At 41.0% G+C, this 72089-nt stretch overlaps 2 protein-coding genes across 3 annotated transcripts; both read left to right on the top strand.

Moving 5' to 3' along the window:
• The first annotated feature begins 20889 nt into the window (after positions 1 to 20889).
• Positions 20890 to 25037, top strand: LOC132897848 (galanin receptor 2a). The gene is made up of 2 exons (XM_060939088.1): positions 20890 to 21236; positions 24359 to 25037. Exons 1-2 carry the CDS (start codon positions 20890 to 20892, stop codon positions 25035 to 25037), a joined length of 1026 nt encoding a protein of 341 aa, XP_060795071.1.
• A 7372-nt stretch (positions 25038 to 32409) lies between these two features.
• Positions 32410 to 64681, top strand: si:ch211-250n8.1 (uncharacterized). 2 transcript variants are annotated; one of them, XM_060940314.1, is made up of 16 exons: positions 32410 to 32745; positions 37737 to 37841; positions 38905 to 38980; positions 40285 to 40441; positions 40521 to 40566; positions 40655 to 40713; positions 41688 to 41723; positions 41807 to 41859; positions 42058 to 42190; positions 55043 to 55248; positions 55350 to 55395; positions 57634 to 57699; positions 58883 to 58942; positions 59042 to 59124; positions 62139 to 62221; positions 63789 to 64681. In XM_060940314.1, the coding sequence occupies exons 1-16, from the start codon at positions 32709 to 32711 to the stop codon at positions 63821 to 63823; spliced, it is 1281 nt and encodes a 426-aa protein (XP_060796297.1). In that variant the 5' UTR covers positions 32410 to 32708; the 3' UTR covers positions 63824 to 64681. The 2 variants fall into 2 exon arrangements, with proteins under 2 accessions (XP_060796297.1, XP_060796296.1); XM_060940313.1 differs by having other exon boundaries at positions 59039 to 59124.
• Positions 64682 to 72089: the final 7408 nt, after the last annotated feature.

The following is a 72089-nucleotide window of genomic DNA, read 5'->3' as shown; positions in this document are numbered from 1 at the left end:
CTTGGTGACCTTCTCACTCTCAGGAGAGAGAGAAAATGATTACAAACATCAGTAGAAAATAGGTCTACATTTGATCAGAGGTTTTGCCTCAAATATTGCTAAGTTTGCTGCTTCATAGCTCTCAGCATTACTGTTAATCAGATGAACAACCATAATAATGCATTAGGAAGAGGTCGTTCATTAAGGATGCTTTGTAATTAACACTGTCTTACAATTAAGATATAATGAAGCATGTTACGTATTATGAATTGCATCCTTTTGATTGCTGAACTGCAATTTTTTCTCCAGTTTTCCTTCACGAAAGCCAAATAAAGATCAGTATGTGAGCTTGCGGGAGCCAAAATCCAGATCATGCCAACAGGTTTTTAATGGCACAGGTTTATAATGAAACACTCCTGTAGCCCTTCTTCCAGAGCAATGACGTTATTCACTGGACACATGCACGTATTAAAAACACACGCTATTCATAACACGTGGGACTAACAACGATGGCAAGAGAGGCCTTTCACAAGCTTATGAAACATGTGAGTGTTCTGTTGAGATTAGTCTCGTAGCTCTACAGAAAGGGTGAAAGCGGATGCATTGAGGTCACTGAATTCGGTCAGGCGTTGTGCATGTGCTGACACTTGTGGACTGGAGGCAGTCTTAATGAAGCAGCCATGATTTGTGGGTTGTGGCCATTGGAGTTTCATTGCCACTCACACTCTGGCTGTCAGCCATGTGAAACCCGGAGATGAAATACAGCTTCCTGTGCTGCACTCAAATAGCCAGCACAGGCCATTACTTATGGGTTCTAAGCGAACGCTGAGCAGCTCGCCGGGACTGAGAGATGACGGCTGTTGAACCTCATGACTTTATATGGTGAACAGCTCTGGGAACAACTAACACTGTACCTTTCTGTGGTTTTCTATGGTCATATTTATAGATGAAACTGGGTGTGATGGAGGGTTGAAATACTAAGAAGAAACAATAGCACACACTTCCGATGTGATTGCCCCCCAAGTTTACAATCTTCCTGACCCACAGCTTCAGTCATTCTTCCAAAACTGCAGTGTTCCCGTACTTTGAAATGATCAAACCAACAAGATATTTAATGAGTCAGATTACATCAATCTTCTTATCACAATCAACAAAAGGCTCAAGAAATGTCCATAAAGATTAATTAATTTAATATAAATGTCTTCTTTTATGACACTCGACTCTAAGGAATGTTTCAAGTCCTCTGCTGGTTCTTTTTTTATATTATTATATTTATATAATTGCTCTGGCAGTTCGATTCCGTTATTATTCTTCCATTCTTTGGTTATGTCTTTGTGTCTGTGTTTCTTCCATTTCTGAATGATGTTGGTGACAGTCTCAATAAACACTTTAATATCTTTTTATCCCTCCCTCTACTTCTGTGGCCAATATTTTCTGTTTTCAACTTTTTGATGCCTGTTTTTCTGATTCCACTGAATGATCACTCTATTCCACACAGCAAACTGATTAAGAGTTTAAGCCAGATTCAAATTTATATCACTTAAATAAGACTTAAAAAGTAAATTAGCCATCCTAATTAGGAATATTAGCGCATCTCAAAAAATTTGAATCTTGCGAAAAGTTTTTTTTTTTGGAATTTAATTCAGAAAGGTAAACTTTCATAGATTCTATATGCATTACACATGAAGTGAAATATTTCAAGCCTTTTTTGTTTTAATTTTGATGATTATGGCTTATATCTCATGAAAATCAGAAATTCAGGATCTCAAATTATTAGAATATTTCATTTTGAGTTTGAGTAAAACAGTATAAATATTGTGTATCTCTTGGTCTACTTCAGTATACGCAACCACAATCATGGGGAAGACTACTGACTTGACAGTTGTCCAGAAGACGATCATCGACACCCTCCACAAGGGGGGAAAGTCACAGAAGGTCAATGCTGAAAAGGCTGGCTGGAAGAGGTGTGCAAGCAACAGAGATGAGCACAGCCTTGAGAGGATTGTCAAGAAAACTCGATTCACAAACTTGGGAGAGCTTCACAAGGAGTGGACTTAGGCCGGTGTCAGTGCATCAAGGGCCACCATACACATACATCTTCAAGAAAGGGGCTACAACTGTCACATTTCTAATATCAACCCATTCCTGAACCAGAGACCACGTCAGAAGTGTCTTACCTGAGCTAAGGAGAGAAAGAACTGGACTGTTGCTCAGTGGCTGGTGCTGGTCCACTGTGTTTTATCAAGTCCAAAGTCAGCACAGCATCTACCAGGAGATTTTAGAACACTTCATGCTTCCATCAGCTGACAAGCTTTATGGAGATGCCGAATTCCTTTTCGAGCAGGACTTAGCACCTGCCCACAGTGCCAAAACTACAACCAAATGGTTTGCTGACCATGATATTACTGTGCTTAACTGGCCAGTTAACTCACCTGACCTGAACACCATAGAGAATTTATGGGCTATTGACAAGAGGAATATGAGAAACGCCCGACCCAAAAATACAGACGAGCTGAAGGCCGCTATCAAAGCAACCTGGGCTCCAATAACACCTCAGCAGTGCCACAGGCTCATTGCCTCCATGCCACACTGCATTAATGCAGTAATTTGTGGTAAAGGAGCTCCAACCAAGTATTGAGTGTATAAATGAACATACTTTAAGAAGTTGGACATTTCTCTATTGTAAATCCTTTTTTTGATTGATCTTAGGAAATATTCAAATCATTTGAGATACTGGATTTCTGATTTTCATGAGCTATAAGCCATAATCATCCAAATTAAAATTTAAAAAAGGCTTGAAATATTTTACTTTATGTGTAATGAATATAGAGTATATGAAAGTTTATGTTTTTGAATTTAATTATGAAAAAATGAACTTTTTCATGATATTCTAATTTTTTTAAGATGCACTAGTATTTAAGTAAATAAAAGTATGTCAACAGGGACACACACTTTTGAGCTTGCTAATAAAGATAACGGCTGACTTTGACTTGTTTGCTGTAATAGTCCAGCTATGTATTGACAATAATGAACTTCTAATTCTCTTTTGGCTATAAATTTTAAAATGGAGGAGCTATATTTGTACTTATATAGACCTTTCATAATTTAAAAGAAAAAAGAAACCAACATAAGGTGTATTAGTAAGGTGGTGGGCCACTACAAGTTGCCAGAACAGCTTCAATGCACCTTGGCGCATATTCCACAAGTCTGTACTGTTTGACTGTTTGATGTGAATTAATTGTTCTTCCAAAAGATATTCTGGGCGGCACGGTGGTGTAGTGGTTAGCGCTGTCGCCTCACAGCAAGAAGGTCCGGGTTCGAGCCCCGTGGCCGGCGAGGGCCTTTCTGTGTGGAGTTTGCATGTTCTCCGCGTGGGTTTCCTCCGGGTGCTCCGGTTTCCCCCACAGTCCAAAGACATGCAGGTTAGGTTAACTGGTGACTCTAAATTGAGCGTAGGTGTGAATGTGAGTGTGAATGGTTGTCTGTGTCTATGTGTCAGCCCTGTGATGACCTGGCGACTTGTCCAGGGTGTACCCCGCCTTTCGCCCGTAGTCAGCTGGGATAGGCTCCAGCTTGCCTGCGACCCTGTAGAACAGGATAAAGCGGCTACAGATAATGAGATGAGATGAGAAGATATTCCCTCTAGTGGTTTTGTGATGATGATGATGATGATGATGATGATGGTGGTAGAGTGCGTGTCACATCACCTAAAAGTGTTTGATTGGGTCGAGCTCTGGTGACTGTGAAGGTCATAGCATATAGGATTTACATAATTTTCATCCAAACCAAACTATTCAATGAGTCCTCATGTCCTGTTTATGGGGGCAGAATCCTTTTGGAAGAGACCACGCCCCTCAAGACAGAACTGTTTAATCATAGAATAAGGGTGCTCAGTCAGAAGCGTTGCAGCATTGATTTGCGGACAAGTGGAGCCAAACCACGCCAGCAAAATAAATAAATGCACCTACAGCACAACAGAGCACAATGTTTATTTAATGTTTAATGTTTACCTGTGTCTAAGTATCATATGTATTATTGTTTTGTCTTTGTGCTTCCCAAAATCACTATATCAAAAATACAACGTATCATTAATATTATAGCACAGGCACAGTAGTGGTAGATTATTACACTTAAAATCTCCAAACATGTCTTCCTATCTCCTCCACCTCCATCACTGAGCCTCCTCATCGGGGCTAAACTCAGGGTTTAAAATGTTCCCATGTGAGAGCAGTGTGAGGCTGTCAGCTTTATTTAATCTAGTCTCGGCCAACAGCTTTGAACTGGCCCAGCAGCTCACTCCCAGACTATTTGATCATTTCCTTCCTTTTGCATGTGTGTGTGTATATATCCATGTGTATGTACTGTAGGCATGTGCAGGGGTACATACAGATGTCCATGTGTGTTAGACTGCAGCTTTGGAGAAAGCACACAAAGATAGACATTCCGACATCATGGCAAACTTTAGATGCTAAATAATCTTCTTGTAGAACCGCGAAACTCTTGATGGTGAGGCATGTTAGAAATACATTTACAACCCCGATTCCAAAAAAGTTGGGACAAAGTACAAATTGTAAATAAAAACGGAATGCAATAATTTACAAATCTCAAAAACTGATATTGTATTCACAACAGAACATAGACAACATATCAAATGTCGAAAGTAAGACATTTTGAAATTTCATGCCAAATACTGGCTCATTTGAAATTTCATGACAGCAACACATCTCAAAAAAGTTGGGACAGGGGCAATAAGAGGCTGGAAAAGTTAAAGGTACAAGAAAGGAACAGCTGGAGGACCAAATTGCAACTGATTAGGTCAATTGGCAATAGGTCATTAACATGGCTGGGTATAAAAAGAGCATCTTGGAGTGGCAGCGGCTCTCAGAAGTAAAGATGGGAAGAGGATCACCAATCCCCCTAATTCTGCGCCGACAAATAGTGGAGCAATATCAGAAAGGAGTTCGACAGTGTAAAATTGCAAAGAGTTTGAACATATCATCATCTACAGTCCATAATATCATCAAAAGATTCAGAGAATCTGGAAGAATCTCTGTGCGTAAGGGTCAAGGCCGGAAAACCATACTGGGTGCCCGTGATCTTCGGGCCCTTAGACGGCACTGCATCACATACAGGCATGCTTCTGTATTGGAAATCACAAAATGGGCTCAGGAATATTTCCAGAGAACGTTATCTGTGAACACAATTCACCATGCCATCCGCCGTCGCCAGCTAAAACTCTATAGTTCAAAGAAGAAGCCGTATCTAAACATGATCCAGAAACGCAGACGTCTTCTCTGGGCCAAGGCTCATTTAAAATGGACTGTGGCAAAGTGGAAAACTGTTCTGTGGTCAGACGAATCAAAATTTGAAGTTCTTTATGGAAATCAGAGACGCCGTGTCATTCGGACTAAAGAGGAGAAGGACGACCCGAGTTGTTATCAGCGCTCAGTTCAGAAGCCTGCATCTCTGATGGTATGGGGTTGCATTAGTGCGTGTGGCATGGGCAGCTTACACATCTGGAAAGACACCATCAATGCTGAAAGGTATATCCAGGTTCTAGAGCAACATAGGCTCCCATCCAGACGACGTCTCTTTCAGGGAAGACCTTGCATTTTCCAACATGACAATGCCAAACCACATACTGCATCAATTACAGCATCATGGCTGCGTAGAAGAAGGGTCCGGGTACTGAACTGGCCAGCCTACAGTCCAGATCTTTCACCCATAGAAAACATTTGGTGCATCATAAAACGGAAGATACGACAAAAAAGACCTAAGACAGTTGAGCAACTAGAATCCTACATTAGACAAGAATGGGTTAACATTCCTATCCCTAAACTTGAGCAACTTGTCTCCTCAGTCCCCAGACGTTTACAGACTGTTGTAAAGAGAAAAGGGGATGTCTCACAGTGGGAAACATGGCCTTGTCCCAACTTTTTTGAGATGTGTTGTTGTCATGAAATTTAAAATCACCTAATTTTTCTCTTTAAATGATACATTTTCTCAGTTTAAACATTTGATATGTCATCTATGTTCTATTCTGAATAAAACATGGAATTTTGAAACGTCCACATCATTGCATTCTGTTTTTATTTACAATTTGTACTTTGTCCCAACTTTTTTGGAATCGGGGTTGTATGTGAACTGGACAGTTGAAGATATAAAAAAGACCAGTCAAGTTTTTTGTCCAATCTTCAACTCTCTAGTTTTGGTGAAATTGTATTCAGGAGTGGAACCAAATGTGGTCTACTGCAATTGTAGTCCATCTGCCTCAAGGTTTCATGCATTGTAGATTCTGAGATGCTTTTCTGCTCATCATGGTTGTAAAGAGTGGCTATTTGAGTTACTGTAGCCTTCCTGTCAGCTTGCACTTGCACGAGCAGGTCATTCTCCTGTGACCTTTCTCATAAACAAGATGTTACTTCCTATAGAATTGTAGCTCACTGGATGTTTTTTCTTTTGTGCCATCCTGTGTAAACTCTACAGATTGTTGTGTGTGAAAATCCCAGAAGGCCAGCAGTTTCTGAAATACTCAAATCAGCCCATCTGGCAACAACAACCATGCCACTGATTGTGGCAAAGTCATTGCGATCACATTTTTCCCCATTCTGAGAGAAACATTAACTGAAGCTCTTGATGTGGATCTGCTTCTGTATTTATTGGCTGATTGGATCATTGAAAAAAAAATGAGCAGATGTACAGGTTTTCCTAATATAGTGGATGGAACTCAATTCTATTTTCTAGATTAATCTATAGATGTTTACTGTAGATTTGTGAGATGAACTTATATTGCAAAGTCATCCATCCATCCATCATCTACACCGTTTATCCTTCAGGATCACAGGGAAAGCTGGAGCCAATCCCAGTTGACTATGGTTGGAGGTGGAGTTCACCCTGGGCAGGTCGTCAATCTATCTCAGGGCTAGCACACAGACAAACAATCATTCACACTCATATTCACACTTATGGGTAATTTAGAGCAGCCAGTTGACCTCATCCACATGTCTTTGGACTGAGGAAGGAAATCGGAGCACCCAGAGGAAACTCACACAGGCATGAAGAGAACACAATGTAAACTCCACACAGAAAGACCCCAGTTGGCTGCAAGGTTTGAACCCAGAACCTTCTTGTTGTAAGGGAACAGTGATAACCACTGCAGCACAGTGATACAGATTATAGTAAAGGGTGTCAAGTCAGGACCAGAGTCTATTCTGGACTCTGATTCCCAGAACACTGCATAACCTATAGACATGGCTGCCACCTACTGCCCTCCCCAGATTGCACTATATTCACAATCACTGAAACCGTGATTTGTTTTGAAGAAGAAGAAGAAGAAGAAGAAGAAGAAACCTTTATTTGCCACATGCACACTTAAGCACAGTGAAATTCATCCTCTGCATTTAACCCATCTGAAGCAGTGAACACACACACACATAAGCGAGCACACACACACACCCAGAGCAGTGGGCAGCCATACTACAGCGCCCGGGGAGCAGTTAGGGGTTAAAGGGCACTTCAGCCCAAGGCCACCCCATGTTAACCTGACTGCATGTCTTTGTTTGATTCATGTGTTTGTTTTCTACTCATGAATAAAAATTCTGTAATTGCATCCAACTCTTCTGACCATCTACTACTACTACTATTACTACTACTACTACTACTACTAATACTAATAATAATAATAATAATAATAATAGGACCGTCAATGACAGCGTAGCTCACTCCGGCCCCATCTAGCGCAGAAGGAACAATCTAAAGTGGGCCACCTTGCGCAGTTCTACTCTCAACCAGTCCAGCTCCAATATTTGCCAGAATCCAAAATGACAAGGAATTGACCGAGAAGAAGCGATTTTTGTTGAACTATTTGTTAAGGCTTAATTAGTCCATAACTTAATTAATAATTGTAATTAATCAAATCTGGGTAGAAGTTATATGCACCCTAGGTACCCCTACCTTCATGCCAGAAAGAATCAAAATCGGTGAAGAATTGAGAGAGAAGAAGCGATTTGTGTGGAAACTGCTCGTTAGGGCTTAATTACTCCATATCGTCATTATTAATTGCAATTATGCAAATTTGGGTAGAAGCTATATTCACCCCAGGGAGACCTACCTTCCTGCCAAAAAGAATAAAACTCGGTGAAGAATTGAGAGAGAAGACGCGGTTTTCGTGAAATGTGGACAACGCTGGATGGATGACGGACAACACATGATGGCATAAACTCATCACATGTCAGCCGGATGACATAATAATAATAATAATCGCTCCAGGGTCCCTTTTTCGATCCTGTCCTCGGGTTACTGTCTGTGCTGAGTGTCACATGTTCTGCTTGTGTCTGTACTAAAGGTTCTCCAGTTTCCTTTGACACTCCAAACACATGCTGGTAGGTGAATTGGCTGTGCTTATTTGCCCCTTGGTGTGTCCAGTGCTTTGTGATGGACTAATGTCCCACTCCGGGTGAATTACCGCTTTAGAATGTTCCTGAGATATGCTGTGGCTCCACCATGACCCTGTCCAGGATAAATTACTTACTGAAGATGAATACATGAATGAAAATGAATGAACTGCATCTGTGTTTGAGAGGCACTGAATAGGGAAGCTAGCTGACCAATCAGGCCATGCTGACATGATATCCATATCCTGCAGATCCTACCACAATATCTGAACAATTTTTCATTGCACAGAATAGAAAATCAGAAGGAAATTGGCGGTCCGAGTTCAAATGTTACCGCAGTGTTTTTGTCAGTGAGCCTACTGGAAAGCAGCAACATCTCAACTCCGAATGAGAAGTGTGTGTATGTGTGTGTTCAGGAAAAAGGCTGAGTGATATGAGATGCTAAGAAAACCGATGGAACCGTTTTCCTTTGCTTCTTCATTTCTCCCTCTGTGAATGATGTGTCCTTTGTTTGACTCCAGAGGCCATATCACGCACAGCTCTCAGCGAGCCACCAGCAGTCTGGGAAATCATTACGGATGGAGACGTCTTTGGCCTCTCTCCCTCTCTCTCTCACACATAGATATTTCAGCTTTTAACCAAAAAGCAGCTCCCGAAAGTAATCTTTCCCACGCTATGATTGTAATTCCATTCTGTCTGCTGCTGCACATTACAGTTTAATACACCTGGTTTGGTCTTTATGGTTACATCATACCACCCAGTGAGGAGCAGGACACAAAAGAAAAACCCAGTATTTACCCAGAATTATGAATTATTCTGGATGTTTATGTCATCAGTGGGGTTACGTTTGTCTGAGTAGTACACTGAGATCGTACACTCTATAAGCATCAGTGCACTGACTGACCTTCGGGACATGTGTTTGTCAGGTCAGTGCTGCCTTCTGCTGGTGCAGTGAGAAATCTGCAGGGTCACAGGGTTCAAACAGAGAACTATTCTTCAGCTTCTCTTTCCTCTGTGTATTCTGTGCTTTAAACTAATTCTCTGACATTTTGACTCAGCATCATTCTGCCATGTTGTCATCACTGAGCATGTCTCATCTCATCTCATCTCATCTCATCTCATCTCATTATCTCTAGCCGCTTTATCCTGTTCTACAGGGTCGCAGGCGAGCTGGAGCCTATCCCAGCTGACTGCGGGCGAAAGGCGGGGTACACCCTGGACAAGTCGCCAGGTCATCACAGGGCTGACACATAGACACAGACAACCATTCACACTCACATTCACACCTACGCTCAATTTAGAGTCACCAGTTAACCTAACCTGCATGTCTTTGGACTGTGGGGGAAACCGGAGCACCCGGAGGAAACCCACGCGGACACGGGGAGAACATGCAAACTCCGCACAGAAAGGCCCTCTCCGGGCACGGGGCTCGAACCCGGACCTTCTTGCTGTGAGGCGACAGCACTAACCACTACACCACCGTGCCGCCCCACTGAGCATGTAATTAGTGGATTTTAGACCCACTCGTAACTCATATCATTTTAAAAGATGGAAAAGAGAGGCAAGTTAAAATGAAATTCAGTGGAATGATTGGCTTTTGATTTGTGCCAGTCAAAGGTTTGGACACACTTATTCATTGATAGGTTTTTCTGTACACTATTTTGACTATTTTCTACATTGTAGAACAATACGGAAGACATCAAAACTATGAAGTAACATCTGGAACATCTCATTATCTCTAGCCGCTTTATCCTGTTCTACAGGGTCGCAGGCAAGCTGGAGCCTATCCCAGCTGACTACGGGCGAAAGGCGGGGTACACCCTGGACAAGTCGCCAGGTCATCACAGGGCTGACACATAGACACAGACAACCATTCACACTCACATTCACACCTACGCTCAATTTAGAGTCACCAGTTAACCTAACCTGCATGTCTTTGGACTGTGGGGGAAACCGGAGCACCCGGAGGAAACCCACGCAGACACGGGGAGAACATGCAAACTCCGCACAGAAAGGCCCTCGCCGGCCACGGGGCTCGAACCCGGACCTTCTTGCTGTGAGGCGACAGTGCTAACCACTACACCACCGTGCCGCCCCCATCTGGAACATATATAGAATTATGTGGTCAACAAAAAACAAAATATGTTTGATATTTTAGATTCTTCAGCATATTCAGCGTTTATCTTGATGATGCTTTGTACACTATTGTCATTATCTTAACCAGCTTCATGAGGGAGTCACCTGGAATACTTTTCAATTAACAGGTGTGTTTCATCAAAAGGTCATTAGTGGATGAGTTTCTTGCCTTCTTAATTTGTTTGAGATCAAACAGTAAATAGTAAATAATAAACATACAGTAAATATCCCTATTCAACACCACAACTGTAGTAATCCATACAGTATTATATCAAGAACCAAACAACTAAGTAAAGAGAAACGACATCCATCATTACTTTAAGACATGAAGAGTCTTTTAATGAATAAAAATAAAGAAAAAATATTGAATTAACTGGTACTGTACACCAATCAGCCATAACATTATAACCATTGACAGGTGAAGTGAATAACATTGATTATTTTATCCACATTCACTAGAAATGAGCAATCGTGCGCTCTGATTGGCTACTCTACTACTAGGCTATTAGCTCCTATGGACCCTTTTCACGTGACGTCACGACAAACGCGGCCGCCATTTTGGACATGTACTACCAGTAGTTTACCACAGCCAACCTTGAGGAACGGCAGCAAAGAAAGTGTTTATTTTCAGCAAGACTTCCATCATGCCACTACATTGTTGTGCACCTGGATGTAGTAACCATCAACAAACAAGGCAAGGGTTATCATTTTATCGGATCCCGGTAGATGCTGACCGACGGAGAAGATGGATAGCGGCATACCAACGCTTGTGTAGTGACCACTTTGTTGGAGGTAAGACAAATAAAATTAGCCAGAAAAGGCATTACATTGCTGTTAACATTCCATTCTAGTTTACCGTAATTATGATCTGGCAGCTATTTACACCGGATCCAGTGTAAATAGCTGCCGGAGCCAACGTCCGAGGTTCCGGAGTGCGCTAGCTCGCGGCCGGCCAGAGCGCGCTAGCTCGCGGCCGGCTGGAGCGCGCTCCGGCAAGCTCGGACGTTGGCTCCGGCAGCTATTTACACTGGATCCGGTGTAAATAGCTGCCAGATCATAATTACAGTAAACTAGTAAATACAGTTTTCTGCATCTCGTTCCTTTTTCTTTTATGTTTGTCGCCTTCTTCGCATTCAAACTGATTCGAGCCGAAGTCCAGTACATGTCCAAAATGGCGGTCGCGTTTACGAAGGTCACGTGACTGAAAAGGGTCTATACTATAGTAGAGAAAAACAAAATGGCGGAGCGTGTTGCTGAACCAACTGAGGATGAAATAAAAACTCTACTCGAAAACAAAACCCCCCAAAATACAAAAAAGCAATAAAATATGGAAAAAGTATTTGATCGTAAGAACTTTTTTTTTAAATTAAGAATTATTATTATTATCGCATTCTTCACAAATTGCTCCTGTCTTTTCACCAGTTTGTTTGCATTCTAAGCAGAAATGATTTTGTCAGCCGTTTTGTATAAAATTGTTATTTATCGAATTTGCAAAAAATAATAATAAAAATGCTCTGTTTCTCAAAATCCAGTGAATGTGGATTGAATAAAACAGTTATTCCACTCAATCTCATTGTACATGGATTATAGTTACACTACCGTTCAAAAGTTTGGGGTCACTTTGAAATGTCCTTATTTTTGAAAGAAAAGCACTGTTCTTTTCAATGAAGATCACTTTAAACTAATCAGAAATCCACTCTATACATTGCTAATGTGCTAAATGACTATTCTAGCTGCAAATGTCTGGTTTTTGGTGCAATATCTCCATAGGTGTATAGAGGCCCATTTCCAGCAACTCTCACTCCAGTGTTCTAATGGTACAATGTGTTTGCTCATTGCCTCAGAAGGCTAATGGATGATTAGAAAACCCTTGTACAATCATGTTAGCACAGCTGAAAACAGTTGAGCTCTTTAGAGAAGCTATAAAACTGACCTTCCTTTGAGCAGATTGAGTTTCTGGAGCATCACATTTGTGGGGTCGATTAAATGCTCAAAATGGCCAGAAAAATGTCTTGACTATATTTTCTATTCATTTTACAACTTATGGTGGTAAATAAAAGTGTGACTTTTCATGGAAAACACAAAATTGTCTGGGTGACCCCAAACTTTTGAACGGTAGTGTAACTCGGTGCTACGCGCCTCGTCAGCTATCAGCTCACGTACGACTCAATTTCATGGAATAACTGTTAATTATCTCATTACAATGGCACCTGCCAAGGGGTGGAAATATTAGGGAGCAAGAGAACAGTAAGTTCTTGAAGTTGATGTGTTGGAAGCAGAAAAAATGGGCAAGCGTAAGGAGCGACTTTGAAAAGGGCCAAATTGTGATGACGAGATGACTGGGTCTGAGCATCTCCAAAATGGCACATCTTGTGGGGTGTTCCCGGTATGCAGTGGTTAGTGCCTACCAAAAGTGGTCCAAGGAAGGACAACCACTGAACTAGCCACAGGGTCAAAGGTTCCCAAGGCTCACTGATGTGCATGCCTGTCTGGTCCAATCCCACAGAAGAGCTACTGTAGCACAAACTGGTTAAAAAGATAATGCTGGCTTAAACAGAAAGGTGTCAAAGGTTTGAGCCACAGTCAACGCAGAGTTGACTGGGTAAAGTCAAAAGTTGACTGTTTTCTTTCATAAAATATTGTTCTGTTGTCCTGTCTAGTTAACGTGCCCTGCCCTGTGAATTTGTTGTCTTGCGTATTATGATATATTTGGGACTTGCACTTTATTTAGTCCTGTTTTATTGCATGGCAATAAAACTACTTGACAGACATTTTGAATTGTTTTCTCATTCTCATCTCATCTCATTATCTCCAGCCGCTTTATCCTTCTACAGGGTCGCAGGCAAGCTGGAGCCTATCCCAGCTGACTACGGGCGAAAGGCGGGGTTCACCCTGGACAAGTGGCCAGGTCATCACAGGGCTGACACATAGACACAGACAACCATTCACACTCACATTCACACCTACGCTCAATTTAGAGTCACCAGTTAACCTAACCTGCATGTCTTTGGACTGTGGGGGAAACCGGAGCACCCGGAGGAAACCCACGCGGACACGGGGAGAACATGCAAACTCCACACAGAAAGGCCCTCGCCGGCCACGGGGCTCGAACCCGGACCTTCTTGCTGTGAGGCGACAGCGCTAACCACTACACCACCGTGCCGCCCCGAATTGTTTTCTTAACATGCAAAATGTGGGTGATGCACTGTCACTTCACAGCAAGAAGGTTCTGGGTTCGAACCTGCTGGAAGGTTGGAGTCTTTCTGTGTGGAGTTTACATGTTGCATGGGTTTCCTTCGGATGCTTCAGTTTCCTCCCACAGTCCAAAGAGAACATGTAACATTTGCTGTGTTACATGTTTATACCAAACATATAGCATGTACTGCTCATCAGCATAATTAATGAGCCACACGTATTGATTTTTTTAAAATTTGTGGTTGAAATGCTCCAATTAGTCAGATAAAACTGCAGATATTTATAATATCTGTCATCAGTTTTCCTATTTTTTATCCACCACCTGTGATGTTGACTGTAGACATGCACACAATCTTTTTTATATACAATGGATATGAATCATTTTGGGCATTTCCTGTACGATATCTATTTAAGTACTTCCAATCACTCTGCCCAGATCCTGTCAATATTATACTGCAGAAGCTACACAGATACGGATATGCAAATAGACTCAGCTGCTCCAGCTTTCCGGAAAGTCAGAGATATAAAAAGAAACCTTTGAACAGTGAGTGTGTGTGTGTGTGTGTGTGTGTGTGGTGGTGGTGGGTGGGGTGGGGGGGTGTCCCTTGGCCGTGTAAATATATTAGTGGAAATCTGTGACTCCCCCAAGAGGAGTGTCTGGAAAGAGGGATTGCACAAGGTCAAAGGTGAATACCACAGGAGTCAAAACTCAGCAGTCAAACTGGAAGTATAGAGCCACATACACTTTGAAAAATTCAAGCGTATCTTTTTAATGCTTTTCATCAAATCGGTACTGTAATTTAAAAGTAATTTTCATGCAAGTACTCACATAATTTACTGGAAATATTTTTTTCTTGTTCTATGTCTACATTTTAATGATCAGAAACAAATATCCCCGTGCAACACAATAATCGAAATCCTCTAGCATAGTGGAACTAGCTTTGTTTATTAAAAAGTAATTGACTTTATGATTTACTGCTTTCTTAAGTGCAAGCACAAAACTTTTCAAACAAATTTTAAATGCCTTGCCATTATACATCCTGTTTTTGCTCTTTGTATCTGTTCCTGGTTACAGTGCCTTGCAAAAGTATTCATCCCCCTTGGTGTTTGTCCTGTTTTGTCGCATTACAAGCTGGAATTAAAATGGATTTTTGGAGGGTTAGCACCATTTGATTTACACAACAAGTTGACCACTTTAAAGGTGCAAAAAAAAAATTTTAATTGCGACACAAACAATAATTAACATTAAAAAAAAGAAATCTTGAGTGTGCATAGGTATTCACCCCCTTTCGTATGAAACCCGTAAATAAGAGCTGGTCCAAACAATTCACTACATAAGTCACATAATTAGTTGATTAAGATCCACCTATGTGCAATCAAAGTGTCACATGATGTCTGTATAAATCAACCTGTTCTGGAAGGACCCTGACTCAGCAACACGACTAAGCAAGCAACATGAAAACCAAGGAGCCTCCAAACAGGTCAGAGACAAAGTTGTGGAGAAGTATAGATCAGGGTTGGGTTATAAAAAATATCCCAAACTTTGAATATCCCACAGAGCTCCATTAAATCCATTATAGCAAAATGGAAAGAATATGGCACCACTACAAACCTGACAAGAGAAGGCCCCGCCCACCAAAACTCACAGACCGGGCAAGGAGGGCATTAATCAGAGCTGCAACAAAGACACCAAAGATAACACTGAAGGAGCTGCAAAGATCCACAGCGGAGATGAGAGTATCTGTCCAAAAGACCACTTTTAGCCATAAACTCCACAGAGCGGGGCTTTATGGAAATGTGACCAGAAAAAAGTAATTGCTTAAGAAAACTCATTTGGAGTTTGCCCAACAGCATGTGGCAGGCTCCCCAAACACATGGAAGAAGATTCTCTGGTCAAATGAAACTAAAATTGAACTTTTTGGCCATCATGGGAAACACCATGTGTGGTGCAAACCCATCACCCTGAGAACACCATTCCTACAGTGAAGCATGGTGGTGGCAGCATCATGCTGTGGGGATATTTTTTATCTGCAGGGACAGGAAAGCTGGTCAGGACTGAAGGAAAGATGGATGGTACTAAATACAGGGCAATTCTGGAGGAAAACTTGTTTGAGTCGGCCAGAGGTTTGAGACTGGGATGAAGATTCATGTTCCAGCAGGACAATGACCCTAAACATACTGCTAAAGCTACACTGGAGTGGTTTAAAGGGAAACATTTGAATGTCTTGGAATGGATGAGTCAAATCCCAGAGCTCAATCCAATTGAGAATCTGTGGCATAACTTGAAGATTGCTGTACACCAACACAACCCATCTGACTTGAAGGAGTTGGAGCAGTTTTGCCTTGAGGAATGGGCAAAAATCCCAGTGGCTAGATGTGCTAAGCTAATAGAGACATAGCCCAAGAGACTTGCAGCTGTAATTGCAGCAAGAGGTGGCTCTATAAAGTATTGACTTGGGGGAGGGGGTGAATACAGATTTCTGTTTTTTTCTTCATCTTAATTATTGTTTGTGTCACAATAAAACAACAATTTTCACCTTTAAAGTGGTCAGCATGCTGTGTAAATCAAATGGTGCTAACCCTCTAAAAATTCATTTTAATTCCAGCTTGTAATGCGACAAAACAGGACAAACACAAAGGGGGATAAATACTTTTGCAAAACACTGTCCATATTTGCACTTTGTGATTCTGTAGGACACAGTTATAGAAGCCAGTTATTTATAATCACGTGATATGTCATCACCTAGATGAGGATGGGTCCCCTTTGGTTCCTCTCAAGGTTTCTTCCTAGTGTCGTCTGAAGGAGGTTTTCCTCACCACTGTCACCTCAGGTTTGCTCATTAGGGATAAGTTTATCAGTTCATCTGTTTTAAATCTTTATTTTTCTGATTTATGACAATGCCTATTGTTAAAAGAGCTATCCAAACAAATTGACTTCCTGCTTTGCTGACAAATATTTTATTTTATTTATTTTTACTGTTGATTTCAGGATGTGCACATGTTCATCATATTTTTCCCTCATTTATTTATTTATTGCATTTTTTTCTGTCCCTCTCTCAGTGGTGGCTTTAATCCTCTGTTGAAATATAACTTTATACAGTATATTGTTAACAAAATCTTTCTTGTCCACTGATGAGGGGTGCCTTTTTTCTTTTATTTATTTATTTGTAATCAATGTCCCATCACATTTCTACTACACTCTTTGACGTCACCCCACTTTAATATGAATAGGTTTAGAAAGAAAAAAGTTTTAATTTTGAATCCATAAAATTTCTTCGATTGTCCATCTTAGGGAACCCTTAAAGGTTCTGTGTATAACCTCGAAAACAAATATTAAATATTGCTGTGGTGAAGACATTTTAATTATATTGTGGTGGTAGGTTTGTTTGTTTGTTTGTTTGTTTGTTTGTTCGTTCGTTCTTTCTTTCTTTCTTTCTTTCTTTCTTTCTTTCTTTCTTTCTTTCTTTCTTTCTTTCTTGTCCCATTTCTAATATAAACTGGCTTCACTCTCAGAAAAATAAATATTACTCGAGAACCCCTACAGCTTCTTTGATTGTCCATCCTGGGAAGAATATTTCCTTCTCACACAGGGTTCCAAGTCGAAGCCTTTTAAGAAATTAAGGCTGTTTATCTACTGAAAGCCCCTGATGGGTTCTTGTTCTGAAGAGTGCTTCAGCAATACACTAAATAAATAAATTTTTTAACAGCATGTATTGTGTGTGTAGATGCAAATCAGACAGCTGATATGCCATGATGCACAGACTATGCACATCTTATTAATAATAAAATCTACCGAAGCAGTTAAAACAATTTCTTGCAGAATTAGTTGATATTACTCAGCAGAGTTTCTTTGACCCAGGCAGTATGAAGTGTTATGAACATTTAACAGTTATTCCACCAAATCGAGTCATACCTGAGCTAATAGCCGACAAGACGCGTAGCACTGCGTTGGCTATAAGCCATGTACGATCAGATTGAGTGGAATAACTGTTTTATTCTATCCACATTCACTGGATTTTAAGAAACAGAGCATTTTTATTTTTTGCAAATTTGATAAATAAAAATTTTGTACAAAACGTCTGACAAAAATAATTTCTGCTTCGTGGACATGTGACAAATTGCATAATGTACATGCGTAGTAGCAATTTGTGAAAAATGCAATAATAATAATTCTTGAAAAAAAAAGATATGTTCCTCCAATCAAATACTTTTATTCTGTATTTTATTGCTTTTTTTGTATTTTCTGGGGTTTTGTTTTCGAGTAGAGTTTTTATTTCATCCTCAGTTGGTTCAGCAACACGCTCCGCCATTTTGTTTTTGTCTACTCATGGTATATGAGATGATAGCCTAGTAGTAGAGTAGCCAATCAGAGCACGCGATTGCTCATATGCAGTGAATGTGGATAGAATAATACCTAGTATGCAGAACAGTGTTGTAGTTGAGTCACTAAACCTTGAGTCCAAGTCCAGTCTTGAGTCCCCAGTGTTCAAGTCTGAGTCAAGTCCAAGTCATTAAAGAAAATTTTCCAGTCGAATCCAAGTCGAGTCCAAGACTCCAACTGCACCATTTGATGGTGTCTGTTTTAGCGCCATTAACATTAGCTTGCTCCTGTATGAACAGGTGAATGTGCTTCTCTTTATCAGGGAGTGTGAAGTATTCTGTCAGAGACGGTTGGGAGATGGATGTAAGTGCAGAAGGTGTGTTTATTAATACAAGTGAAGACGGTAAACAATCCAGAACGGCAGGCAAAATCGTAAAACACTGAAACAGGCGATAGGTCGAGTGATGCACAAACAGGCTATCGTAGACTCAGCAGAATCAAAGACGAGAAACAGGAAATCAGGGATCAGGAAACCAAACAAGGAAATAGGGCTCGGTAATGTATCAGCAACGCAACTCAATACTTCACAAAGTAAGTGTGTTTTCACAGTTTTTATATCAGCATGCTGATTGCGCCTTAATCCTGTGCAGGTGCGAGTCATTTACGGCGCACGTGAGAGTCCGCTTGGTGTGCGCGCTGTCCGGAGCGCGCCCGAGAGTCTATCTGATGCATGCGCCAAGGTGCGCAGGTGTGACACTCTTACACAGAATTAGTATAAAAATTAATGTAGATATAAATATCTTATGCCAAATTATTATGGCATGTTACAAAAAATAAAGAAAAAATCGGAGTCCTCGTCTCCAGTTTACAAGTCCGAATGCAGTTAATGCACGAGTCCGAGTCCAAGTCAAGTCATGAGTCCTTAAAATTAGGGCAAAAGTTGGACTCAAGTCCGAGTCCTGGACTCAAGTACTCCAAGCCTGATGCAGAATGTGTGTTAAGTGTAATACACCTCCTGAAATTCATATACCAGTTTGTACAGTTCCTGATGAATGATTATAATGTATTATGAATATAATCTTAGGTCATCAGCTGTCCCCTTTTCTTATTTAAAACATTATATAACCCTGTGTGTGTGTGTGTGTGTGTGTGTGTGTGTGTGTGTGTGTGTGTGTGTGTGTGTGTGTGTGTGTGTGTGTACACTTACGCATGTGCTTGCCCTCCACTATATTCCTGACAATTAATAAAATTTGCTAAGGCTATTTATGAAGCCATGTGAATAATGACCTACATTTATAAGATGTTATGATATACAGCATATGTCTCATGCTAATAATGGAGTTTTCCTCCACTAACACTGTATACTTTTAGATCAGTAGTGCTCACTGGTGTCCACTAGAGGGAAGCATCAAATTTTAGGATCTTTCAGGATCTCAAGACAAAAATGGACAGTAGGGCGACATATCCATACTGTATCTAAGGCTTTAATACATACAGTACCAGTCAAAAGTTTGGACACACCTTCTAATTCAGTGTTTATTCTTTTTTTATTATTAAAAGTCACTTCATGTCTTAAAGTAATGATGGATGTCGTTTCTCTTTACTTAGTTGTTTGGTTCTTGATATAATACTGTATGGATTACTACAGTTGTGGTGTTGAATAGGGATATTTACTGTATGTTTATTATTTGCTATTTACTGTTTGATCGCAAATGCATTAAGAAGGCAAGAAACTCATCCACTAATGACCTTTTGACAAGACACATCTGTTAATTAAAAAGCATTCCAGGTGACTCCCTCATGAAGCTGGTTCAGATAATGACAATAGTGTACAAAGCGTCATCAAGGGAAACACTGGATACGCTGAAGAATCTAAAATATCAAGCATATTTTGTTTTTTAACCCTTTTGTGTTTACCACATAATTCCAGATATGTTCCAGATAGAGATTACAAATTAGAGTTTGTAATCTAATTTGTAAGTTTTGTTTAATTATTATTTTTAATTTAGCTATTTTACCATTTTAATAAATTAGACATGCAGAATACATAATTAACTGTTGCTTAAATAGAAATGCATTCATTTATATACAGTATCAGTCAAAAGTTTGTGCACCCCTACTCATTCACAGGTTTTTCTGTATTTTGCATTTTCTACATTGAAGAACAACACTGAAGACATCAAAACTATGAAATAACATACAGGTATGGAACAGATATGGAATTTTGTGTTAAACAAAAGTGTTTAAAAAAAACAACAAAATATGTTTGATATTTTAGATTCTTCAAAGTATCCAGTGTTTCCCTTGATGACGCTTTGCACACTACTGTCATTATCTTAACCAGCTTCATGAGGGAGTCACCTGGAATGCTTTTCAAATAACAGCTGTGTCTCGTCAAAAGTTAATTAGTGGACGAGCTTCTTGCCTTCTTAATGCATTTGTGATCAAACAGTAAATCATAAATAATAAAAATACAGTAAATAGCCCTATTCCACACCACAACTGTAGTAATCCATACAGTATTATATCAGGAACCAAACAACTAAGTAAAGAGAAACAACATCCATCATTACTTTAAGGCGTAAAATGACTTTTAATTAAAAAATAAAGGAAAAACACAAATTTAGAAGGTGTCCAAACTTTTGACTGGTCCTGTACATATTCCTGTGCATAAAGCTGACATGAAGATCTTGAATGGGAGGAGACTTTTCCAGCCTGATGATGGTGTGCATGTGTGATCTCAGTTTAGCTTCATTTCTTGGACACTTCAGTACGCAGAAAGGACGATGCCAAACACCTGCTGTGTGTGTATGTGTGTGTGTGAAGTGCTGTAACACCTGCAGGGTTTGTGGATCGGCAGAAACAATGAACGCCTCACAGCAGAGTCACTTCTCCTTGAGCAGGAGAGTTGAGTCAGCGATCATCGCTTCAGTATTTGCTCTTATCTTTGCACTTGGCATGATAGGAAATTGCCTGGTCCTCACTGTCCTGCTTCGCAATGGCCAGATGAATGCCAAGACCACTAACATGTTCATCCTGAACCTGGGTCTTGCTGATCTCTGCTTCATCCTGTTTTGTGTTCCACTCCAGGCCACCATCTACGCCATGGACGAGTGGGTGTTTGGAGCGTTCGTGTGTAAAGTGGTGCACTTTATTATCTACCTGACCATGTATGCCAGCATCTTCACACTTACTGCCGTCTCTCTGGACAGGTACATCCTCAACTCTTTACATACAGTAAACAGATGGTGTAAAAATGATTACTCATGACTTCTGAGACTGAAATTCCACTATGAGCCGTTAACAGGTATGCAAACTACAGCTAATATTCAATTATCTAATATAAATGTGTCAGAAAAGCAGTTGTGTCAATGTATAAGGCATAGAAGACCTATTAACTGCTAACTAAGTCAATAGTACCGTAAGTGGTGTACTCTAGTGTATACAGTTGCAAATGTTTGCATCCCCTGTGGTGGCTGGGAAAAAAAATAGCACAAAATGAAGAGTGAGTGTAGAGACAATCAGACAGCAATCCAACTCTCCAAAACATAAAGCAAACCAGCAATAGGTTAAAAAGAGTATACAGTGTTGTGCAAAAGTCTTAGGCACATGTAAAGTAATGCTGTCAACCAAAAATGGCTTAAAAGTAATGAAACAAAATGTTTCAACATTAAAAATACTATAAACAGTAATCAGTAAGCCATAATGAATGAAACAAAGTTAGTGTTTGGTGTGAGACGACCCTTTGCTTTTAAAATAAACAGTAGTCTGAGGTCCAGTGAGTGCAGTTTCATGCGGAAATGATCTGTAGGTTTTCCTGAGCATCTTACAGAACCAGCCACAGTTCTTCTGGACACTTTGACTGTCACACTCACTTCTTCATTCTACACCAAAACCCAGTAGCATCCATCCATCCATCCATCCATCTCATTATCTCTAGCCACTTTATCCTGCTCTACAGGGTCGCAGGCAAGCTGGAGCCTATCCCAGCTGACTACAGGTGAAAGGCGGGGTACACCCTGGACAAGTCGCCAGGTCATCACAGGGCTGACACATAGACAGACAACCATTCACACTCACATTAGTAGCCTTCATTATGTTTTCTTTTTTAATCTGAAAAAGTGCTCTCTTACACTGTAAAATATAATAAGTTGACTTTACTTAAAAAAAATATGCAAAGTCGTTGCCTCAAAAAAAGTCATTTATGTTGATTTAGATAAATTAGATTGGGTTAACTTATTTTTTGTGAGTTTGCAGTACTCAAATTAACTTAGATTAGTTTGATTACATTAACTTATTTATTTTGAGTTTGCAGTACTCACATAAACTTATATTAATTTGATTACATTAACTTATTTATTGTGAGTTTGCAGTACTCATCTTATATAATTTTGATTACATTAACTTGTACTGTAAACTTAAAATAAATAAGTTAATGTAATCAAAATTATATAAGATGAATACTGCAAACTCACAATAAATAAGTTAATGTAATCAAATTAATATAAGTTTATGTGAGTACTGCAAACTCAAAATAAATAAGTTAATGTAATCAAACTAATCTAAGTTAATTTGAGTACTGCAAACTCACAAAAAATAAGTTAACCCAATCTAATTTATCTAAATCAACATAAATGACTTTTTTTGAGGCAACGACTTTGCATATTTTTTTTAAGTAAAGTCAACTTATTATATTTTACAGTGTATGGAATATGCTGCTCAGATAAAGATTTTTTTTCTGTAACATTTAATTTTGTGCTGGAAAAAAATAAACGTTTGGAACTCTGAAATGTTTTTGTAATGTTTTGACTCGATAATGTAGAAGTCATAAAATAGAAATCTATAACAAAGTTTGTATGAAAAAATGGGGGGCTAAGATTTTTGCACAGTACTGTATATTAATGTCTTAAGATACACTGTTAATTTTTGTTACTTGTGCTAATGAAGAAATGTCTATGCAGCATAACACACTAAATGTCTTGTTGGTATAAATTTAATTTTCTTTTGACAAACTAATTTTTGTTTGACGAACAATAGTAGCATGAATTTTGACAAATCAGGCAAAAAAAAATAGTGTCAGGTAGTTTTGTTTCAGGAACACATCTTATTCCTGATTTAAAGCTGGACGGACTTTCGATTTAATAAAATCAGTGAAATTTAGTTCCGTCTGAAATGTGGTGATTGTGATATCTGTTTATTTCTGTAATATCTCACAAAATATCAGGCCATTCTGTGGCTGGGAAGTTATTTAATTTGAGGGGATTAAAGCAAATAATGTGCATGAAATCGCTCGCTTGGCGCAGTCAAGCAGACAGAGGAAGTCCGTGTGCGCATGCGCAGGTTTCCCTTCTTCTTCTTCTTTTGGGTTTTACGGCAGCTGGCATCCACAGTGTTGCATTACTGCCATCTACAGGTTTCCCTTTGAGCGTGCACTGACAGTTCCATCATTCTGTCGCTAAACGAACAGCTGATCACACCGAGGTGCTCGCTGAGCGCCGATATTTATTAGTTTGGTCCTGCATTTCCTTTCCTTCATATAGAACATAACGTCTTTTCTTCTCGCTTTCTGTTACTGTAGTCGGTCTTTCAAGTTTCATTCACACACTCACATCCTCCATTTTTCTCTCCTGTTTCAAATTTGTATCCCACAATGGGGAAAGCCCACCACGTGATGCATGATGGATTATCTTGAATTTGGTCATGGTGAAGCAGGAAAAAATAGCAGAGAATTTAGGGACACGTGACCTTAAATTAATTAATTGTTCTATTTTTTAAAAAATGAGTAAAATTGGAAGTCTGTGGTTTGAATTCAGTAGCTTTCGGTCCATTAAACAAAATAATTGGGTGTCAGGAAAATTCTTTTTATGACCTACACTTGAAAAATCTGAAAGGCAGTTTACCTTTAAAAAATTATATTGTAGTAATATGTATTATGTTTTCAATATTATAAAAATTATTCTACTAAAAAAAAAAGCTTTGGTTTGCATGTTGATATAGACAATGAATTCAATGAAATCTTTGGAAAATGTTACCACTTTCTCTGGGTCTGAGTGCGTACCTTGATCTTAGGCTCAACATTGTTTTTTGTTTGTTTGTTTGTTTGTTTGTTTGTTTGTTTGTTTGTTTGTTTGTTTTTTAAGGACAATGCAGCATGCACATGGTGAAATGATCAAAAATTAAAACTAGACATATGAGAAAATAATCTTCAGATTTTCATTCTAAAGATTCTTAAAGATTGGGTGTGAAAAAGTGAAACCAGTCACGGTTGTTCCTGTGACAAATTATTTTACTCTGCCATATGATGGAAAATTATATTTCGATCTTTTCTTTCCAGATATTTAGCCATTTGTTACCCACTTCATGCCAGAGAACTACGAACGCCTGATAACACTCTCGCCTCCATCGGAGTGGTGTGGACTCTCTCGTTGGTGTTCTCCAGTCCTTACTTTAGCTACTACCAGCAGATGGACCTAAATGGCACCACTGTGTGTGTCCCTGCCTGGGACATCCAGAACCGTAGAGCAATGGATATTTGTACTTTTGTATTTGGCTACCTGATTCCTGTCTTGGTCCTGGGTCTCACATACGCCAGGACGATCCGCTACCTGTGGACCAGCGTAGACCCCATGCAGGAGGCATGTGAGAGTCGCCTCGCCAAGTGCAGGGTGACCAAGATGATTGTGATTGTGGCGGTTCTGTTTTGCCTCTGCTGGCTGCCTCACCATCTCATCATCATGTGCATGTGGTTCGGCCATTTTCCTCTCAACCACACTACCTATGTGCTACGCATTCTTTCACACCTAGTGGCTTACACTAACTCCTGTCTCAACCCCATCGTGTACGCACTAGTGTCCAAGCACTTCCGCAAAGGTTTTCGAAAGGTATTTGGGTGTGAAGCACAGAAACAGGTGGCCAATCAGGTGAACATGGCGCCGCAGGCACAGACAGTGAGCCTGGTTGAGGTCGTATCGAGCGATGGGTCCAATCACAGTGACGGATCGGCTAGGGTTTGATTCTTGATCAAGAGCGATAAGAAGACAACAATGAGTACTTTCATCACCTTCAACGTTACTTAATCTTGGCTTACATAACCTAAACTCATTTACTTAGGAGAAATTCTCATGATTTAGTTGTTTTCTGTGAAATACTGTGTTAATTCCTCTGTGTATGTGCATCCCACTGGATGTGTGCTTTCATAAGAGATAAACAGAATAAACAGAATTGATTTCCTTGTTATTGCTTTTTTGTAGTGGTGGCTCAGTGGTGAAGGCTCTGGGGTCAAGCCCCAGCACTGCCAAGCTGCCACAATTGGGCCCTTAAGCAAGGCCCTTCACCCTCTCTTCTCAAATGGTGCTGTATCATGGCTGACCCTGTGCTCTGATCCACGCCCCCTACAAGCTGGGTGGCAGAAAAGAATTTCACTCTGCTGTAATGTGTATATGTGACAAATAAAGGCTGCTTCTTCTCAAATTGCAAATTATTTCCTACTTTTTGGCCTTCAACAAGAGTCGGGACGTGAGCAACTGGCCCTTTCAATGGCACTTAAAAAGCTTCCTTAAATTAAGAGAATTCATGGCAGACTGATATTTACAATTGTGGTAATAATCTGACTGTGGAATTGAAGTAAAAACAACATGTACTGTATGTTTACACTAAAATCAGATTCGAGTTAAACCACATCTATTCACATATATAAAGCTTAAAAACTGATGTTACCCACTAAACATGCTTTACTGAACCAAGTTAATGAGTGATGTACCATCATATATAAATCTGATATTAATTCAGATCTTGGTAATCAAAGTTTTAAAATAAAAATAAAATATATGAAGGTTTCAGAGTTACTCCAGCTTCGTATTGTGTTTGGTCATTGAGTCGGTGCTGGTCAGTGCAGAGAGAGCAGATGTTTCTGTGTGCTCTGTCCACACTGTGGGTGTTTTTCCTTGTTAATGGACTTCCATGGCCACACGATATAAAACGCTTCAGGTGTTTCATGAATTTACCAATTAACTATCATGTTCTGTTTACTACTTAGAAACGGATGCCTTATAGCCCTGGACAGTGAATCAGGTTTCATTTTAGCTGAAGAATTATTTTAAAATTTGCAATATATTCTATTATTATTATTATTATTATTATTATTATTATTATTATTATCTGTTATTATCTGTTATTACTAGGTATATAAAGAGCATATAACCATCTGAATACGTGAAGATTCTCCTGATCACAGCAACTAAAATTTTCAAAGTTCTCACACATCACCACCAGGCCGTACTCCTTTCCCTGACTCCCAGCAGATGCCCGTACCAGATGAAAAACACTGATGCTTGCATATATACTCACCGGCCACTTTATTAGGAATGCCCATACATGATGCAGTTCTCTAATCAGCCGATCCCTCGACAGCAGCACGATACATCAAATCATACAGATACAAATCAAGAGCTTCAGTTAATGTTCACAATGTTCAAACATCAGAATGGGAAAAATTATGATCTCAAAGTGTGACTTTCTTTCACTGTGGTATGGGTGTTGGTTTGAGCCCGATGGACTGGTTTGAGTATTTCAGAAACTGCTGATCTCCTGGGGTTTTCACACACAACAGTCTCTAGAGTTTACACAGAATGGTGCAGAAAACAAAAAACACTGAGTGAGTGAGGAACAGTTCTGTGGGTGGAAACAAACGCCTTGTTGATCACACGTCTGTGAAGATTCTCAGTCATCCAGGTCATAGTAAACTGTGGGTGGTAAAAGAGAGCAACTGGATTTGCTTGAAGATTCTTGAAGACGTTTCACCTCTCATCCGAAAGGCTTCTTCAGTTCTGTCTGACTAATAGGGAGTATCAGGTATTTATCCTCTCATGGATGAAAAGTAATCCTAAGGTGTTGTTAACAGGATGACTTAGCCTTGTTGATAAGAGAGGGTCAGAGGGAAATGGACAGATTGGTTTGGGGGTTTTTTTTGCCAGGAAGGATATAGTAACTCATATAATCACTCTTTACAACCGTGGTGAGCAGAAAAGCATCTCAGCATGCAACAGCAGAAGAACATATTGGGTTCCACTCCTGCAGCCAAGAACAGGATCTTAAAATCAAAAACAAGTTCCTATTAAAGTGGCTGGTGAGTCGATATTCCCATTGTGATGTATACACATCCAAAGAATGCTCTTGCATCGATTATGTGCTCTTATCGATTATCAGCATCATCCACGTCAGCCTCTGTCTCATCACAGTGTTTAAACATGAGCCTTGTCGAGATCTCGGCACTCAGCTGATCTCTGTTCACGCTAACATCAGCGGGAATTGATCACAGATTCATGTACTCACTTGCTGAAATTTCTTTTAGCTCATACGAACATTTTAAAATGTTCTTTGTCACCTCTCTTCTCTGTTTTGATGATGATGTGAGGATTATCATGGTGGACATTTAAACAGTCGATGTTTTACAAACTGAACTGATATCCATTTCACTAAAGGCTCACTCACAACCCGCTGTACGTGCTACTACGGGCGGTCTACAGTAAAAAAAAAATTGGCAAAACCGTGCTTGAGACTTACGCGACACCTGTGTGTGTTCAGCGCCGTAGAAGGTCGCAGACTGGCCGTGGAGACTTTTGGTCCTGCACATGCAAATTCTATGGGTCTTGCGACAAATCAAGAACGCATACACTACGTACAGGACCCGTACTCCTTTTGTACGCCTGAACCAAGTCAACAGCACGGCTAGTAGGGGTTTTGCGTTGACTGTAAGACGCACGAGTGACACACGGTCATTGTATGAGTGATGTGCCTCAGAAGTACTACACAAGTACTCCACACTTGCTATTTGTGCGGCCCCCAAGACAGAAGTACATCTCACTTTCTACCCCTATGTGTGGCATGCACACAGTGCACGTTTATTTATTGAGGAAAATGATCCAATATTACATATCTGTGAGTGGCAAAAGTATGTGACCCTTTGCTTTCAGTATCTGGTGTGACCCCCTTGTGCAGCAATAACTGCAACTAAACGTTTCCGGTAACTGTTGATCAGTCCTGCACACCGGCTTGGAGGAATTTTAGCCCATTCCTCTGTACAGAACAGCTTCAACTCTGGGATGTTGGTGGGTTTCCTCACATGAACTGCTCACTTCAGGTCCTTCCACAACATTTCGATTGGATTAAGGTCAGGACTTTGACTTGGCCATTCCAAAACATTCACTTTGTTCTTCTTTAACCATTCTTTAGTAGAACGTCTTATGTACTTTGGGTCATTGTCTTGCTGCATGACCCACCTTCTCTTGAGATTCAGTTCATGGACAGATGTCCTGACATTTTCCTTTAGAATTCGCTGGTATAATTCAGAATTCATTGTTCCATCAATGATGGCAAGCCATCCTGGCCCAGATGCAGCAAAACAGGCCCAAACCATGATACTACCACCACCATGTTTCACAGATGGGATAAGGTTCTTATGCTGGAATGCAGTGTTTTCCTTTCTCCAAATGTAACGCTTCTCATTGAAACCAAAAAGTTCTAGTTTCGTCTCATCCGTCCACAAAACATTTTCCCAATAGCCTTCTGGCTTGTTCACATGATCTTTAGCAAACTGCAGACGAGCAACAATGTTCTTTTTGGAGAGCAGTGGCTTTCTCCTTGCAACCCTGCCATGCACACCATTGTTGTTCAGTGTTCTCCTGATGGTGGACTCATGAGCATTAACATTAGCCAATGTGAGAGAGGCCTTCAGTTCCTCTAGTCACCCTGGGGTCCCTTGTGACCTTGCCGACTATTACACACCTTGCTCTTGGAGTGATCTTTGTTGTTTGACCACGCCTGGGGAGGGTAACAATGGGCTTGAATTTCCTCCATTTGTACACAATCTGTCTGACTGTGGATTGGTGGAGTCCAAACTCTTTAGAGATGGTTTTGTAACCTTTTCCAGCCTGATGAACATCAACAATGCTTTTTCTGAGGTCCTCAGAAATCTCCTTTGTTCATGCCATGATACACTTCCACAAACATGTGTTGTGAAGATCAGACTTTGATAGATCCCAGTTCTTTAAATAAAACAGGGTGCCCACTCACACCTGATTGTCATCCCATTGATTGAAAACACCTGACTCTAATTTCACCTTCAAATTAACTGCTAATCCTAGAGGTTCACATACTTTTGCCACTCACAGATATGTAATATTGGATCATTTTCCTCAATAAATAAATGACCAAGTCTAATATTTTTGTCTCATTTGTTTAACTGGGTTCTCTTTATCTACTTTTAGGACTTGTGTGAAAATCTGATGAAGTTTTAGGTCATATTTATGCAGAAATATAGAAAATTCTAAAGGGTTCACAAACAAGTCCTAAAAGTAGATAAAGAGAACCCAGTTAAACAAATGAGACAAAAATATTATACTTGGTCATTTATTTATTGAGGAAAATGATCCAATATTACATATCTGTGAGTGGCAAAAGTATGTGAACCTCTAGGATTAGCAGTTAATTTGAAGGTGAAATTAGAGTCAGGTGTTTTCAATCAATGGGATGACAATCAGGTGTGAGTGGGCACCCTGTTTTATTTAAAGAACAGGGATCTATCAAAGTCTGATCTTCACAACACGTTTGTGGAAGTGTATCATGGCACAAACAAAGGAGATTTCTGAGGACCTCAGAAAAAGCGTTGTTGATGCTCATCAGGCTGGAAAACAATACAAAACCATCTCAAAAGAGTTTGGACTCCACCAATCCACAGTCAGACAGATTGTGTACAAATGGAGGAAATTCAAGACCATTGTTACCCTCCCCAGGAGTGGTCGACCAACAAAGATCACTCCAAGAGCAAGGGTGTAACAGTCGGCAAGGTCACAAAGGACCCCAGGGTAACTTCTAAGCAACTGAAGGCCTCTCTCACATTGGCTAATGTTAATGTTCATGAGTCCACCATCAGGAGAACACTGAACAACAATGGTGTGTATGGCAGGGCTGCAAGGAGAAAGCCACTGCTCTCCAAAAAACTTGCTGCTTGTCTACAGTTTGCTAAAGATCACATGGACAAGCCAGAAGGCTATTGGAAAAATGTTTTGTGGATGGATGAGACCAAAATAGAACTTTTTGGTTTAAATGAAAAGCGTTATGTTTGGAGAAAGGAAAACACTGCATTCCAGCATAAGAACCTTATCCCATCTGTGAAACATCGTGGTGGTAGTATCATGGTTTGGGCCTGTTTTGCTGCATCTGGGCCAGGACGGCTTGCCATCATTGAAGGAACAATGAATTCTGAATTATACCAGCGAATTCTTAAGGAAAATGTCAGGACATCTGTCCATGAACTGAATTTCAAAAGAAGGTGGGTCATGCAGCAAGACAACGACCCTAAGCACACAATTCGTTCTGCCAAAGAATGGTTAAAGATGAATAAAGGTAATGTTTTGGAATGGCCAAGTCAAAGTCCTGACTTTAATCCAATTGAAATGTTGTGGAAGGACCTGAAGTGAGCAGTTCATGTGAGGAAACCCACCAACATCCCAGAGTTGAAGCTGTTCTGTACGGAGGAACGGGCTAAAATTCTTCCAAGCCGGTGTGCAGGACTGATCAACAGTTACCGGAAACGTTTAGTTGCAGTTATTGCTGCACAAGGGGGTCACACCAGATACTGAAAGCAAAGGTTCACATACTTTTGCCCCTCACAGATATGTAATATTGGATCATTTTCCTCAATAAATAAATGAGCAAGTATAATATTTTTTGTCTCATTTGTTTAACTGGGTTCTCTTTATCTACTTTTAGGACTTGTGTGAAAATCTGATGATGTTTTAGGTCATATTTATGCAGAAATATAGAAAATTCTAAAGGGTTCACAAACTTTCAAGCACCACTGTATATATATATATATATAGGGGGAGCGGCACGGTGGTGTAGTGGTTAGCGCTGTCGCCTCACAGCAAGAAGGTCCGGGTTCGAAGTCCACTGAGGCTGGGCTGCATCGCGCTGTCACGAGGGGGAAAAACTCACGCACACATTAGGTGAACTGGGGAAAGTTATAATGGAATGATTTCGCACTGTAGTTGGGTTGAGCACATATATTTCTATGATTCTGGATCTGAAATAGCAATGTTATAAGGTCGGCTATAACATAAGCCTAGCGCAATTCATCCTACACGATGTTCGTCATTTTTAGAGGAGGCTGAGCCTCCCTCGTTGTCTTAGAGCAATCGCCCGTGTGGAAGAAGCAGCAGTAATAATCACACTCTGAATCAGTTCTGTGGAGCACTGATGTGTGTAAGAGAAGCCTTTATAAAGATCACTGTCTCTCAGTGTCCTTGTGGCCCAGCAATGAAGAGCACTTAAGTTATATGAACTTCTTCAGGGTTTATATGGAGGTCGTTCCACTGAATGGCGTTGCTGTCATTCTTCCACACTTTGCAAAGTTTGTATGTCATTATATGTCGCTCTGGATAAGAGCGTCTGCTAAATGCCACGTAATGTAATGTAATGTAATGTCATGTATCCACAAACTTTTAGTGATATATTGGAAGTTTATTTCAAGCCGTTCATGTGTCCCTGCTTATTGCCTCCACCAACTTTGTTGTAGGAGGTTATGTTCTTGCCTCCGTTTGTTTGTTTGTTTGTTTGTTTGTTTGTTTGTTTGTTTGTTTGTTTGTTTGTTTGTTTGTTTGGCTGTGACCATGAGTTGGCCTCGTGGTTAGCATGTCCACCTCTTGACTGGGAGATCGTGAATTCTACTTGCGATCGGGTCATACCAAAGACCATCATAAAAATGGTATCTACCGTCTGGCAAGGCATGCTGCAATGCAGATGTGAATGGGAAAGTCAAACTCTCGTGGTTACCAGAGAACCCACCCCCACTGTAACCCTGGCTGTATAGGTGAGAGGCCAAGGGCTAATGAAATGGAAATTGGCACCGTACCCATATGCCTTAAAGAGTTGGTACGTACTGGGACAGGAAACTGCCTGGGAAGACCAGATTCTGGCGTGAGAGGGACTTTGACTTGACTTGTTTGGCTGTTCCCAATGTAACTCAAAAAGTAGTGAATGGATTGTGATGAAATTTTGAGGAAAGGTGAGCCATGGGCCAACGAACAATTTTGATGCAAATCCAAGTATGGGTGAGGAGCCAGGATTTTTTTTTTTATCTGTTCCCAATGTCACTTAAAAAGTAATGAGTGGATCTGGATGAAATTTGGTGGACAGCTTTAGTATTATCCTAGGTTCAAGTGATTTGATTTTGATGCTGATAATATGTTGCTTGGTGGAGATATGCTCTCTACCATGTCCCTTCTAGTTTGGTATTATGGTTATAGTTTCCTGAAATCTAATTCCAGACACCAGGGGGCGCCACAAACAAAAATATTCCATATTTCTAATGTAAGGGATGGTGAGGGTTGAAGTTAAACACAGGCGCGCACACAGTAACGCACTTTCAGAACCAGACCAGACCCAGTTCCATGTTCTCCATAATTACCCTCTTCATCAGCCCAGGTTTAAAGCAGGACACACTTTATGTCAGTGTCTACCAGCCTTTTACAGCACGACTCTATTCACAGCAGCTCCGGATCTGTGGATGAAATGAAATGAAATGAAACGAAATGCCGTCGGATGCGCGCAGGGCGTTTGCGGAAATGTGCGTTCATGCGTCCCGACTTCATGAGCCTGAGACTGCTGGATAGGGAAGAACCAGAGCAATGCCAGCTAAAGACCCGCTGATTGAGACCCTCAAAGGTAAGGCTGCTTCTTCAATAACAACAGATAGACTAATCCTTTCCCAAGTATATTATTATTATTATTATTATTATTATTATTATTATTATTATTATTATTATGTGATAGCGGGCTACAGATGTAATTAATACAGGATACTGTACTATTCCAGGTGGTAACGCAGTGATCCTTATATATTTCCTGTCCTACTGTACGCAGTGCACTCTGAAGGGAATAAGGTGGCATTTGGGATGCAGCCAGTCTCCAGTGTTAGAATTCTCTGCACTATGCAAAAAAATGCTGTTCACACTCATCCCAGTGTCAATATTTGTTCAGAGATCAGGCTGAGTAGAGACAGGCTTAGCAGCTGTTCTTAAGGCAACAGCATCTACTTTATACTTCTACTACTGCTACTATTACTACATATCTGCTAGATTCAAAATGCAAATGCTATAATATTACTGTACTATGCCTTCTTACTCCTCCTCCTCCTCCTCCTCCTATGATTACTACTTGTACCCCTCCTCATCTTTCCTCTTCCTACTATTACTACTATGGGCGCTGCAGCTCATCCTCCTCCTTATACACCTCCTACTACTACTATTACTGATGCTGCAGCTCCTCCTCCTCCTCCTCCTTATATGCCTCCTCCACCTCCTCCCCATCCTTATCCTACTGCTACTGCAGCTCCTGCTTCTCCTTATACACCTCCTTCTCTTCCTACTGCTGCTGCAGCTTATCCTCCTTCTTATACACCTCCTACTACTACTATTACTGATGCTGCAGCTCCTCCTCCTTATATGCCTCCTCCACCTCCTCCCCATCCTTATCCTACTGCTACTGCAGCTCCTGCTTCTCCTTATACGCCTCCTTCTCTTCCTACTGCTGCTGCAGCTTATCCTCCTCCTTATACACCTTCTACTACTACTATTACTGATGCTGCAGCTCCTCCTCCTCCTCCTTATATGCCTCCTCCACCTCCTCCCCATCCTTATCCTACTGCTACTGCAGCTCCTGCTTCTCCTTATACGCCTCCTTCTCTTCCTACTGCTGCTGCAGCTTATCCTCCTCCTTATACACCTCCTACTACTACTATTACTGATGCTGCAGCTCCTCCTCCTTATATGCCTCCTCCACCTCCTCCCCATCCTTATCCTACTGCTACTGCAGCACCTGCTTCTCCTTATACACCTCCTTCTCCTCCTACTGCTGCTGCAGCTTATCCTCATCCTTATATGCCTCCACCTCTTCCTACTGCTACTGCAGCTCCTGCTCCCCCTTATACACCTCCTCCTACTACTACAACTACTACTGCTGCTGCAGCTCCTCCTCCTCTGACGACTACTACTACTGATGCTGCAGCTCCTCCTCCTTATATGCTGCCTCCTTCTCCTCCTACTGCTGCTCCAGCTCATCCTCCTCCTTATACTCTTTCTCCTCCTCCTTCTACCGCTGCTGAAACTCCTACTTCTTATACTCCTCCTCCTTCTACTGCAGCTCCTACTCCTTATACTCCTGCTCCTACTCCTTATAATCTTCCTCCTACTACTACTACTGATGCTGAAGCTCCTCATCCTTATATGCCACCTCCTCCTCCTCCTACTACTGCTGCTCCAGCTCATCCTACTCCTTATACTCCTCCTCCTTCTGCAGCTCCTACTCCTTATACTTTTCCTCCTACTACTACTACTGATGCTGCAGCTCCTTCTCCTTATATGCTGCCTCCTCCTTCTCCTCCTACTGCTGATCCAGCTCATCCTCCTCCTTATACTCCTTCTCCTCCTCCTTCTACTGCTGCTGCAGCTCCTACTTCTTATACTCCTGCTCCTACTCCTTACACTCTTCCTCCTCCTCATCCTACTACTACTACTGATGCTGCAGCTCCTCCTCCTTATATGCCGCCTCCTCCTCCTTCTCCTCCTACTGCTGCAGCTCCTTGTCCTCCTTATACTCCTCTTCCTCCTCCTCCTACTACTACTACTGATGCTGCAGATCCTCCTCCTTCTTATATGCTGCCTCCTCCTCCTCCTACTGCTGCTCCAGCTCATCATCATCCTCATACTCCTTCCTCCTCTTCCTCCTACTACTGCTGCTGCTGCAGCTTCTCCTCCTTATACTACTTCTCCCTCCTCCTCATCTTCCTACTACTACTACTGATGATGCAGCTCCTCCTCTTCCTTATACTCCTCCTGCTACTACTACGATTACTACTGATGCTGTAGCTCCTCCTCCTACTACTACTACCACTGATGCTGAAACTCCTCCACCTCCTTTTCCTACTACTACTGCTGCTGCAGCTCTTCCCTCTCCTTATACTCCTTCTCCAACTACTACTGTTTATACTCCTCCTCCTTCATTATTGCTGCAGCTCCTCCTGTTCCTCCTCCTCCTCCTCCTCCTCCTCTTCCTTCTCCTATGATTACTGCTGCTACAGCTCCTCCTTATACTCTTTCTCCTCCACCTACTACTACCATGACTATTTATACTCCTTCTCCAACTACTATTACTACTACTTATACTCCTCCTCTCCCTCCTAATATTACAATCCCAATTTCAAAAAAGTTGGGACACTGTGTAAAATGTAAATAAATACATAATATGAAGATTTGCAAATCATGGAAACCCTATATTTCATTGAAAATAGTACAAAGACAACATATCAGATGTTGAAACTTAGAAATTTTATTGTTTATTGAAAAATATATTCTCATTTTGAATTTGATGCCAGCAATACATTTCAAAAAAGTTGGGACGGGGCATGTTTACCACTGTGTTGCATCACCTCTACTTTTAACAACACATTGTAAATATTTGAGAACTGAGGAGACCACTTGCTGTAGTTTTGAAAGAGAAATGTTGTCCCATTCGTGCCTGATATACAGTTTCAGTTGCTCAACAGTTCGGGGTCTCCTTTGACGTATTTTGTGCTTCATAATGCACCAAAGGTTTTAAATGGGAGACAGGTCTGGACTGCAGCAGGCCGGTTTAGCACCCGGACTCTTTTACTACGGAGACATGCAGTTTTAATATGTGCAGAAAGCGGTTTGGTGTTTTCTTCCTGAAAGAAGGAAGGCCTTCCCTGAAAAAGGTCTGGATGGCAGCATATTGCTCTGAAACGTGTTTATATCAGACAGCATTAATGATTCCTTCCCAGATGTACAAGCTCCCCATGTCATGTGCACTAATGTCCCCCCATACCATCACAGATACTGGCTTTTGAACTGTGCGCTGATAACCAGCCGGATGGTCCCTCTCCTGAAGTGTTCCTGAGCCCATACAGTGATTTCCACTACAGACACGCGTCTGCTTTTAATGCAGTGTCTCCTGAGGGCCTGAAGATCACAGGCATCCAATGTCAGTTTTCAGCCTTGTCTCTCGCATACAGAGATTTCTCCAGATTCTCTGAATCTTTTAATGATATTATGGACCATAGATGATGTGATCCACAAATTCTTTGCAGTTTTACACTGAGGAATGTTATTCTTAAATTGTTGCACTGTTTGCCCATGCAGTCTTTCCCAGAGCGGTGAACCCCGCCCCATCTTTACTTCTGAGAGACTCCGCCTCTCTGGGATCCTCTTTTTATACCCAACCATCTTACTGACCTGTTGCCAATTAACCAAACACACACACACACAGACACACATATAAGACATGCGGTTAGGTTAATATGGGATGGCCTTGGGCTGAGGTGCCCGTGAGCGAGGCACCTAACTCCCAACTGCTGCCCACTGCTCTGGGTGTGTGTGTGTGTGTGTGTGTGTGTGTGTGTGTGTGTGCGCGCTCATTGCTCACATGTGTGCATGTGTGTGTTCACTGCTTCAGATGGGTTAAATGCAGAGAGGAATTTCACAAGCGTGTGATGAACAGAGTTGTTCTTCTTCTTATATATGGTTTGTTTGTTTTTTGCATTACTCAACTTTGCCAGTTTTGTTGCCCCGTCCCAACTTTTGAAACATGTTGCTGGTACTAAATTCAAAATGAGCACACATTTTTCAACAAGAAGACTTCTCAGTTTCAAGAGTGATGTTTTGTCTTTGTACTATTTCCAATGAAATGCTGGGTTTCCATGATTTGCAAATCATCACATTCTCATCTCATCTCATTATCTGTAGCCGCTTTATCCTGTTCTACAGGGTCGCAGGCAAGCTGGAGCCTATCCCAGCTGACTACGGGCGAAAGGCAGGGTACACCCTGGACAAGTCGCCAGGTCATCACAGGGCTGACACATAGACACAGACAACCATTCACACTCACATTCACACCTACGCTCAATTTAGAGTCACCAGTTAACCTAACCTGCATGTCTTTGGACTGTGGGGGAAACCGGAGCACCCGGAGGAAACCCACGCGGACACGGGGAGAACATGCAAACTCCACACAGAAAGACCCTCGCCGGCCACGGGGCTCGAACCCGGACCTTCTTGCTGTGAGGCGACAGCGCTAACCACTACACCACCGTGCCGCCCATCATCACATTCTGTTTTTGTTTATGTTTTACACAGTGTCCCAACTGTTTTGGAAATGGGGTTGTACTACTACTGACCACTTTAAGTATTAAAGTAGTTTTAGAAAAGTAATATAATATTAACGTTAGCATCATAGTTATCAAACAAGCCATAAATGGAAAAACACTGAAAAAGGAAAAGAAAAATACTAAAAGTTCTTAAAACTAAGCGGAAATAAAAATCAGAAATACAGATACTTCACAAGACCAAGTGCAAAGACTTCATTATCATGAAATATTTTCACACAGTGTACAAAAGGTGTGGTTTATCATGGTTTGTATGTATTAACAGATTTAATCAATAGGCAAATAGCACTTCTTGGAACTCCTTGCTGGAATGAGTCAGGAGCCCAGCTCCTCTACGGCACAATATCCAGGAGCACAAATCACTTTACTGTCTTTTAATCACAACACAGAAATTCACATTAGCATAAATGTAATAATACATTGAATTAACTCTAATAACTCTATAAATATACTCTATAACTGTGTGTGTGGTGTGCAGTGTGTATTTTGGAGCTGCAGGCTGAAGACACTGTGACTGACTCGAGCCCTCACCTGGCTTCGTGCTGTGAGCTTCTGGAGCTCATTCTGCGCAAAGGACTGCAGCGTGAGAACAACATTCCTTTCCTTCATCACCAAACACGAGAACACTTCACACATTTAACACATTTCTAAAGTAACAACTTCCACCAGAGAGGTGAATCGTGGATGCTTCATATCCTCTTCTTCTTCTTTTTCTTCTTTCAGCTGTTCCTGTTAGGAAATGTCCCTCTATGTCTTCTTCTCTCAAAACAATTGTCCTCATATCCTCCTTCACCACATCCATCAATTTCATCTTTGCTCTTCCACTTTTCCTTCTACGTATCTGGCAACTCCATCTCCAGCATTCTTTTCCCAATATACTCTGGATCTCTCCTCCGTACGTGTCCAAACCATCTCAATCTCGACTCTCTAACTTTGTCTCCAAGCCATCCTACATGTTCCTCTATCCCTCTAATATGCTCAAATAAATAAATCCAGCCACTGAGGTCCACAAGCCAGTGCATTTTTAATACTGGTCCCAAGTCCAGATAAATGGGGAGGGTTGCATATGAATGGGAAGGGCACCCGGCATAAAACTCATGCCAAATCAACTATGCGGACGATGTAGAATGGTGGATGCTCCATATAAAGAGATGAAAAATGAAGAACATGTCTAATTGTTGGTGGTGCTTTCTGTTGAGAGATGTTTATTTAGCATTTATGGACAGAGTCTCCAGTATCAGTGGTGCTTTGTAACAGTCAGAGGTAAAGCTAGAACAGTTTTCAAACACAGGAAAGTCTTCAGGTCACAAGAGTTTCCTGTTTCTAGGTAACATGAGAAGCAGCAACTGTTTTTGGTTTTATTAGCTTCATAAGACGGAGAAAAGAGAGAATGGCAAAGGAGCTACTGGTTACAGCTGCTGTAACGTTAATTTTCAGAGGACATAAATTGTTTGTGAACATTCCATAACATTAAGTGTAACTAAAAATGGATTAAAAAATTTTTTTAATTCATAGAATTGTGGTATAACTGGAATAAAACACAGTGCATACATGCGTGCATGTAGTGATGTCTGTGATGATGATCTTGATACTGTGATGACATTTAAACTTTATTTTATATATACTTATTTATTTGCTACCTGCAGAGCCTGTGCTGAGTTTGACACACAGAGACTACTGGTCTTGTTTTGAGCAGTTAGTTCAACTGGACACATGTGGAAGGTAAGTCTTAGTCTCATAATGCACTACATCTACACTACCGTTCAAAAGTTTGGGGTCACCCAGACAATTTTGTGTTTTCCATGAAAAGTCACACTTTTATTCACCACCATAAGTTGTAAAATGAATAGAAAATATAGTCAAGACATTTTTCTGGCCATTTTGAGCATTTAATCGACCCCACAAATGTGATGCTCCAGAAACTCAATCTGCTCAAAGGAAGGTCAGTTTTATAGCTTCTCTAAAGAGCTCAACTGTTTTCAGCTGTGCTAACATGATTGTACAAGGGTTTTCTAATCATCCATTAGCCTTCTGAGGCAATGAGCAAACACATTGTACCATTAGAACACTGGAGTGAGAGTTGCTGGAAATGGGCCTCTATACACCTATGGAGATATTGCACCAAAAACCAGACATTTGCAGCTAGAATAGTCATTTACCACATTAGCAATGTATAGAGTGGATTTCTGATTAGTTTAAAGTGATCTTCATTGAAAAGAACAGTGCTTTTCTTTCAAAAATAAGGACATTTCAAAGTGACCCCAAACTTTTGAACGGTAGTGTATAAAAATCCCAGAACCACTGGACGGGAAGCAGGTTGGGATGCTGGTACATCACAGGGAACCATTCATAACTACTGGCAAGTTATCTTAGCCAATCCACCTACTAGCATGTTTTTGGGAGGTTGGTAGAAACCAGACAACCTTGAGAAAACACATAAGGAGAACATATAGTTTTATGTTAATTACATTCGCAGATGCTCTTATCCAGAGTGACATACAACAGGACCCTGACATACCCACAGCTGTGGACAGCAGTTGGGGGTTAGGTGCCTCACTCAAGGGAACTTTAGACATTGCTGCTCATCCAGGGAATCGAACCAGCAACCTTTTTGTCCCCAAAGCTGCTTCTCTAACCATTAGGCCATGGCTTCCCCATTTAGTTGATTCATGGGTATGTCAAGTTTCAAAATAAATTATTAAACATGACATTCATAGCATGTCACTTATAAAGGTTGCATGAAAGAAGCCTGTCTGAAGAGAAACGTACAAAATGCAGCTCCTGAACTTGATTATTAAAACTTAAATTCAACTGAATTTTGGCCATGAAAACCATCAGATTCCACACAGGGAAAAGCCCCAAACTCACTGTTAAACATGGCGGTGGATCAGTGATGCTTTGCGGCTCTTGTGTAGATTGATGGCATTGTGAATTCTGCCAAGTACCAGGATAGGCAATGGCACCTGATTATCCTGATCACTGATCTCCTTCATAATTCGTTTTATACCTCACTGTTGTTCCTGAAGGCTGAGCGCTGTCTCTTTAGCCGTACAGCAGACCATAGCGTGTCCCAAACTCCTCAGCGCTCAGGGCCGGGGACGCTACGTCATCCGCCTCATGCTGAGCAGGAGAACTCTGAGAAATGTAGTCAACCATCTGCTACACACACCCAGCATCATGGAGGTCAGTGACATCATTGCTGTTTTACTTTTACTGGATCAGTTCATAAATAAATATTTGTCATTAATTTGTTTATTTGCAGTGGTACAGTCCAGACATTTCTGTATTAAGGAACGAGGAATTTGTAGGTGAGGCTTTTACTCTCAGTAATGTCTGTATTTAACATATAAGGCATCTAATGTTGAAACCATGATTTTTTTTTTTTTATATTCTTAGAGCCTTTTCTTTCTCTATGTCTGGTTCTCTCTGAAATGGAGTTCAAGCTCGACATACAGGTAAACATCTGCTATGAATATATCAGTGTAGCAAAGAGGCCACACCTCCTTCACTGTGACTGACAACAAAGAGGCCACACCTCCTTCACTGTGACAGACAACACAAAGGTCACACCTCCTTCACTGTGACTGACAACAAAGAGGCCACACCTCCTTCACTGTGACAGACAACACAAAGGTCACACCTCCTTCACTGTGACTGACAACAAAGAGGCCACACCTCCTTCACTGTGACAGACAGCAAAAAGGCCACACCTCCTTCACTCTGACTCACAGCAAAGAAACCACACCTCCTTCACTGTAACAGCAGAGGCCACACCTCCTTCACGATGACTGACAACACAAAAGCCACACCTCCTTCATGATGACTGACAACACGAAGGCCATGCCTCCTTCATGATGACTGACAACACAAAGGCCACACCTCCCTCACTGTGACTGACAGCAGAGACCACACCTCCTTCACTCTGACTGACAGCAAAGAGACCACACCTCCTTCACTCTGACTGACAGCAAAAAGGCCACGCCTCCTTCACTCTGACTGACAGCAAAGAAGCCACACCTCCTTCACTGTGACTGACAACACAAAAGTCATGCCTCCTTCACCTTGACTAAAAACACAAAGGCCACGTCTCCTTCACTATGACTTACAACCCAAAGGCCACGCCTCCCTCTCTGTGACTGAGAGCAAAGAGGCCACACCTCCTTCACTGTGACTGACAACACAAAAGCCACACCTCCTTCACTACGACTAAAAACACAAAGGCCACGCCTCCTCAGTGGGACTGAAACTTTGTAATCATTTTATCTAAAAAATAAAGAGTCGTAACAAAATTGATGCGTGGTATCTGAATTTAGAAGCGAAATCTTTACACTCCTAAATAACATAAAATTGGAATATTTATTTATATTATTTAAATTATTGATATTAATCTGATCCCATTTGAACTTCATGTCCATATCCTCCACTTCAGAACTGCAGCTTTCTGGATGAGACGTGGCTGCTCCCAGTAAGTCTGAAGCATCGTGACTTGCATCATTAGCCTTCTGTGCATGTGATAATGCATGACAAAAGCCTACTCATGTGTTATAGGTGTGTGAAACGTACGAGGCCGTGCCATGTCGTGAGCTGGGGATGGTTCTCAGGTTAGCATGCCTACAGCAGCATGTCTCGCTCTCTCAGCTTTTACACTGAGGATTTCTGCACATTGCACATGCTTCTGCACACTTACACACACCTCGGAACGTCAGTTCTGCTTGACTGTGATGAGACTCTGCTCACACTGTGTGTTCTGCGTGAGCCTCATCGATCTGCCTTTCTCATGGTTCCTCTGTCTCTCTCAGATATCTGGACAGGCGTGTGTTTGTGTTGGAGCTGCTCCGAGGTGGTGTGGCTCAGGCGGACATGTTTGCAGAGCCCGGAGACATCATCGATGAAATCAACGGAATATCACTGAGAAATTCCAGCAATGGACAGGTTCGGCTTTCGCCTCTTTTTTCATCATTTTTCAATTGAACTGTAAATACTGTAAATCCGCAGATGTGTAATTTCAGTCCTTTCATATTAAAAACTGCAAAAATGTGTGAATTTAGCTTGTTATTTAGCTTTTCTGAGTAATAAAACACTTGTGGGCATGGTGTTATCGGAAATTAATCAACAAACAATAGTGGTGTGAAGCTGAGCTACTGTTACCACCCTGAGGCTGTTTGTTTTCTTATCACAGCAAGTTTTATTCCTCTTATACCACAATGATTTGCCCCAACACGAACATTTTTATTTATTAATGAATGAAACATCATACTTTTTTTTTTTTTTTTTTTTAAAGATTTTTTTTGGGCTTTTTTTCACCTTTATTGGATAGGACAGTGTAGAGACAGGACAGGAAACGAGCAGGAGAGAGAGACGGGGAGGGATCGGGAAATGACCTCGGGCCGGAATCGAACCCGGGTCCCCGGATTTATGGTATGGCGCCTTAGCTACCTGAGCCATGACGCCCCCAACATCATACTTTTTAATCTGTTTACATTCAGTGTCTGTGAAAAAGGTGAGTTCTTGTTGTCGCTTATGCTGCGTTCATGTGCTATGGGAAGATGATATTTTCCAGTTGGGAAGTGGTATTTACCAGTGTGTTGTGTTCACATGCTTTTGTTGTTGTTGACAAATTAAAGATGGTGGACCAGATTCAGAATCAGGCCTGTTATTTGGCTAAAACAATTATAGATTGCCTTGTTCATCAGCTGCAGCAGGAATATGAGTTATCAAAAGTCAAAAGGTAAATAATGCTGAATATTTCCTGATCATGACAAGTAGAGATTTTCTTAACACAATGAATGCCACGCAGTTTTTGGAAATTTGGCTGTAGCCACAATGAGAGTAGCCAGTATCTAGATCATTGTTGGCATTCTTTGGACAGCCACAGAATATTTTGTATTAGGCTATAATATACATATGATAATAATATACATAACATGACTCGTTTAAAAGGTGAGAGTCAGCTTTCCGTAGGTGAAAACCACTTCTTTCTTGGTTCATAAGCTAGTCTTGTACCGCTCGCCGCCATGTTGAAAAGGCTAAAGTTCATCTCATCTCGGCAACTCATCTCATCTCATTATCTCTAGCCGCTTTATCCTGTTCTACAGGGTCGCAGGCAAGCTGGATCCTATCCCAGCTGACTACGGGCGAAAGGCGGGGTACACCCTGGACAAGTCGCCAGGTCATCACAGGGCTGACACATAGACACAGACAACCATTCACACTCACATTCACACCTACGCTCAATTTAGAGTCACCAGTTAACCTAACCTGCATGTCTTTGGACTGTGGGGGAAACCGGAGCACCCGGAGGAAACCCACGCGGACACGGGGAGAACATGCAAACTCCACACAGAAAGGCCCTCGTCGGCCACGGGGCTCGAACCCAGGACCTTCTTGCTGTGAGGCGACAGCGCTAACCACTACACCACCGTGCTGCCATCTCAGCAACTCGTGTATCAACATTTTCTACGAGTTGCCCAGTGGAAAATACCACAAGAGGGGGCGTTCATGTGTGCTTTCCATGTCGGCGTTTGGTATTTACCATAATTCCCATAGCACATCAACGCACCATTACTTTGTAGCAACTACGTACACTACCGTTCAAAAGTTTGGGGTCACTTTGAAATGTCCTTATTTTTGAAAGAAAAGCACTGTTCTTTTCAATGAAGATCACTTTAAACTAATCAGAAATCCACTCTATACATTGCTAATGTGGTAAATGACTATTCTAGCTGCAAATGTCTGGTTTTTGGTGCAATATCTCCATAGGTGTATAGAGGCCCATTTCCAGCAACTCTCACTCCAGTGTTCTAATGGTACAATGTGTTTGCTCATTGCCTCAGAAGGCTAATGGATGATTAGAAAACCCTTGTACAATCATGTTAGCACAGCTGAAAACAGTTGAGCTCTTTAGAGAAGCTATAAAACTGACCTTCCTTTGAGCAGATTGAGTTTCTGGAGCATCACATTTGTGGGGTCGATTAAATGCTCAAAATGGCCAGAAAAATGTCTTGACTATATTTTCTATTCGTTTTACAACTTATGGTGGGAAATAAAAGTGTGACTTTTCATGGAAAACACAAAATTGTCTGGGTGACCCCGAACTTTTGAACGGTAGTGTATAAACAGATGTCCCCTCACCATCCTTTCTCTTTTCTCTCTTTCTTGAAGTTAACAAGATAAAAAGTAAAAAAAAAATCAGTTTATCATGTTAGGGAGAAAGTATAAACTCTGTTCTGAAAACTTCCCCATGTGTGAAAACTTAGTTACAGTTTTCCCTCAAGTGCTGACACTGGAGGCTCCTTCCACAAATACTGAATTAAAGGGTTGGGTGTTTTTTTTTTTTTAATATCCATTTATTATTATCCTTAAGTTTTGTGGCATCTCTCTGTGAATTAGCAGATAGAAATCAGAGCTTTCCAAAGTACAGGTAGTCGTCGACTTACGACCTATGCGACTTACGACCGATCGACTTTACGACCATCTGGTTATGACTGGTAAGTATTTCCCAGCTGAGCTAGCTGAGCGTACGGCAGTTTCCGCCCCAGCTCCCGGCAGCGCCTCTCGCCACATACAACAGTTTCCGCCCCAGCTCCCAGCACACGTGCAGTCTCTCTCGCACGCCCTCGGGCACTCCGTCATACAGTTTCCGCCCCAGCTCCTGGTTTATGAAACGAGCAAATGCTCCCGCCAGCCCGAGCACTGCAACAGCTGATGATGACGTAGACCAGTGTTTCCCAAAGTTTTTTTCTGGGGACCCACATTTTAGAAGTCAGAAACCTTCGCGACCCAAGTCAGTGGACATTATAAGTAAATCAAGAAATAAATGTGTACTTGACCATTATTGAACATTAAGGAGTATATTTTATTCAGTGAACAATCAATCATCTGAACAGTTAGTAGCCTATTATTCAAGATTTAAACAGTAATTGAACCAACAATCATCCATAAGTACCGTATTTATCCTTATAGAAGCGCCCTCCCTATTTGACGCGCCTCCACGATTTTCAGAGCTAGAATAGTATTTACCAACCATTTTCTTCATTTAACAAACTTTAAATCCAACAAACCACAACAGAGACGTTCAATTTCACCGCTGATTTTTTTTTACCGGAAATCGCGTTAGTAAACATGGACAGTATAAAATACGGACATTCACTCTGCTGCGGATATCAATACGGGTGGAGACGTACCTTTTGTTTGCACCACTCTTGTACACGTTTACGGTGAACATTAAATGTTTTTGCAGCTAAGTGTTTGCCTTTCTGCTCTGCCAGTTCTACAACCTTTAACTTAAAACTAGCGGTGAAGGATCGTTTTGAGGACGACATTTTGTTTTGTGAGCTCATAAACATCGACGATGACGTGAATTGTGACGTCACTACAAATAGTTTACTTACCAATGTTATCCTTATAAGCGAGCTGGACATTGTTTAATTGACTTTTTGGACATATAACTGTATTTTCATGTGTTTCAAAATAAATGTTTTAAATTCCGATGATTTTGTCATGTTCGATTTTTGTCATTTAAGAGTCGAAATTGACGCTCCCCCTTCATGTTTTGCATCGCGCCTGGGCGCGTTTATTAGGATAAATACGGTAACCCATTTAACCATTAAATGTTGCCCATTTCTTGAAAATACAAACAAAAAACAAAAATACCAAAATAGTCAGTAAAATAATTAGGCTATATAAAGATTGCTTATTTTTACATTATCCGCTAATGGGATAGATGGGCCTGTCTGCGTTTTTGTAGTGCGCGCCAGTCCGGGTTGCAGGAGGAGAGCGTAACATGCATATCAGGCGCAGCATTCAGTCTGTTTCTGTGCTGTGTCTTCATTTTTGTGAGGACAGAAAATCCCAATTCGCACATGTAGGTTGTGGTGAATGGAATGAGAATTGAAATACTGGTCCTACTGAGGACAGGGTATCCTGCTGAAACTGTTATCCAGAATGATGATAAGGTCACAGACTCGAACAGTCTTTTCAGAGTGCAATCACAGCTGAGCTGCAACAACTCAGCTTCTTCTGCAGGACTAAGTGTCAACTCGAGCAAAGATTCGGGTCTCTCAAACTCAAAGGGATTTTGGATCCATCTTTTATCACCCAGGACGGAAAACCTCTCTGATGGAAAATAGCAATCAAATCTCTCGATCAACGCAGCGAGATGAGTTTGAATAAGCGCAGAGAGGCGGTTCACGTGTGTGCTCATGACATCATGTTCTTCTACGTGCTGCAGCATAGTGGGGAACATGTAGTAACTTGGGTCTGGCCTTCTGAGTCTTGCAAGCCACAGCTTCAATGACTTTTGGAAAGCCTGGACATTTTTCCAATTAAAGAAAACATTGTCGTGCCGTCCTTGTAATTTCAGGTTCAGTCCGTTGAGCAATGAAAAGATGTCGGCCAGATACGACAAATTGAGAAGCCAATCGTCAGTGAACAATGCAGCAAGATGGGACTTTTTCTGGATGAGGAAGGCATGGATTTCATGTCTCAGTTCATAATATCTTGTTAAAACTCTGCCTTTGGACAACCAGCGCACTTCCGTGTGAAACAGTAAGTGCGTGTGTTCGGCTCCCATGTCAGTGCACAATTGATCGAACAGTCGGGTGTTAAGTGAGCTGGCCTTAATGAAGTTTACAATGTGAATAACTTCGCTTAGTGTTTCCTCTAGGACGGGGGGCATACCCTTGCATGCCAGTGCCTGGCAATGTATGAAACAATGGTTCCATGTAATTTCCTTCCCCGCTGCCTCCTTTATTCGTGCCACAACTCTGCTTTTCCTGCCCGTCATATTTGCTGCCCCATCGCTAGTTACACCTGCACAGTTACCCCACTCAAGTCCACACTTTACCATGTAGTCGTTCAAGACACGGAATATATCTTCTCCTGTGGTTCCCGCTGGGATATTCAAGCAACACAACAAGTCCTCCAAAAATTCATTTTCCCATGCATATCTAACATACACCAGCAAAGTGGCGCAGTTGCAACGTCTGTGCTCTCATCCAGTTGTATTGAAAAACATCCTGCTTTTTTTAGTCGGGTAACAAGCTGCTCTTCCAAGTTGTCTGCAATGTCATGTATTCTTTGTGATACAGTGTTGTTGCTCAAGGGAATGCTTTTTCATTTTTCAGACGACTTCTCGTCTAAAACAGCGCTGACCATGTCAATTGCGGCAGGCAAAATTAACTTCTCCGCTATGGTGTGTGGTTGTTTCTCTATGGCCACATGGTGAGCAACTTTGTAAGAGGCGAGTTGGACTTTTTCGTTCAACGTGACATTTTTTTGTAGAATGTCGGCTGATGCTTTCATCTCCTGTGCCTTTCTTTGAAAAAAACCTAAGAGCTTGTCCACCAAATCTGGGTGCAGCGTTTCAAGATGCCTCTTAAGTTTAGTTGGTTTAAGACTTTCGTTGGCCAGTTTTTCGCTGCAGATAACACACATTGGCCTTGCATCGTGGCTAGGAGCAGCACAATTGACAAAACCATAATTCAAAAATAGTCCTTGTAAGGCCTTGCTGCTGATTTTTTCTTTTTTGCTGGGGGCTCCAATCCTTGCACAGCGTTAACACTGCTAGCCTCTTTTTCTGCATTTTCAATACTAGCATTGGTATTAGCTTCATCGATTGCCCCCTGATTTCCCTCACCTTGAGCTGCACTGACCTTTGATGTTTCATCAACATTCCCCTTGTTTTTTGACAGCCAAGCAAGCATTCTCAACTTTAGGCAATTTTAAAACTAATTGCAAGAACACTCATACACAAATTCGTGATTCGTACTAGCGCTCTCACGTGACAGAACTGTATACATAGGGTTGCCAGATTTTATCCGAATTGTTTCCGAATGTCCTCCGCACATCGGCTCCAGCAAAGCGCTGAGCACTGCTCTGCCAATATTCGATTCCATCGATTTCAATACAACATACCGGGCCCAGCTATGCAGCCACAGCTCGATAAAATTGTGAATCCATAGGCTATTCTGCATACAATGAACCGTCAGTTTGCGGGAGCAAGCGAAATAGTCGAATTCGAAAGTGCTCAGTCCACGATGCAGTCAGAACTGAGCGGAGGGCCAAGTAAAAAAAAAACGGATTTGTGAAAATTGGGCTGGATCGCCCACCCCCCGCCCAACCTTGCTACCTTGCTTTTAGCAATGTGTATAAATAAAAATCCAGAATCCTCAATGATGCATGTTCACATGCCGACAGAAACAGCTCAAACAACGCAGAGAAGGTCTCTGCTCTGCTAAAGTGAGACTGCGGGAAAGCAATCACCACCTATACTGTAGGTTCCACAATCGGCCTTGTCTTTTGCAACATCGTTGAAAGTTTTAATTAGATTAGAACTTGTTGCGTGCTTCTTGCTACAGTATTGGTGTTAATTGGATTAGAACGTTTTCAAGTGCTTGTGTTTAATCAGTTTTAGAACAGTGGCTTTTAGCGCTTTTGTGGAGAAAGACAAGACAAAGAATACTGTACCTATTTAATACACAGTCTGTAATTTTAATAGCCTACGCTATTTTTTTAACTGTACAGAAACATCACAGGCAGAGGTGTAGCTTTTAAACTGGCAGCTATTTTGAGGTCATATGCAGACAGCTGGATGACCACTATAAGGAAACATGCGAGACGACCCACAAAAAGTCTTTCGCGACCCACATGAGGGTCGCGACCCAGTCTTTGGGAAACAGTAACGTAGATGACCCACAGCCAAGCACCAGTGATGCCAGCAGTCACTAAATTTTGTATTTTGCTATGTTTTGCATTTGTATTTTTGTATGTTTCAAACTAAAATGTTTTCTATTTTTCACACCTGTATTTCGTATTTTTTGTTTTGCACATATTAAACGAATTGTACTGTACGCAGTGTAGCATGCAGTGTTTGACTTAAACCAAATAATGAGCCAAGGTAATGAAATAAGAAAATGTTGATAAAATAAGACTTTAAGATGATTACAATATCATTACACATCACAATATACTTACGTTCATTTAACACAGGCCGACTTATGACCAGATCGGTTTACGACCGGTCAGTCGTAACCAAACGCAGTCGTAAGTCGACGACTACCTGTATTGACAATTCAACAGCACTGTGGTATTAATCTATGATATGATCTTAGATGGCAATGTGACCTGCATCTGATTCTTCTAGAACCAAAACCACAGTGCCTTTTTGAGATTCAGTTTAATATATTATAACTTGACATTTCTATTGTATAGTTGTGTGTGTGTGTGTATGTATGTGTGTGTGTGTGTGTGTGTGTGTGTGTGTGTGTGTGTGAGAGAGAGGATATTACACACTGGTGTGAAGATACAGTGGTGCTTGAAAGTTTGTGAACCCTTTAGAATTTTCTATATTTTTGCATAAATATGACCTAAAACATCATCAGATTTTCACACAAGTCCTAAAAGTAGATAAAGAGAACCCAGTTAAACAAATGAGAAAAAAATATTATACTTGGTCATTTATTTATTGAGGAAAATGATCCAATATTACATATCTGTGAGTGGCAAAAGTATGTGAACCTCTAGGATTAGCAGTTAATTTGAAGGTGAAATTAGAGTCAGGTGTTTTCAATCAATGGGATGACAATCAGGTGTGAGTGGGCACCCTGTTTTATTTAAAGAACAGGGATCTATCAAAGTCTGAGCATCACAACACATGTTTGTGGAAGTATATCATGGCACGAACAAAGGAGATTTCTGAGGACCTCAGAAAAAGCGTTGTTGATGCTCATCAGGCTGGAAAAGGTTACAAAACCATCTCTAAAGAGTTTGGACTCCACCAATCCACAGTCAGACAGATTGTGTACAAATGGAGGAAATTCAAGACCATTGTTACCCTCCGCAGGAGTGGTCGACCAACAAAGATCACTCCAAGAGCAAGGTGTGTAATAGTCGGTGAGGTCACAAAGAACCCCAGGGTAACTTCTAAGCAACTGAAGGCCTCTCTCACATTGGCTAATGTTAATGTTCATGAATCCACCATCAGGAGAACACTGAACAACAATGATGTGCATGGCAGAGTTGCAAGGAGAAAGCCACTGCTCTCCAAAAAGAACATTGCTGCTTGTCTGCAGTTTGCTAAAGATCATGTGGACAAGCCAGAAGGCTGTTGGAAAAATGTTTTGTGGATGGATGAGACCAAAATAGAATTTTTTGGTTTAAATGAGAAGCGTTATGTTTGGAGAAAGGAAAACACTGCATTCCAGCATAAGAACCTTATCCTACAGTATCTGTGAAACATGGTGGTGGTAGTATCATGGTTTGGGCCTGTTTTGCTGCATCTGGGCCAGGATGGCTTGCCATCATTGATGGAACAATGAATTCTGAATTATACCAGCAAATTCTAAAGGAAAATGTCAGGACATCTGTCCATGAACTGAATTTCAAGAGAAGGTGGGTCATGCAGCAAGACAACGACCCTAAGCACACAAGTCGTTCTACCAAAGAATGGTTAAAGAAGAATAAAGTTAATGTTTTGGAATGGCCAAGTCAAAGTCCTGACCTTAATCCAATGGAAATGTTGTGGAAAGACCTGAAGCGAGCAGTTCATGTGAGGAAACCCACCAACATCCCAGAGTTGAAGCTGTTCTGTACGGAGGAACGGGCTAAAATTCCTCCAAGCCGGTGTGCAGGACTGATCAACAGTTACCGCAAACGTTTAGTTGCAGTTATTGCTGCACAAGGGGGTCACACCAGATACTGAAAGCAAAGGTTCACATACTTTTGCCACTCACAGATATGTGATATTGGATCATTTTCCTCAATAAATAAATGACCAAGTATAATATTTTTGTCTCATTTGTTTAACTGGGTTCTCTTTATCTACTTTTAGGACTTGTGTGAAAATCTGATGATGCTTTAGGTCATATTTATGCAGAAATATAGAAAATTCTAAAGGGTTCACAAACTTTCAAGCACCACTGTACAAAGTTTATCTCCGAATGTTGAACATATTCACGAGTGAGCAAAGTGAACGAGTGAAAATATTTTCAATATGAGAAGATAAACTTCATATCTTCAAGCCAACATGTGATTTTCTTTTCATTATATAGTCATGTTCACAAATAAAAAGTACCCAAATTTATCAAAACCATTCATCGATTTCCTCACGAGTGACAGACAGAGATTTATGCCATGGTTTTGGTTCTCCATGTCTCGGATGGAGCTCGGATGAAAAATACACATGGTGTATTTCTCAGTAAAATACTTGTGTCCGTGGCGGCACGGTGGTGTAGTGGTTAGCACTGTTGCCTCACAGCAAGAAGGTCTGGGTTCGAGCCCCGTGGTCGGCGAGGGCCTTTCTGTGTGGAGTTTGCATGTTCTCCCCGTGTCCGCGTGGGTTTCCTCCAGGTGCTCCGGTTTCCCCCACAGTCCAAAGACATGCAGGTTAGGTTAACTGGTGACTCTAAATTGAGCGTAGGTGTGAATGTGAGTGTGAATGGTTGTCTGTGTCTATGTGTCAGCCCTGTGATGACCTGGCGACTTGTCCAGGGTGAACCCCGCCTTTCGCCCGTAGTCAGCTGGGATAGACTCCAGCTTGCCTGCGACCCTGTAGAAGGATAAAGCGGCTACAGATAATGAGATGAGATGAGATACTTGTGTCCGTATAATATATTTATTATATAGACACGAGTGTTTTACTGGGAAATACACCATTCGTATTTTTCATACGAGCTCCATCTGGAACATTGAGTAACACATTTAACAGTTATTCCATGAAATCGAGTCGTACATGAGCTGATAGCTGACGAGGTGCGTAGCACGGAGTTGTCTATAATCCATGTACGACAAGATTGAGTAGAATAACTGTTTTATTCTATCCACATTCACTGGATTTTGAGAAACGGAGCATTTTTATTTTTTGCAAATTCGATAAATAAAAACTTTATACAAAACATCTGACAAAATCATTTCCGCTTAGAATGTAAACAATCTGGCAAAATGACAGGAGCAATTTGTTAAAAATGCAATAATAATAATAATTCTTGAAAAATTAAAAAAAACCTACATTCTTACCATCAAATACTTTTGTTCCATATTTTGTTGCTTTTATTTTGTATTTTTTGGAGTTTTGCTTTGGAGTAGAGTTTTTATTTTGTCCTCTGTTGGTTCAGCAACAGTCTCTCTGACATTTTGTTTTTTGCTACTCACAGTATATGAGCTGATGGGCTAGTAGTAGAGTAGCCAATCAGAGCACACGATTGCTCATATCCAGTGAATGCGGAGAAAATAATTTCCAATATCCTCACACATGAAGAAATCGATTAATTGTTCTGATTAACTTGCATATTTTTTGTAGGTGTGTCTATATAATAAAAAGAACATCACACAGTGTTGCAAAGATATGAAATTTACCTTCTCATGTTGAAAAATATTTCACTCATTCGCTTTGTTCACTCGTGAGATATACATTCGCCACTCGAAGATAAACTTCATAACTTCATGCCACCATGTAATATCCTTTCTCTCTCTCTCTCTCTCTCTCTCTCTCTCTCTCTCTCTTTTTCTCTCTCTCTCTCTCTCTCAATAATATATACAGTATAATATAACTTTTTTAAACTGTAATGCGATTTTTTTTTCTTCGACTTTCTCTATTCTGGATATTATTCTTCCTCTTCTGCACTGTGTGGTCTGAGAGAAACGGCATTTCATTTTAATGTATGCAAGGGCTGAGAAATGACAAGAAAGGAACAGTGCCTTGAAAAAGTATTCATACCCCTTGAACTTTTTCACATTTTTCCACCTTACAGCCACGAACGTAAAAGTTTTTTATTGAGATTTTATGTGATAGACCAACACAGAGTAGCACAGAATTGTGAAGTGAAAGGAAAATGATAAATGGTCTTCAAAATTTTAGACAAATAAAAATCTGAAAAATGTGATGTGCATTAGTATTCAGCCCCCCTACGTCAATACTTTGTAGAGCCACCTTTTGCTGCAATTACAGCTGCAAGTCTTTTGTGGTATGTCTCTACCAGCTTTGCACATCTCTCTGTCTCTCATTATCTCTAGCCACTTTATCCTTCTACAGGGTCACAGGCAAGCTGGAGCCTATCCCAGCTGACTACGGGCGAAAGGCGGGGTACACCCTGGACAAGTCGCCAGGTCATCACAGGGCTGACACATAGACACAGACAACCATTCACACTCACATTCACACCTACGCTCAATTTAGAGTCACCAGTTAACCTAACCTGCATGTCTTTGGACTGTGGGGGAAACCGGAGCACCCGGAGGAAACCCACAGGGAGAACATGCAAACTCCACACAGAAAGGCCCTCGCCAGCCCTGGGGCTCGAACCCAGGACCTTCTTGCTGTGAGGCGACAGCGCTAACCACTACACCACCGTGCCGCCAGCTTTGCACATCTAGACACTGAAATTTTTGCCCATTCTTCTTTGCAAAATAGCTCAAGCTCAGCCAGATTGGATGGAGAGCGTCTGTGAACAGCAATTTTCAAGTCTTGCCACAGATGCTCAATGGGATTTAGGTCTGGACTTTGACTGGACCATTCGAACACATGAATATTCTTTGATCTAAACCATTCCATTGTAGCTCTGGCTGTATGTTTAGGGTCATTGGCTTCTGGCAAACTGCAAACGGGACTTCTTATGCCTGTCTTTCAACAATGGCTTTCTTTTTGCCACTCTTCCAAAAAGGCCAGATTTGTGGAGTGTATGACTTCTAGTTGTCCTGTGCACAGATTCTCCCACCTGAGCTGTGGATTTCTGCAGCTCCTCCAGAGTGATCATGGGCCTCTTGGCTGCTTCTCTGACCAGTGCTCTCCTTGCTCGCTCTGTCAGTTTAGGTGGACGGCCATGTCTTGGTAGGTTTGCAGTTGTGCCATACTTTTTCCATTTTTGAATGATGGATTGAACAGTGCTTCTTGAGATGTTCAGAGCTTGGGATATATATTTTTTTATAACCTAACCCTGCTTTAAACTTCTCCAGAACTTTATCCCTGACCTGTCTGGTGAGTTCTTTGGTCTTCATGATGCTGTTTGTTCTTCAGTGTTGTCTAACAAACCACTGAGGCCTTCACAGAACAAGTGTATTTATGCTGGGAGTAAATTACACACAGTAGGACTCTATTAACTAATTAGACGACTTCTGAAGGCAATTGATTGCACTGGATTGTATTTAGAGGTATCAGAGTACAGGGGGGCTGAATACTAATGCACACCACATTTTTCAGATTTTTATTTGTTTAAAATTTTGAAGACCATTTATCATTTTCGTTTCACTTCACAATTCTGTGCTACTCTGTGTTGGTCTATCACATAAAATCTCAATAAAAAACTTTTACGTTCGTGGCTGTAAGGTGGAAAAATGTGAAAAGAGTTCAAGGGGTATGAATACTTTTGCAAGGCACTATATTACCGTCATTAATCACTTTCAGGAGGAGTGTCCTGTATTAGTACTTTTAAATATAGGTTGGATATTAAAATCTATTTCTCGTATCAGTTGCTTTCCCCCCTCTTATTTTCTTCTTTCAATACATTTTTGTAAATGTTAGAGGAAAATCTGAACTTGTAGTTTTTTATAATGTGAAAATAAAAGACTTCACTCCCCCAGTTTGCACCATGTGAATGAATGAATATTATTTCCATTTTAATTTGCCGTAAATAAGTATGCATGGTAAGTTTATTAAAAGTCACATGCACTTATGTGTCATGTGGAGAATAAAAAAAAAGTATGTCGTGTAGTTCGGTGTGTAACTGTGTAACATGTAATGATGCAGGTGTTATTTAGATTCAACCCACCTTTGTGATTGTGTGTTGTGTAAAGGCAGGTGTGGTGCTGTCCAGATTAAAAGGACAGCCTCTGTCCCTGCGTCTGTTACGCTGGAGAGGCGAGAACGGCGCTGTGTATCGCCCCCTGGTGCCACTTTTACGCCAGCTGAAACAGGAGAATCCCTTGCTGGAGTTCGGATCGCCTCTTCCCAAACTCTCAGTGCAGCAGAACAGAGAGAGCCCGTGTGTCAAAGAGGGACGGTGAGAAACTCCAGTACATCTGCATGCTCCTGTAATGAACACTTATTACTTATGAGCGTTTACGAGCGGATAAAAATCTTCTGCTGTTATTCTGTTAACAGGATCCTCTATGCAGTGCAGCTGTTGGGAAAAACAAACATCGGAATGGTACTGTTGAACTGTTCACTCATAATTCACGAAGTGCAAATTCATAATTACTATCTCTGCTCAGGATAGAGTGTCCTGATCATAAGTTACATCAATCCCATCAATACATCATCCCAGTCTCAAACCTCTGGCCGATTTAAACAGGTTTTCCTCCAGAATTGCCCTGTATTTAGTGCCATCCATCTTTCCTTCAGTCCTGACCAGCTTTCCTGTCCCTGCAGATGAAAAACATCCCCACAGTATGATGCTGCCACCACCATGCTTCACTGTAGGGATGGTGCTCTCAGGGTGTTGGGTTTGCACCACACATGGCATTTCCCATGATGGCCAAAAAGATCAGTTTTAGTCTCATTTGACCAGAGAATCTTCTTCTATGTGTTTGGGGAGTCTGCCACATGCTGTTTCAAATGTTTTATATGTTTCATATGAAAGGGAGTGAATACCTAGCCTGGGAAATCCCATGCTGCTTTGCACAATCGTTCCGATCTGAAAAGACAGCATGGAAACTATGGTCTAAAGGCTCGCCTGAGTTAGGGAGCCAATCAGAGAGTGGGGAGGGGTGGAAAGACGGTGACGCGTACTACTCGACAAACGGAAGCTTGTAGTTTATTTGGGACTGTTTACGGATCACATTTAACATGGCGGCGAGCGATACGAACCAAACTTTCGATCAAGCTTTGTCTTGCACAAACGGCAGTAATCGTTCGGTGCCATTGTTTTCCTATTTTTGTTTTTTTTGTTGTTATCTTCTCTTTCTCTTTCCTTCTCTTCTTCGCCTCTTCGTCTTCTTCGTCGCTCTAACTACGTCACCGGGTACAACTGCTATGATTGGCCATGGGCTACGTATACGCCAAATGATAGACATTCGCAACGCCCAATAAACGACCGTTGACAATCGTAAACCACACCTCCCCTACGAGAAATTCAATAGGCGGATTCCAGACCATATTTCACTTGTGATATGGTCTGGTGTTAACCAGACTAGTGAATACCTATGCACACTCCAGATTTCTGTTTTTTCATCTTAATTATTGTTTGTGTCACAATAACCCCTTCGGACACAAGGAAAAATGACACAAGGAAAAATGCTACGGAACTTCATGTGTACAATTGTACACATTATGTCAGAAGGGGATAAAAAACAATTCGCAAAAAAAAACCACAAACAATTTTTACCTTTCAAGTGGTAGGCATGTTGTGTAAATCAAATGGTGCTCACCCCCTAAAAATCCATTTTAATTCCAGTGTGTAATGCAACAAAACAGGACAAACACCAAGGGGGATGAATACTTTTACAAGACACTGTATGTTTTTTGTCTGAGAAGTAAAAATATTCCTTATATAGTTTTATATGCTGCCTTATTTACTGATGTACAAACATTTTTCTCTAACATTTAATTTCGTGCTGGAAAATGAACATTTGGAAATCTAAAATGTTTTGTACTGATTCGATAATGTAGAAATCACACACATTACATTATCTCTAGCCGCTTTATCCTTCTACAGGGTCGCAGGCAAACTGGAGCCTATCCCAGCTGACTACGGGTGAAAGGCGGGGCACACCCTGGACAAGTCGCCAGGTCATCACAGGGCTGACACATAGACACACACAACCATTCACACTCACATTCACACCTACGCTCAATTTAGAGTCACCAGTTAACCTAACCTGCATGTCTTTGGACTGTGGGGGAAACCGGAGCACCCGGAGGAAACCCACGCGGACACGGGGAGAACATGCAAACTCCGCACAGAAAGGCCCTCGCCGGCCACGGGGCTCGAACCCGGACCTTCTTGCTGTGAGGCGACAGCGCTAACCACTACACCACCGTGCCGCCCTGTAGAAATCATAAAATAAAAAATCTATAACAAAGTTTGCACTGAAAATAATAGGGTGTCAAGACTTTTGCACAGTGCTGTATATACAGTATTACAATAGCATCTAGACCTCACTCAAGCTGATATCACACAACGTGAAAAATTTGACTTAAGTACAGGGTCAGTATTGTATATGTTTTGGGCAAAATCCACCCCATGTGTGTAACTCTTACATAACTTCTGAACAGCATATACGGTAGATAAGTATAGTAAGTATGATATAATCAGTATAGTAGTTAAGACTGTTGTTACGTCTGTCGTCTGAATACCTGAATGTCTCTCTGAAATTCTCTCTCATCTGCTCGACTCTGAATAATCTGTAAAGTGTGAAATGAATCCTCTTTTTCCTGCCTATGTCAGTATGGAGGGAAGGAGGTTCTGCAATACGCCATACCCGCTGTGCTCCAAAAGAGGCAGTGCAGGAAGGTACGGTTATACCCAACCAGCAAACAAGACTCATGTTTTCTTATTTTTTCCCTTCATAATCAATACATACTGTAATCTCAAATGTTGGCTGATGACTTGACACAATATGACCTAATGCCAGGCTTGTAGTACTCGAGTCCAGGACTCTGACTCGTGCCCTAATTTTAATGACTCGTGACTTGACTTGGACTTGAGCACTGATGACTCGGACTCGTGCGGTAACTGCAATCGGACTCGTAAACTGGAGACGAGGACTTGGATTTTTTCTTTATTTTTTGTAACATGCCATAATAATTTGGCATAAGATATTTATATCTACATTAATTTTTATACTAATTCCGTGTAAGAGTGTCACACCTGCGCGCCTTGGCACGTGCATCAGATAGACTCTCGGACGCGCTCCGGACAGCGCGCACACCAAGTGGACTCTCACGCGCGCCGTAAACGACTCGCACCTGCACAGGATTAAGGCGCAATCAGCGCGCTGATATAAAAACTGTGAAAACACACTTACTTTGCGAAGTATTGAGTTGCGTTGCTGATACATTATCGAGCCTTATTTCCTTGTTTGGTTTCCTGATCCCTGATTTCCTGTTTCTCGTCTTTGATGCTGCCGAGTCTACGATAGCCTGTTTGTGTCTCGCTCGACCTGTCGCCTGTTTCAGTGTTTTATGATTTTGCCTGCTGTTCTGGATTGTTTACCGTCTTCACTTGTATTAATAAACACACCTTCTGCACTTACATCCGTCTCCCAACCATCTCTGACAGAATACTTCACACTCCCTGATAAAGAGAAGCACATTCACCTGTTCATACGCCATGTTCAGGAACAAGCTAATGTTAATAGTGCTAAAACAGCCACCATCACATGGTGCAGTTGGAGTCTCGGACTCGACTCGGATTCGAATCAAAAATTTTCTTTAATGACTTGGACTTGAGGTTTAGTGACTCGACAACAACACTGCCTAATGTTATCTATAAATCAAGAAAACGTGCTGGATTGCTCAAAACGCATTTTGAAAGCCCAGAGTGATCTCATGTGAAAACATTTTTGATAACATGAATCATTCAGAATATGTTAGGAATGATGCACGGACTGTTTTCACCGAGTTATGAAATGAAATTGACTTGATGACCAGCCACTCACAGCACACTAAATCAGCTTTTCACTCCGATTTTCCAGGATGTGCTGTTGGACGTCAAGGAGACGCACCTGAGCTGCACTGACAAATCCAACAAACAGGTATGGAGCCGTTGTTTAATGGAGAAATACAAACAGGTACATTTTAATAAGGATAACACAACGATAATAATCAGAGAGTCTTTTTATTGTAAACAGCAGCTGTTTCAGCACCACTTTCCTGAGATTTCGTGTGTGGGGAGATTCGGCCAGCCGGATTTCACCATCTTCGCTTTCTGTGTGGGGTAGGAGTCTGAATCGTGTTACTGGTTTTATTAATGCATGACAGGAAGGAAGTTTAGATAGCAGGATGTAGCAGCTGTTTATTACGGATCATTTATTTATGCATGCTTGAAAGTACACTCAGTGGCCACTTTAATAGGAACATGTTGCTGATTCTAAGATCCCTGTTCTTGGCTGCAGGAGTGGAACCCAATGTGTTCTTCTGTTCTGCTGTTGCATGCTGAGATGCTTTTCTGCTCACCACAGTTGTAAAGACTGATTATATGAGTTACTATATCCTTCCTGGCAAAAAAGCTCAGACCATTCTGTCCATTTTCCTCTGACCCTCTCTTATCAACAAGGTGTTTGTATCCACCCACAGAACTGTCGCTCACTCACTCACTCACTCACTCACGTGATGTTTTTTTTTTTTGTTTTCTGCACCATTCTGTGTAAACTCTAGAGCAGGGGTATTCAATTAAAAGTCACTGAGGTCCAGTTATTAAATTTTGTCCAAGTAGAAGGTCCGAACCGAAGTCCAGCTTGTGTCTTATAGCCTTCCCCTATGTCCACATTTTCATATGGTTTCAACGATATTTATTGTTTATTTCCAATGCAGGAAATGAACTGAGTGCACAACTATCTCTTTTACCATAAATAAAAGTCGTCCCAGGAAAATAAATTCAAGGCCTTTATTTCAGATTAAAGAAAACAGAAACCTCAGAATAAAATAAATAAAAAAGTGCAAACAGAGTGGAATAACTCCTTTTTCTCTTAAATTAAAGCGGTCCCAACCTGAAGAATTGAAGGCCTACACTTCAAGTAAAAAAGTCAACTCAGAAAACATTAACTAAAAAGTGCAAACAGAGCATTGACTTCACATTTTCTCTTCTTTGTTCTTAAAATAAGGAGGTCCCAGCCTAAAAAAATGAGGGCCTACTTTTCAAGAAAAAAAAGTCCACGTCTTCAGAAAACAAGTGGCTTTTTTTGGGGGGAAATGCAAACAGAACATTTTTCTTTGAACTTTTCTCTTTTAATTCTTCTTTTACTTTTCTTAATGAGAAAAACAGGCATGTGGCTGACCTGCCAGTAATTTAAATCTTGGTTGGAATGGCATTAGTGCCATTCTCATGCAGATATGTAGGTGTTCAGTCAGTGTGTTTACATGCACATCCAAATCGAGCTACTGTCGGTAATCGAGCTAAGGGTCCCAGCAGGGGTGCCAGAGAAATCCAATCCTACATGCACACAAGGAAATCGAGCTATTGTGTGAGGTACATTGTGCACCCGAGCCACAGGTGGCGCTACACGCCCCATCGTGTTGGTACACTTCCGGTTGTCGTCATGAAGAAGAGCTATTCAAGAGCAGTGTTGCCAGATTGGGCGGTTCCCCGCCTAATTGGGAGGTATTAAGTGCATTTTGGCAGGTTTTGAACATATTTTGGGTATCTGGCAAAATTGTTCAAGAGTATAAACAAAGTTATCAGTTCCGTGTTCACAAGAAGAGTGTTTGTAGTTTGTATGTACGAACAGAAGTGTTCCTAATAAAATGGGCACTAAGTTGAAGTTGATCTGAAGTGTCATGCCGACCGAGGCGTTTTTTTTTTTTTTCGACCGAGGCTGTTGTGTTTCCCGCTTGTGGTCTCGTCACTCGTCACTTCCGGAAGGGGCAGTGCTGAAGTAAGTAGCTGGACTACGTAGCTCGATAGGGTTTACATGCACTAAGTAGCTCGGCTACAATCGCATAATCTAGGTCGCGTAGCTCGATTACGAGAAATCAAGTTCGGTTCAATTTCAGCCGAGCTAAGGTGTTTCCATGGCATTTAGAACTTCGATTTCAGTCGAGCAACGGCAGAAATTCGATTTTCTTTATGTGCATGTAAACGCACTGATTGTTGAGCCTAGAACGGTACTTGGTTTTGACAATGTTCATAGTGGAAAAAGCTGACTCACAGCTGTAAGTCGATCCAAACATAGTCAAGGTGTGCAGTGCTACTTTGGTTAGACCAGGGAAACCACTCCAATGTGTTTATGTTGCCCCAAAATCCACGCTACTTTTAAGGAACATTCGTTTGCACGTTGCTGGTCTGTAAGTGTATGTGTGATGAGTCGGGTAGACCTGTCATACTGTGCTTGCAGTTGGGTTATTTTGCAGCCCTCAGCTCGGACTTCAGGGGATAACTTTGCTCAACAGAGCTGTGCTTCGTTTCGTAGTGGCGCTTCACGTTGCCGCTTTTAATTAATGCCACGTTTTCGGAGCATATGAGGCACACTGCTTTTGAGCTGCTCGCCGGAAGAATGAACATATATTTCTCCGTCCATTCATCTTTAAAACAACGATTTTCCTTGTCTACTTTCCACCGCCTTTTGGAGCAAGCCATGTTGTCTCGGTCGGTTGTCTCTGAACTTAACTCTCTTCCTCTCTGCTTGTTGCTGTGCTGTGGTGCGCTGGGTAAACTAACGATTTTATTGGCTCAACTGAGTGAAGCTGTTGTCGTATTAACTGGAGTAGCAGCGCCCGCTGTCAATAGCCACGACCGTCCAAAATAATGCTTCATGAAAATTACTTAATCTCGTGAATTTACCATTGGTCACGGGTCCCGACAGAACCATCACTGGGTCCGGATCCGGACCGAGGTCCGCCATTTGGTGATGCCTGTTCTAGAGACTGTTGTGTGTGAAAACCCCAGGAGATCAGCAGTTTCTGAAATACTCAAACCAGTCCATCTGGCTCAAACCAGCACCCATACCACAGTGAAAGAAAGTCACACTGTGAGATCACAATGTTTCCCATTCTGATGTTTGAACATTGTGAACATTAACTGAAGCTCTTGATTTGTATCTGTGGGATTTGATGCATCGTGCTGCTGTCGAGCGATCGGCTGATTACAGAACTGCAGAAAACAGCAGGTGGATGTATGGGTGTTCCTAATAAAGTGACACATTCCAGTTATGCCTCAGTAGAAGCAGAACCGTTAATATTTGAACTTGAGTCACTATGAACACTGAGTGTAGATGATTTTATTTCCTGTTTCAGAGATACTCCAGATACGGGTTTCTGCTGTGTGGTTCTGCAGGCGGCATCCAGCACTGAGTGTGAGGAGATCGTCCACCGCATCGGTGAGGAAACAAATCTCTCTAATACCTTTAAAGCTAGACGACCTTTCAATTTCATAAAATTGGTGAAATTTAGTTCTGAGATTCTTCGCAGTTCATTTCCATCCCAAAATGTCATTTTTGGCTGCAGAGAAACACAAGAATCTGAGATTTGCTTTTTGGACTATTGTGGACCTGGACTGTGAAACAGTGTTTCTGGAAATTATAGTCAGGTCGTGTTTGGTGTCCAGATTGCATTTCTTTAGTCTACAGTGCTCATTTATGACAACGCAGAAATATTTATTCATCAGCAACATAACAGGAACTAACGTCATGGACATTCCACAACATTAAATAACTATCCATCCATTATCTGTAGCCGGTCTCTGGTTCAGGAGTGCGTTGATATTAGGAATGTGACAGTTGTAGCCCCTTTCCTGAAGACGTCTGTACGTGGTGGCTCTTGATGCACTGACACCAGCCTCAGTTCACTCCTTGTGAAGCTCTCCCAAGTTCTTGAGTCGAGTTTTCTTGACAGTCCTCTCAAGACTGCTGTTGCTTGTGCACCTTTTCCAGCCAGCCTTTTCAGCAGTGACCTTCTGTGGCTTACCCTCCTTGTGGAGGGTGTCGATACACTGTCCTTATACTGTTTTACTCAAACTCAAAATGAAATACTCTAATATTTTGAGATTTTCTTCTTGCACTGTAGGCCATAATTATCACAATTAAAATAGAAAAATTAAACATTTTAGTCTGCATGTAATGAGTCTAGTACATGTTAAATTTTCACTTTCTTAAATAACTTATGGAAAATATTGAACTTTTGCAAGATATTCTAATTCTTTGAGATGCACTAGTACCAGCACGCCTCTGAATGTTTTATTCTTTACTTAAAAAATTTAGCCACATTAAACATAGAGCATCAAAGCAGAGCTAATGAAGCAATATATTGACACCAAGCATGTCCTGGCTGATGGACTATAGTTGGAATTAATCCAGAATGTGCATTATTGGATTCGTATCTTTAACAGTTATTCCACGATATCGAGTCGTACGTGAGCTGATAGGCGACGAGGCGCGTAGCATCGAGTTGTCTATAATCCATGTATGATGAGATTGAGCGGAATAAGTGTTTTGTTCTATCCACATTCACTGGATTTTGAGAAACAGGGCATTTTTATTTTTTGCAAATTCGATAAATAAAAATTTTACACAAAACGTCCAACAAAATAATTTCCGCTTAGAATGTAAACAAACAAATGAAATGACAGGAGCAATTTGTGAAAAGCGTGATAATAATTCTTGAAAAAAAAAATGTTCTTAACCTCAAATACTTTTATTCCATATTTTGTTGCTTTTTTTTTGTATTTTTGGGGTTGTTTTTAAGTAGAGTTTTTATTTCGTCCTCGATTGGTTCAGCAAAACGCTCCGCCATTTTTCTCTCTTCACGGTATATGAGCTGATATCCTAGTAGTAGAGTAGCCAATCAGAGTGCGCAATTGCTCATATCCAGTGACTATGGAGAGAATAAACTTGTTTATCTATTTGCCCTCCTTCCCTGAGCTCTCTTGTACCTTTTTTATTCCCACAGCTGCAGGGTTTAAAAGCACTGAATGGTTTGTGTGAGGAAACTGCATAAGCACTGACAGCACTGGGAGCTTTACATGTTTTCATGAGGAACCGTATGAACTGCTTTGCTGAATCATGTACAGCACACTGATCTACAGGGCTTTTGGCCATTTTATATTAAAGCTGGAACACTAAACGTATTTCCTCAATGTTAAATTGTATGTTCTTTGTCAGCTTCTTGGATAAACCTGATGATTATTCTCAATATACGGTACCAGTCAAAAGTTTGTACACCCCTACTCATTCATAGGTTATTTTGTATTTTCTACATTGTAGAACAACACTGAAGACATCAAAACTATGAAATAACGTCTGGAACATAAATGGAATTATGATGTAAACAAAAAAGTGTTTAAAAAAGCTAAATGTTTGATATTTTAGATTCTTCAGCGTATCCAGCGTTTCCCTTGATGACGCTTTGCACACTACTGTCATTATCTTAACCAGCTTCATGAGGGAGTCACCTGGAACGCTTTTCAATTAACAGCTGTGTCTCGTCAAAAGTTAATTAGTGAACGAGATTCTTGCCTTCTTAATGCGTTTGATCTCAAACAGTAAATAATAAAAATACAATAAATAGCCCTATTCAACACCACAACTGTAGTAATTCATACAGTATTATGTCATGAACCGCTCGACTAAGTAAAGAGAAACGACATCCATCATTACTTTAAGACATGAAATGTCTTTTAATTAAAAAATAAAGAATAAACATGGGGCGGCACGGTGGTGTAGTGGTTAGCGCTGTCGCCTCACAGCAAGAAGGTCCGGGTTCGAGCCCCGTGGTCGGCGAGGGCCTTTCTGTGCGGAGTTTGCATGTTCTCCCCGTGTCCGCGTGGGTTTCCTCCGGGTGCTCCGGTTTCCCCCACAGTCCAAAGACATGCAGGTTAGGTTAACTGGTGACTCTAAATTGAGCGTAGGTGTGAATGTGAGTGTGAATGGTTGTCTGTGTCTATGTGTCAGCCCTGTGATGACCTGGCGACTTGTCCAGGGTGTACCCCGCCTTTCGCCCGTAGTCAGCTGGGATAGGCTCCAGCTCGCCTGCGACCCTGTAGAACAGGATAAAGCGGCTAGAGATAATGAGATGAGATGGAGAATAAACATTGAATTAGAAGGTGTACAAACTTTTGACTGGTACTGTATGTATATACCCTGACGAGTCACTTGATTTTTTATGATTAATGGACGTTTACTGCCTGATCATCACTGAGCACATTATTATTTTGGTGGTGGAATTTATAATTTTAGCACAAATTATGTCTTTCTACATATGAAACAAGAAGATAACTCGTCTCTGTCATATTCCTTACCGCACACCCACGTGAAAATGAAGACTCGTGGTTATGTGAAACCTCACCGACACTCACCGTCCACTTTATGAGGAACACTTGTACGTACACCTGGACGTGCATGCGGTTATCTAATCAGCCAATCATGTGGCAGAAATGTAAACTGGACAGTTGAGGATTTAATAAAAAAATAATAAAAAACCCTCACCTGGTCTTTTCCGTGCCCTGCTCTTGCTCTTGGATGACAGGAGTGGACCCTGACATGGTCTTCTGCTCTTGTAGCTCATCCCCCTCAAGGTTCAATGTGTTGCGTGTTCTGAAATGCTTTTCTGCTCACCACGGTTGTAAAGAGTGATCATTTGAGTTACTACAGACTTCCTGTCAGCTCAGACCAGTCTGATCATTCTCCTCTGATCTCTCTCATCCACAAGCTGTTTCACTCAGTGCTTGGTTTTTTCGTTTTCTGCACCATTCTGTGTAAACTCTAGAGACTGTTGTGTGTGAAACCCCAGGAGATCAGCAAACCAGCACCCATGCTACAGTGAAAGAAAGTCACACTTCACTGTGAGAGCACAATTTTTCCCATTCTGGTGTTTGAACATGAACTGAAGCTCTCGATTTGTATCTGCATGATTTGATGCATCGTGCTGCTGTCAAGGGATCGGCTGGTTAGAGACCTGCATCAGACAGCAGGTGGATGTACGGGTGTTCCTAATAAAGGTGGGTCTGTTTCCATAGTTTATATTGCTACTGTAATGAACATAATGTATACTGATTTTTTTTTTCTTCACACTTGTAGTGTTGTAAAAATATTTTAAAGATGACCTGTGTCAGTGACCTATCACAGTGTATTAGGGCCATTGTAGGCTTAAAAAATGGAGCTGAGGGAGGCAGGAAAGATTATGAGGAAAAAAAATAGTCAGAAATTTATGAGGAAAATTCTGATATTCTCCGAGATTATAAAAAGTTATACATTTGCAAAAAAAAAATAGTGTTGGGTTTTTTTTGGTCAAGGAACCAAATCGCTTCACTTTCCAAGTTTTGATCAATGTCATCACACCACAGACGCCACGGCTGAGCCCAGAGTTATCAGAAATGCAGTGTTTCCTCCTCGATCACATACCGTAATATAAAAGAACAAAGCACTCAGAGATTTTCCACAACGTTTCCCAGAATGCACTGCAGCCAGGAAGCATGTGATTGTTGCACTTCCTGGAGGAAAGTATAAACTGTCCAGCTTTGCTGATCTGCATCCTTTTTTCCTCTTGGCTGTTTATAAATGTATAATTATTATGCAGGAGCAGTTTCCCGTTACTCTCAGTGTGTGGATTCTTCTCATCTGTCCAAACCTCTGTTACTTTGAAACAGTTGAGCTGAGAGTAATAGGAAATGCAGTCCTTCCTCTTTGATCACATACTGTAATATAAAAGAATAAAGTGCTAAGAGGGCGGCATGGTGGTGTAGTGGTTAGCGCTGTCTCCTCACAGCAAGAAGGTCCGGGTTCGAGCCCCGTGGCCGGCGAGGGCCTTTCTGTGCGGAGTTTGCATGTTCTCCCCGTGTCCGCGTGGGTTTCCTCCGGGTGCTCCGGTTTCCCCCACAGTCCAAAGACATGCAGGTTAGGTTAACTGGTGACTCTAAATTGAGCGTAGGTGTGAATGTGAGTGTGAATGGTTGTCTGTGTCTATGTGTCAGCCCTGTGATGACCTGGCGACTTGTCCAGGGTGTACCCCGCCTTTCGCCCGTAGTCAGCTGGGATAGGATCCAGCTCGCCTGCGACCCTGTAGAACAGGATAAAGCGGCTACAGATAATGAGATGAGATGAGAAAGTGCTAAGAGGTTTTCTACTACAGTTCCCAGAATGCACTGCAGCCAGGACGCACGAGTTTTTTCTTGTAAATTTGTGACTTCTTAATCTCGGAATTTCTGAGTTTTTTCTCACAGATTTATGGCTTTATAATCTCAAATAATTTTTTTCAATCACGGAAATGTTGTTTTTTTCTCAGAATATAATCCACACAACATAATCCTTTTTTTTTTTTAATAACCTACAGTGGCCTTAATACTCATAGTATTACCTCATAGAAACCAGAACGCAAGGGTTTTTTGTTTGTTTATTTGTTTGTTTTTTTTACTTCACTCAATGGTAATGCAACTTAGTGTGTAACTCTAATTTAAAAACGGTTGCAGTCTTTGTTGCTTGTTGCTCATTATCAAATTATTTTAGTGAAAAATAAGGATGAAAAGACCGAATAGACCAGATTTTTTAAATTCCATACTTATTGTTATAATGAAACCTTCATGGAACCTCAGAGGAATTTGGGAGGAGAGAGTAAAGATCTTCTTCTTCTTCTTTCGGCTGTTCCTGTGAGGATAATGTTCCTCCATCTCCTCCTGTCCTCCGTATTTTCTTCTGTAGCACCAACTGTCCTCATGTCCTCCTTCACCACATCCATCAATCTCATCTTTGCTCTTCTGCTTTTCCTTCTACCTGGCAAGTCCATCTCCAGCATTCATATCCCATTATACCCTGGATCTCTCCTCTGTATATGTCCAAACCATCTCAATCTTGTCTCTTTTATCTCACTTTGTCTCCAAGCTGTCCTACATGTCCTGTCCAACTTTGTCACTCCCAATGAGAATCTCAGCCTCTAAAGCTCCGCTACCTCCAGTTCAGCCTCCTGTTTGTCGGTGCCACTGTCTCCAACCTGTACAACATCGCTGATCTTACTACTGTACACTTTACCTTTCATTCTTGCTGGCAACCTTCTGTCCCAAATCACTCCTGACATCCTCCTCTCCTCCATTCCACCCCACCTGCACTCTCTTCTTCACTTCTCTTCCGCACTCTCCATTACTTTGTACAGCTGACTCCAGATATTTGAACTCCTCTGCTTTGACCACCTCTAGTCCTTGTAGCTGTACCATTCCACTGTCCTCACCCTCATTCATGCACATATACTCCATCTCACTCCTCCTGACTTTCATTTCCCTTCTCTCGAGTGCATACCTAGGAGAGGGTAAAGATAAGTTAAAAAAAAATGTATATGGAAGGAAAAATTTATGATCAGGTAAACTACATATAACATATTAACGTGTGTGTGTTCACTACAAGTATGTTTTCATGGTTTCGTTTTCCTTTTTGTTTGTTTGAACAAATGCAGATTGCACAGAACAATGTTCGAATAAATACACATTTTAAAAACAAAACTATATTTTATGTATCCAGAGAATGGCTTAAAATTTTAGAGTACTCCAAACACGCTGACCCTGAGTGTGGATAAAATGTTCATGTTCTGAAGCAACTCTCATGCTGAGGTAATTGACTGATTGCTTTATTCTGAACAGTAAAGAAAAAAAAAATGCAATAATCAAAACATCGTCATGAACAAACAGAATAGTGTAGCCACAAGGCAGTAACATAATAATGTTTGGAAAGGATTAGGAAGAAGTAAATACCTTATCAAATCCTAATCCTCTGTACTACTGCTAATCAGACGTCACTTTCCGCCATAATAAAATATAAAAGAAAACAAAAGCAACACACAAAAAAGAAAACATACCAACATATCAACATAGTATAATATCGACCAAATCAAATCATACATACAGATACTTATGTTATACATATATACACACATACAATACATATATACAGTACATACATACACACATACATATAACTATACATATATCCATATGTACACAGACACCCATAATATCATATAATTACCCTGATTCCAAACAAGTTGGGACAAAGTACAAATTGTAAATAAAAATGGAATGCAATAATTTACAAATCTCAAAAACTGATATTGTATTCACAATAGAACATAGACAACATATCAAATGTCGAAAGTGAGACATTTTGAAATTTCATGCCAAATATTGGCTCATTTGAAATTTCATGACAGCAACACATCTCAAAAAAGTTGGGACAGGGGCAATAAGAGGCTGGAAAAGTTAAAGGTACAAAAAAGGAACAGCTGGAGGACCAAATTGCAACTCATTAGTTCAATTGGCAATAGGTCATTAACATGACTGGGTATAAAAAGAGCATCTTGGAGTGGCAGCGGCTCTCAGAAGTAAAGATGGGAAGAGGATCACCAATCCCCCTAATTCTGCACCGACAAATAGTGGAGCAATATCAGAAAGGAGTTCGACAGTGTAAAATTGCAAAGAGTTTGAACATATCATCATCTACAGTGCATAATATCATCAAAAGATTCAGAGAATCTGGAAGAATCTCTGTGCGTAAGGGTCAAGGCCGGAAAACCATACTGGGTGCCCGTGATCTTCGGGCCCTTAGACGGCACTGCATCACATACAGGCATGCTTCTGTATTGGAAATCACAAAATGGGCTCAGGAATATTTCCAGAGAACATTATCTGTGAACACAATTCACCGTGCCATCCGCCGTTGCCAGCTAAAACTCTATAGTTCAAAGAAGAAGCCGTATCTAAACATGATCCAGAAGCGCAGACGTCTTCTCTGGGCCAAGGCTCATTTAAAATGGACTGTGGCAAAGTGGAAAACTGTTCTGTGGTCAGACGAATCAAAATTTGAAGTTCTTTATGGAAATCAGGGACGCCGTGTCATTCGGACTAAAGAGGAGAAGGACAACCCGAGTTGTTATCAGCGCTCAGTTCAGAAGCCTGCATCTCTGATGGTATGGGGTTGCATTAGTGCGTGTGGCATGGACAGCTTACACATCTGGAAAGACACCATCAACGCTGAAAGGTATATCCAGGTTCTAGAGCAACATATGCTCCCATCCAGACGACGTCTCTTTCAGGGAAGACCTTGCATTTTCCAACATGACAATGCCAAACCACATACTGCATCAATTACAGCATCATGGCTGCGTAGAAGAAGGGTCCGGGTACTGAACTGGCCAGCCTGCAGTCCAGATCTTTCACCCATAGAAAACATTTGGCGCATCATAAAACGGAAGATACGACAAAAAAGACCTAAGACAGTTGAGCAACTAGAATCCTACATTAGACAAGAATGGGTTAACATTCCTATCCCTAAACTTGAGCAACTTGTCTCCTCAGTCCCCAGACGTTTACAGACTGTTGTAAAGAGAAAAGGGGATGTCTCACAGTGGGAAACATGGCCTTGTCCCAACTTTCTTGAGATGTGTTGTTGTCATGAAATTTAAAATCACCTCATTTTTCTCTTTAATAAAATATGGAATTTTGAAACTTCCACATCATTGCATTCCATTTTTATTTACAATTTTCAGGGTTGTGTGTGTGTGTGTGTGTGTGTGTGTGTGTGTGTGTGTGTATATATATATATATATATACACACACACACACACACACGCACGCACGTGCACACACACACAATACTCATTATGATATAAATATATATCCATACGTACCCATACCCACATATATACACTTATATTATCAGTATAATGTTATTGTAATTCCTCCTCCCTATACCTCATAAAGATCTGTTCCTTATACCTTTTTTTTTTAACTGGTTTATCGTTGTACATTTCATGAGCTCCACATTCAAACTGTTCCATAGCTTTATTCCACAAATAGAGATACTGAACATTTTTAACGTTGTCCTAGCACTGCAAGTTTTAAATTTCAATTTCCCCCTAAAATTATAGCCCCCCTCTCTATCCAAGAACATTGTTTGGATATTCCTTGGTACTTTATAATTCCTTACTTTGTACATTATTAAGGCAGTTTTACTGTTTCTCACTTTAAATTTCAAACACATGGATATCCTTCAAAATTAACACTTTTCATTAAAAAAATAAATAAAATAAGCACAATAGTTGGAATGTATGAGGGTGAGTCAAAAGAAAATATTTCGACATAAATCAGAGAAACTGTGCATTTTGTTTGTAGCTGATGCACTTTATATGAACCAGATCCACTTGTGGCCTGTAATTAATCTCAATTTGGTCCTGATGTGTTTTGCTGATTGACAGTTCAGCGCCCCAGGAAATCGCCAGAACATTTCTGTACACATTTGAATAAAGAGTCTAATATTTAAATAGTTCGATTATGTCCATAAAATAAATGCACCTTCGGGGGGGGGCTGAATATCAAATTTATTTTATAGCTTGGCTTGGAAATGTTTGAGAACCTGACATTTTATGGGATACTGGAAATTCACATGGCATCAGTGGGGCTGAACATTTTTATTGATATATTCTTCTTATTGTTTTTTTTTTTTCTTCCTTAAATCTATAGTAGTTTGTTTCAGGAATGTACTGATATATTCTCTGTTGGGGAAATTTCTTAAAGACAGAGAACATAATGTATGATGACATATTGAAGTTTAACATGTCGGAGAAGCGCTGAGGAAAGCGCTTCCATATTGTTTACAGGAAGAAAAATCACTAACAATAAACTACTTTCTGTAAACTAATATATGGTTAGTTTAATTTTCTATCAAGTTATCCTTGAAGAATAAAGACTTGTTTATATGTATAACAACTGAGTCTTTTTCTAATAGTAAACTCCAAGTTTACAACAAGTTCAAAAGGGGACACATAAACTAGAAGGGCACTCGCTGGAGTAGAGTCCATAGCGCCGTCAAGCCATTTATAATCAACGTCAAAATCAAATCACTTGAACCTAGGATAATACTAAAGCTGTCCACCAAATTTCATCCAAATCCATTCATTACGTTTTGAGTTACATTGGGGAAAAAAAAAATCCTGGATCCATATACATATCTGGTTTTGCATCAAAATATAATCAATTGTTCCTTGACCCATGGCTCAGCTTTCCTCCAAATTTCATCAAAATCCATTCACTACTTTTTGAGGTATGTTGGAAAAAACAAACAAACAAATGGAGGTGAAAACATCTCTAACAAAGCTGGCAGAGGTAAAAAAAAAAAAAAGAATAAAGAAAAAAGCACATTTTTTAACAGTATCGTTTTATGTGAAGGATGAATCAAGATTTATATAAAAATTTGGAATACATTTCTTGATTTAATT

The sequence above is a fragment of the Neoarius graeffei genome, chromosome 14, assembly GCF_027579695.1.
Source record: "Neoarius graeffei isolate fNeoGra1 chromosome 14, fNeoGra1.pri, whole genome shotgun sequence".
NCBI lineage: Eukaryota > Metazoa > Chordata > Actinopteri > Siluriformes > Ariidae > Neoarius > Neoarius graeffei.
Note: the sequence above shows the minus strand (reverse complement) of the source record. Positions and strands in the feature narration are given on the sequence as shown.

Coding starts and splice junctions, on each gene's coding strand:
- LOC132897848 (XM_060939088.1), top strand. CDS start 20,890: ATGAACGCCTCACAGCAGAGTCACTTCTCCTTGAGCAGGAGAGTTGAG. Junction 21,237..24,358: donor ACTGCCGTCTCTCTGGACAG/GTACATCCTCAA, acceptor TTTTCTTTCCAG/ATATTTAGCCATTTGTTACC.
- si:ch211-250n8.1 (XM_060940313.1), top strand. CDS start 32,709: ATGCCAGCTAAAGACCCGCTGATTGAGACCCTCAAAG. Junction 38,981..40,284: donor CAACTGGACACATGTGGAAG/GTAAGTCTTAGT, acceptor TTGTTCCTGAAG/GCTGAGCGCTGTCTCTTTAG. Junction 40,714..41,687: donor AGTTCAAGCTCGACATACAG/GTAAACATCTGC, acceptor CCTCCACTTCAG/AACTGCAGCTTTCTGGATGA.